Source organism: Diadema setosum, unplaced genomic scaffold (assembly GCF_964275005.1).
Source record: "Diadema setosum unplaced genomic scaffold, eeDiaSeto1 scaffold_34, whole genome shotgun sequence".
Lineage (NCBI taxonomy): Eukaryota > Metazoa > Echinodermata > Echinoidea > Diadematoida > Diadematidae > Diadema > Diadema setosum.
Window position 1 is genome coordinate 210,676 of NW_027307660.1, and position 68,080 is coordinate 278,755.

At 38.5% G+C, this 68,080-nt stretch overlaps 2 protein-coding genes across 2 annotated transcripts; one reads left to right on the plus strand and one right to left on the minus strand.

The window, feature by feature from the left end:
* Positions 1-19,795: 19,795 nt before the first annotated feature.
* LOC140245798 (endoplasmic reticulum-Golgi intermediate compartment protein 2-like) lies at positions 19,796-38,531 on the minus strand. The gene is made up of 11 exons (XM_072325312.1): positions 38,427-38,531; positions 32,242-32,497; positions 31,613-31,768; positions 30,483-30,600; positions 29,870-30,032; positions 27,504-27,591; positions 26,856-26,954; positions 26,268-26,365; positions 25,744-25,906; positions 24,776-24,861; positions 19,796-19,873 (listed from the first exon to the last, which is right to left on the minus strand). The coding sequence occupies exons 2-11, from the start codon at positions 32,345-32,347 to the stop codon at positions 19,796-19,798; spliced, it is 1,155 nt and encodes a 384-aa protein (XP_072181413.1). The 5' UTR covers positions 32,348-32,497; positions 38,427-38,531.
* A 201-nt stretch (positions 38,532-38,732) lies between these two features.
* Positions 38,733-58,246, plus strand: LOC140245799 (glycerol-3-phosphate phosphatase-like). Its single transcript, XM_072325313.1, has 8 exons — positions 38,733-38,852; positions 49,802-49,869; positions 50,692-50,784; positions 52,532-52,672; positions 53,175-53,234; positions 54,382-54,532; positions 56,225-56,324; positions 57,995-58,246. Exons 1-8 carry the CDS (start codon positions 38,771-38,773, stop codon positions 58,215-58,217), a joined length of 918 nt encoding a protein of 305 aa, XP_072181414.1. The 5' UTR covers positions 38,733-38,770; the 3' UTR covers positions 58,218-58,246.
* Positions 58,247-68,080: the final 9,834 nt, after the last annotated feature.

Genomic DNA, 68,080 nt, shown 5'->3' on the forward strand with positions numbered 1-68,080 from the left:
GATGTAATATTTCAATACAGACAGAGTAATCGAAAAAACTTACTAGTAGTACGCTCCCAATCGTAATCAAAACGACTTCATTGAACTGAGTAATCAAAGTTATTCAACCTCAGCGAGTATTCAGAATGTCTTCACAATAATGACAAGCAAGATGCCTTCAATAGAGTTATCAATTTTGGTTTTTAGAAAGACATTCTAACGTTTACTTTTTTTCAATTACATGATAAAATTGTTGAATCGTTTATGAAAAAGAATAATTATTATGCTCTTGGGAATTTCATGGATCTGAGCAAAGCATTTGACACCAAAGATCATGATATTTTATTGTATTGAATGGAAAAATACGGTATCCGCGGCCTATTAGAAAACAGAAAGCAATAATAATGTGATCTATCAATAAACTGAATCGAATAAACAAAATGCCCTCTGTGGTGTCTCACAAGGATCTATTTTAGGACCTTTATTGTTTTTTATATATATGAATGATTTAGTGTATTCATCTCCGTTGATCAATTTTATTCTGTTTGCAGATGACACGAGAACTTTCTTTTCGCATAAAAACCTACATGCACTGACTACAGTTATTACCTTAGAATTCGGTTTCAACATGGTTTAAGTGCAGTCACCTGTCATTTAGACATCTAAAAGCAAATAATATTTTCTGTATAGATATAACCACACTTCAATGGATAGAATCATTATACAGATCGATGGTAAACTACTGAATCAAATGTTTTGCGTACAATTTTCGGGTAACTAGCATCTCACACCTAACATGGTCGGAGGATATACACCGATTTCATCCAGCAATATCAAAAAATGTCGGGATCCTCCACTGGAAAGTATGAGAGCGCCTTACTAAAAACGCCCTGCAAGTTTCGTATTACCCCGTATCACCTACTGTGTCACTGTGTGGTAAAATCGTGTATTAGTAAAATCAGCTGTACATTGTCATTACAAAAACGTACCCTATTAGTGGCTCTCACTATTTAGCACACACTGAAAGTTTGCTTCATGATTTACAGACTCTTAGAATCTCCAATACACATACATGACAAAGAGCAATATTCATGTATAAATATACTAATAATCAGCATCCTGAAATGTTTAAAGATGTGTATATTTCAATCGTATATATTCATTCATATCCTACTCGTCATGCAACCAGATTATCATTTGGAAAATCCTAAACTTATCATAGCTAAAAAGTCTGTAAAGACATCATGGTCCAGATATGGAATTCATTGACTGATGATCTTCGACACAATTCTTCTTTCAACAATGTTTAAAATCATCTTACAAAAATTTTTCTCGCAATGTGTCACTCGAATCGGGATTATGCTAACCGATTAATTTACCTCCCCCCCCCCCCCACCATGATAACTGGTTCACTGTAAATTCTTATTGATTAAAATATAAATCGTAAGATATCATAATTTTGTTCACTATAGATACAGCGCCCAAATAAAGCTTCCAACACGTTACTCCTGACGTGCCTGAACACTATGATATCATCGTTTTTCTTCGCTTCTCGTCTCTTCTCTCTATACTTTCCTATTCAGGTACCCCGTTATTCTTGTCCCTTAATTTCGTGTTATCTTGTTATGTCCCCTTTGTGCTGTCCTCATTTAAATTACATTGTAGATACCTGAAAGTTTACGTTATTCATGATTTATTCTCTGTGTATTTGCTGTGTTCCGTCAGTTTAAAAATAAAAGAGGACTATAACAAGCCGCTATGTTTAGAAGCCGTTATCCATGTCAAGCGATTTGCTTATCGATAACTGTCTCCTCTACCTGTACATTAAGATGTACCATGAAATGTAATGTAGGCCCTACGTATTATCTATATAATTGTATATTTGTAATGAATATTCTTGTTTATATTTCCATGTGAAAAACAATCGATTTTGTCATACTGATTGCTTTCATATCCAACAGATGTCCAAGTGAAGAAATAAAACTTACTGAAACTGAAACTGAAAAGTACTTCACTACATAGAATAATCAAAATGCATCGCTTGATTAAGAAAATTGACTTCACCATATATCAATTGCGTAATCAAAATAATTTCACTGCATATACCGCAGCGATCTTAATTGCCTTCACTATATAGGGTAATCAAAACAATTTCACCTCATTGAATATCGGAATGCCTTCACAGAGGAATCACGACTTCAAAATACACATAGAGTAATCGAAACAACTTCAATCAAAACAACATCACTACATACATAGAATAATTAAAACGACTTCTCTGCATAGAGTAATCAAATGACTTATACTATGCAAAGAAAAATCAAAATAACTCCATTACATATTAATCATCAAAATGACTTTACCGCAAAGAGTAATCATGAAAATGATGAAAATCAGACTTGATATCACTTTCCTTAGTATGCTATAAAAATAATAAGATAAAAAATGGATCAAATAACAAAAAATAAATAAATGAATTAATAACTGAATGAATAAATGATAAATACAGCAAGGGGAGTAACTTCATCTCACCTAGGTATATGATGGCTGCTGCAACAAGATAGTATTTCATGACTGTTTCTATATCCTTAGCGACCAGAAACGATGCCAGTCCTTGTATGGGAACGGAAACGCAATAACCTGCGTATATTATAATGATTCGTGTAAGTAAATTGTGTGAAATTCAGTACAAACTTTGAGAGAGGTGGGGAAGAGTGCTACAAAAGCCCTAATTATGGGTACACCCGTACTACCTACCCTTCTCATAAACGTAATTATAGGCCTAGACAATATAGGCCTATACACTGTACCACAAAAATCTCTTCATATCCAATCATGACAGGTAGTATAAAAAGACAATTTTGTATCAGTATTTCTATCCTCTTGCGTAATAACCTGAAGGGAAATCCCGCTCTGTGTCTTTTTGACTTTATTTCTTATACAATGGATACAACACAGTAGCGGATTCTGGGGGAGCGCACCGGGCGCGCCCCCTTTATTTTTTTTTTTTAACAAAAGAAATTAAATGAAAAAATAGGGGAGGGGTGCGTGCACCAACCTCCCTTTAGTTTTGTAAAGGCGCCCCTTCTTTATGGAATTCCTGGATCCGCCCCTGCAACAGAGCAGCCATAATGTAGGGTCACGAAATATTGTACTATTTTGACAAGAATACAGACGTGTATTACAGGACTGGTGCTCCGAGAAAAAAAAAATGAACTGTGGCATTGTAAAAATTATCATCACTTTTACAGAAAGAACTGCAGTAACTTCCGAATGCAAGCATGAAGAAATCGATATTCCCGATCAGTTTACAGAATATACCTGATAAAACGATTTGTTGCGGAATCTGTAGACTAATCTTATTTGAGATAACAAACCACAATATTTTAACGATATTCTATGAATAATAAAATTCGGTGAAGTTGGACTATATACCTTTGTCTGTGATTGATGTTGGCGCTTCGGCAGCATTTCCTTGTTTATTATGTAACAATGAACACATCTTCACATGCATTTGGCAGCAAATGCATTTTTTTTAGCAGTGACAATGATTGCATATTTTAATTCTTTCAGAAAGCGTTGCTAAAAAATCATACACATATTTAGAAATTGTTTGTGGCCAAAAAAAGAAGAAATAAATACCATGTGGTAAGCTTTATAACCTGGACAGCCAAACTTTGCAGTATAAAAGACATCACAGATGCCAAGGGGGCGGGGGGGGGGGGGGGAGGACATTGTAAACAGATTATCAGGACTTCGACTTACTGCCGCTAAATGTTTCAAACTGCCTTCGAATTTTCAAATTTCCATGTCATCTTTTTCCACATCTTTTCCTCTTCTGCTGATCTGATCGATGTAATTGATGCGAGGGGATACGGGAAGTACAAAGAGAATAAATGAACGAGACAAACTCACCTGATCCTCAACAGCTCAAGACTTGTGAAGAAGGAACAGCAAGAGCAAAGTGACGAGAAGATTTGGAATACGAAGAGAATCGTCATTGCTACTCTTATATAACCATGAGCTTCAACGAAGCTGATTCCCGGCGCGCGCACATTTCTGCTATTTCTGGTGCTTCTTCTGGAGTGGTGGCGGTCAAAGTGGTGGTGGTGGAGGGGAGGTGGGGCGGGGGGGGGGGGATTGGAAGGCGTGGTGTGGTAGGAGTCAAGTCCGAAGATACCTGGGCCCCGTTTTATCATGATAAAATCGATTTTAAATTCCCTTACCACACAGGCTGCCATAGACTTACAGTAAGTAAAAAGTAAAAGAAAATAACCACGGAGTGAATGAACAGAGAGAATGCGCAATTGTGTGAGAGCAATGCGTGAACAGTTTCAAAGTTATCAAAACACACCGGGAGTGATTTATAACACATTTGTAGAAAACACACGCTCAGTGGTACACAGTAACATACGGCACAGTAGAAGTTAGGTGTACTATCACAGTATCCCGTGTGAATCGTGCAAACAGCAGGGTGGCAAAGACTGAACTAATTTCAGCAACGCTGACAAAGACCGCTCCAGTGGTACGTTACTCTTCAGAAGTTATTGTTATGATTGCAGTAGAAAAGAAAAAAAATGGCAGTTGATAATCTTAGACCTATACATGAAACAGTCACAACAAAACATAAAGAAACCATGGTTCTTTTTTTTATCCCTTTCTTTGTTTTCAAAGCTTAGATATGTCTTACGACAAGCATTATAAATAAGTATGCAAAAACTATAATGGTGATGATGATGATGATGATGATGATGATGATGATGATGAAGATGATGATGATGACGAGGAAGGTGACGGTGAGTGCTAACCACCACTTACTTTCTATAAAGAGAAAAAAAAAACCGCAAACGCGGGACAAGAGGTAACGAAAAATATACTGTTTACCAATTCTCATTTTACATGGATTTATTTTTATTACTTCTCCCCCTGAAAATTTCCCTAATATTCCTCCAAACGTGTGCACCAGACCTTTGAATTTCATATCGAAAAATGCAAAAGGTCCTACTGTGTATTCCCCTCCGACTACCTCCCCTTGGTGGGCCGCCGTCGCATGCGCTTAGATATTGAATTTCCAAATACATGTAGTTCGATCAGTAAATGAAAAAATCTCGTAACTACAGAATTAAGTTTGTATGGCGCTTTGTTTCTTGCAACCTGAATCTACACATTAGAAAAGCGTATCATCTTACTTTTTCCTTTGAAAATTTCCCAAATATTCCATCAAAAGCGTGTGCAGGATCGTCGAATTTCAATTCTGTATAAATGCAAAAGCTCCCCGACGTGGGAGGGGTAATACTTCCGTCCCACATTCTCTCCTCGTTTTTGTGTATCTCCAGATATAAACATATAAACATATTCTTGCATACCCATGTAACATTTTATTATTATTATTATTATCATTATAATTATTATTATTATTATCATTATAATTATTATTATTATCATTATTATTACTATTATTATTACTATCTTCTGTACAGCCATCAAACTCGACTAATGTCTCTTGCACTCCTTTGAAATCATTAACAGAAAACGATCAACCTGACATAGGCGATTAACAGCTACAGCAACACAAATCCAAGAAGGATAGTCATAATTATGCCCAACTTGGTGTAGATAGATGATAGGCTATAGAACTACTCCTTATAGGCACGAAGAAGATCACAAATTTTTCTTATATGGTTGATAGATATGTCAAATCAAACTATTAAAGGTACAAAATTATTTGATTTCTGGTGTCTGTGTGTGTGTTTGTGTGTGTGCTTACGATAAAGTACGCCTTTAACTGTAGTGACGATGTGGCGTTGAACTACAGAAATGTCAAAAAAAAAATAATAAAAACAAAGGCTAATTCCAGCCAATTTCTACATTCGGACGAAAGGGGATGATACAAAAAACGAATACCGGGACAGTGTGTATATAAAACCTCCTTGGAATAGCCAAGGAGGTTTTATACACACTGGAGTTTCAACTGGCTGTGATTATTCAAACAGTGTGTATAAAACCTCCTTGGAATAGTCAAGGAGGTTTTATACACACTGGAGTTTCAACTGGCTGTAATTATTCAAACAGTTGTCAGATTTCTATTGATGTAAAAGAATGCCACAGGTGCACTTTTGCCTTTGAAGATCGATGTTCCAAGCCGCCGTCTTGCTGAGCAATCTGATGATTCATTTTGAACGTTATCACAATGTTGGCCATATTTTGCTTATTCATTTATTAAATGAAATGAAATTTCAATTAATGATAAAGCACGTAAAACAAAAGTCATTTCCGTCCAGAAATTTGTAAAAGAGTAAATCAGAGTTGTATCATGTGAAAATGTTTGAAACTGTGCCATCCTAGAAAGCTGACTTTATTATTTTTCCGCTTAATTTCCACAAGTGAAAATAATATGGAATAATCTTCAAGTATAATGCTTTATTGATAGATATATCAGATTAGTGCCCGGGTATGCCCAGTCGAGTAATTTTCATCTTTATTTCAGCATTTTTTGTTCAATTTCTATTCGCGCATCCTCGTGTCTGTACCACCTACAATTTATGAGAAGGGATAGCGAAAAGTGATTACCATCACAAAGACATATCTTCCTTTGATTATGCAATGAGACACGAGTCAATTGTCTTCGTATCTGCGCGGCAGACCCTGTTTGGCACATGCTTCAAATATTTTTGAGCGGCGGCTTCGAACATCTAGCAAAGGGAATAAGACGGTTGTGACTCCATTCTCTAGAATCTTCTTGGAATAGCGTTCAGTCCCGATGCTGGGCAGGAGTGAGCCAGCCAGCCAATCAGCGATCTTGTCCCGACGCCTCCGTCCTGGACAGGAAAGCGAAACTGCTATGCTGATGGGGACGGGAGTCCGAGTACAGGGACTGTCACAGCTGATTGCTTCCGCCAAGGGCGCCGGAGCGGGGGGGGGGGGGGGGGGGGGGGGGCAGGGGTGGCACTTGCCCCCCCCCCCCCCAAACAAAATGTTGGGGGGGGGGGGCAAAACGAGTTTTTGCCCCCCCCCCAAAAGTGCCCCCTGTAACAAATAATTAATCACTGATTTAAAGACCAAAATGAACAATAAAGGCATATTTCTTGTCTAAATGTTGTAATTTCATAACTGAAAATGCAAATTTTCGCCCCTAACGGGGCGAAAGTGCACTAACAACATACATTATTGTATCTATACACCAATAGTAACTTATGAGTAAATTTTGTGTATAGATGGTAGCCTCGTGTCCTCGAGTGTGCCCACTGAAACATAACTTTAGTAAACCTTACATATTTTATTTTCTTCTTTGCTTTCTAGTAGTATAAGAATATTGTTTATTGTTCGAACGATGCGATCACGTTTAAGCTTTTAATGAGTACATTTCAGATAAATTGCAAAGTGAAAGTGGCTCGCTCTACAAAAGCGACTTTTATAAAAAGTCCCTTTTACAAAAAGTCCCTACCGTGGGAGGGGGTATCCCCCTCCCACACCCTCCCCCGCTCGGTCGCTTCGCTCCCTGACGAGGATCTCACAACATCACATAATATACGCCCGTATGTTAAGATCATGGTCCTTCCAACTGATTTTTTTCAATATGTTAATTCCATAGAAATTTGCTTTTAAATGTTCTATAAAGGCGACTTTTATACTCTGTTTTTACAAAAATTCCCTACCGTGGGAGGGGGTATCCCCCTCCCACACCCTCCCCCGCTCGGTCGTTTCGCTCCCTCGCCGAAGATCTCGCACCATCACATTATTAATGTACTCCCGTATATTATGATCATAGTTAACAACTGATTTTTTCAACATGTTAATTCCCCAGAAATTTGCTTTAATTCTCTGTAAACGCGACTTTTATACTCTCTTTTTACAAAAAGTCCCCACCGTGGGAGGGGGTATCCCCCCTCCCACACCCTCCCCCTGCTCGGTCACTTCGCTCCCTCGCCGAGGATCTCACACCATCACATTATTATGTACTCCCGTATGTAATAATCACAGTCCTACGCACTGATTATTTTCACCATGTTTAATTCCTTAGAAATTTGGTCTATAAACGCGACTTTTGTACCCTGTTTTACAAAAGCTCCCTACAGTGGGGGGGGGGGGGGGTATCCCCCTTTCCACCCCCCCCCCCCGCTCATTCGCTTCGCTCACGCGCCGAGGATCTCACATCGTCACAATGTGCCCCCCTTGAGATTTTGCCCCCCCCCCCCCCAAAACCAGAAGTGTTCCGGCGCGCTTGGCTTCCGCGTATTCTCGGTCTTCCCGTCGTGTAGCGAAAACTCCCTATACAGTCAGTCCGCAGCACGTATGCTAATGAGCCGATCCGGCAAGATTTATTCAGCACTCTCGTTGACGATCTTTGCGTTCGAAAGGTGTCTCGTCGTGCGAGATTTTGCGAGACTTTGATAGGGCTATGGTTTTCACAGTGTAGCGACTTGTACATACATTCGTCATGGCTACAAGTCACGGTAAATTGTTTTCCAGACTTTGATCTTTATTTTGATACTAAATTTGCCTGTAACATCGGATCTTATCAGGACTATATAATCAGTTGAATTTGCGTAAATTTTACCTGCTTTTCACGGAAGATTTTGTCATCTAAAGTTCTTTTTTGGTTCCTGACCGGATTAAGAAACTGTTGTTTCTGATTTTGGCTTTTTCGTAGAGAGGAAACTTAGATACTCATCATATATTGGAGTCAAAGAGACGCAAGCATGATTTATACTAGTTTTTCCGTTTTGAAATGTCTGTAAAATTCACTCCTAAGCCAGAAGTATGCTCCGCACAAAGTGTACAGTGGTGCGAAAGAGCTCTCTCATTGGACAGTGCGTGCGTTCAGCGCTTGAACTACACGCGTGCCAAGAAACCGCAAGTGGCATGAAACCGTTATGTAGCAGCGTAATGACGTAATGCAAGCGCTGAGTGCAGGCGCTGTCCAATGAGAGAGCTTACTCTTGAGATTGCACGGTTTCAAGCTGATCAGCACTGACATCGATGTATATTTTACTGGTTCCTGACCGGATTAAGCAACAAATTGTCAAGATATTTACATGGATACAAAGATTAGGAGATGGACTACCAAATAAAGCATTTTCATTGAGACGCAAGGTGAATTTGGTATTTTTTTGACGTCTTGAAAGTGTACTGCACGAATTACTTTTTTCATCATTTTTCAAGCTCAAATTACGCTATGATATTTTTCATTTACAATAATTTGAGTAACATGTAACGATAGTTTACATATTTTCCTTGAATTTGATACCAAATTTGTGAACATGAGGTGTATTTTTGTAGCCGAAAGCCCAAGGACAAAATCCCCTTACGCAGCTCATTACGTATGCAAGCCTAAAGCGGGCTTGCATACGAGTTGAATAAATACGAGCGAATTATCGGGTGCTGCGGACTGACTGTATAGTAACAAAAGAAGGAAGTAAACATCGCAACATGACCTGTGCATCAACATTATGTCTCGACCTGAAAAAATGCCGAAGTTTCTTTCTCTATATCGGTACTTTCGATATAGATGTAGGCCTACATACCTTCATCTGAATTTTGAAATGTTGGGATTTCGAAGATTTTTTTTTTTTTTTTTTTACTCACATAATTTCCCATTTCTACTGAGTTAACAAATCACATTTGAAGAGCACTTAACATGAAACCAGAATGTTAACCCTGCCTACGAGATCACTATCGGAGGATTCAGTAGTACAGTTGGAGTTTATCAATAATTGCAGGAGGTTTTCACGATTTCTGTTTAGATGCTTTATTATTTTCTACTTTTGTCAGATGGTCTTCGTTTATCTGAGAAATATAGAAAAACGGATATACAGTGTATATAATAAACTTAGGCTCTCTCTCTCTCTCTCTCTCTGCCTCTCTCTCTCTCTACATTGAGTTCCTTGTCAAATTTTAGAATCTTTCCGTGACAATTTGGCAACTGCCGGCGTCGATACACATCAGGCAGAGAAGACGAATTAACAACATTGAAAATGGAGCCGATTAGTCTAGCAGCCAGAAAGGGTCCCCGTGCACCCCCCCCCCCCCTAAAACAAAATTCTACGATATGTTCGAAGATCGTCAGAACCTGTATTTTCCGAATCCGGTTGTCGCCAGCGGAAAAAAAGGTTGCGCGCGCGTCTTATTTGCATATTTCTAAGATGGCCGCCGCCCGTTGCTAGGAGACGGATTATTTTTGAATAACTTTATTTAGGAATAACAAATTACCATAAAAATGGTATCATTTTGAAGAGAATTAAATGTCCTACAAGCTGATACCCCATTTGATGGGATAAATAGTTGTTGTCATGAAATATTAAGGAAGGAATTATGTTTTTTAGCATTTTTCTAAAAAGATACGGAATTTGGTTATAATGTTCTTTTCCATACATCTAATATGCATTTACAAATAACATTTGAAATTTCCTAAAATTATCCCCCAAACATAGCTATTATCATGTGAAAACGGCTTTCCAATACACCAATTCCTTTAAAAGTTACACGACATTAAAGGGGATAAGGTTCAATAGGTTTTACAGCAATATTTAAGGGTTATAATGTCTCCGCGCGCAATTGCGTAGGTTCTGTATGTGGGGTTTGTTGTAGATCACTGCTATCTATTGATCAAATCTCATCGAAATCGGCGAAGAAAGAAAGAAAAATTACACTTTCTATTCCTTATATGAAATAAAAATGTTTTTTTTTTTCTATTCTGTGTTACCAAACTCAATCCATTCAGCTTCCCATATGAACAGTTTCTTGTCTTTTTGGATTCCCTCCAAAATCACAACTTATCTGATATTAAAAAGTTAAAGAAAAAAATTTGACGTGACAGTTTCCTCTTATTGGAAGATTAAAGTGAAAAAAAAAGAAGAATCTTATGCTAAAAGCCCTAAGAAATAAAGAACTTGTTAAATGGCCTTTCAGAGCTTAAAATGAAACATGGCTATCTTATTTTTTCATAACAAAATGAAGGGAAGTATCTGTGTAGTTCATGTCGGCCCATACTGGGTTACTATTCTTCAGAAATGGTCCCCGTGCACCCCCCCCCCCCAAAAAAAAAAAAAAAAATCTACGATGTGTTCGAAGATCGTCAGAACCTGTATTTTGCAAATCTGCTTGTCGCCAGCGGAAAAAAGGGTTGCGCGTGCGTCTAATTTGCATACTTCTAAGATGGCCGCCGCCCGTTGCTAGGATACGGATTATTTTTGAATAACTTTAGTTAAGAATATCAAATTACCATAAAAATTGTATCATATTAAAGAGAATTAGATTTCCTACAAGTTAATACCCCGTTTTATGTAATAAATAGTTGTTGTTATGAAATACTAAGGAAAGAAGGATTTTTTTAAATACATTTTTCCCAAGAAATACAGATTTCAGTAATGTTTTTTCCATAAATTTAATTTCTGTTTACAAATAACATCGGAATTTTCCTTAAGTTAAACCCCCTAAATAAGTATTATTCTGTGAAAGCGGCTATTAAATACACCAATTTCTTAAAAAGTTACACGACATTAAAGGGAAAAGGTTCAATACGGTTATACAGAAATTTAAGGGTAATGTCGACTTCCGCACTTGCGTAACGCGTGTAATACTATAATAATCATTGCAAGTATGAGACCCTATCACTTCTTACATCCAAATTATTGATTAGATATCATTAAATCTTGTAGAATATGAAAACAAATTAAATTTTTTATTCGCTATCACCTTTGATCTACTCAGCTTCACTTTTAGTTTACGTCTTTTTTCATCAAATAGAATGAAGGCCTTACGAGAGGTGTAATTTCATGACGGCCGAAACGGGCTTACCTGGATAGGGGTTTCCAACATATCGATATTAATCAAACTTCTCTTCATCAACTCTCATTCTTCTGATCATCTTCACACACATACTCACACCTCCAGTATCGCACACAGGCATTCATGCAGGGGAAATGAGCTCAGTCATGAATTTCGTGAATTTATTCAATACGCCATTAATGCATTCATGGAACATCAAACTCGAATGCTTTATTTAGATGTCGAAATAAGAGTTACATGTATACCGCACAAGCGAAATATTTCTCACCATGCTCTAGCATGAAATCAATTCATTTTTTTAAGATAAGATCGCACATACGTGTTCTCATTCTTTGGTGGTTCGCCTGGTGGTTTTTAAACATATTGCTCATACGTTTATTATTGCCAAGAAACTAATAGATAGATTACAAATACCAAGGAATGGCATTGATAAAAACGAATAGTTGCAAGTCAAATCCAGTCGCTTTCAAATTCTGTTGTTTTTTTTTTTTTTTATAGAAAATGATTTCATGCACTTAACTTTATTACATGGGTTGATTTAAATGCAATACAACGTAAACTTGATTGTTAAATCCGTTAGGAGTGACTAATAATCAATATTATACAAAAATGAGAGAGAGAGAGAAAAAAAATGTTATGGTTAAGTAGACCTTAATGCATGGATCTATAAAACATGAGGGAAATGTCTGAGGGAACATTAACTATGCATGCGTGTATGTATGTATGTGTGCATGTATATACTATAACTATGTATATATAATATATCTATATCTATATATATATATATATATGTATATATATATATATATATATATCACGTTTATATTTATGCAGGTTTGTATACTTTTGTGTTGTGTGTGTTTGTGTTCAAGGATGTATGTGTATGACTAATGTGTTAAACATTAGACATATTCAGAGTGTAAATGTTTAACCACAACGAATACAATATTTTCATGTTTTCCACAGAAATTAGTTGCTAAAATGATTTGAAGTGTATCTGCTATAGGCGCATCTGACGTGCAATCCACTTTTAGAGCGCATGTAAGTTCCGCTGGAATAACATTTTAACTCATGCATGAATTAAATACACCATCCAATGTTTTCAGATATCCATGCCCTACTCGTCCGCCGGTCCTTTTTAGATAGAGTAACTATAAATGTGCATTATCGATACCCAAAAGATTATTGACATTGCACGTTAAACACTTTCACTAGGTTGCCATTGTCGCGAGTCTCGATATGCTAATACATGTATACTATCTACCACAAATCGATTCTTAGTCTACGAGTGACCGTGGTGATCTTATCATGGCTTATCACATCTTGAGGTCTATGGTGGTAATAGTGTTGATCGTAGATGAATTATTGGACTGTTCGAAAAATTACTACGATCAACACAATGTCTTTGACTGACGTCAAGATTTGATTATCTGATGATCAGCACGATTAGTCCCCGAGTAAGACCACGATTTCGGGCGAATCGAGAAAGTGGACCCAGCTTAGTGAATTCCACGAGAGTGGTAACTTACCATAAGGATAATCAACACGACAGTTTCAATACCGTACATATCAATATTTACATATCTTCAAAGATTACTTCACCTATGTAATCTAGATTCTTTTGTATGCCTCCGCCAAGAAGTGGTGCCGGAGGCATTATGTTTTCGGGTTGTCCGTCCTTCCGTCCGTCCTTCTCTCCGTCCGTAATGAATTTTGCGGACAGCGTAACAAAAAAACACACACACACACAAAAAAAAAAAACCCTGAAATTTGGCATGTATGTGTATTGGGGGTGAAATTCTGCCTATCAACTTTTGGGTGCACATGCTCAAGGTCAAAAGTCAAAAGGTCGAGGTCAAATGCTTAAAATTTCACTATTTCCCTCATATCTCTGCAATGCCTAAAGATATTTTCTTGAAACTTAGTGTATACAGGTATTACCTAATTAAAATTCACTGGTAAAAGTTTGGGGTGATAAGGTTAAGGTCAAATGTGAAAAGGTCAAGTGAAAATGTTAAAATTTTACTTCTTTTCTCTGTATCTTGGATATTGTTCAAGGTATCTTCATGGAACATAGTATATATTATGCATGTACTGACTGGAAGTGATTATCTAGGGAATTTGGGGTTCATGGGATCAAAGGTCAAGGGCAACACTTCAAAATTTTACTATTTCCCTCATATTTATGCAATGCCAGCAGGACTTTTTTTTAAACTTGGTGTATGCATGTATAACCCAAAATAGAGATTCTCTGGCAATTTCTTTTTTCTTTTTTCTTTTTTTGCCAAAAAGGTCAAAGATCAAAGATCAAGAGAAAGTGCTGAACTTGCTTCTTCCTCCATGTCTCGGAAGTGGCTCATGGCATCTTGAAACTTAGTACATATTTATGCATGTTCTGCCTGACAGTGATTCTCTTATGAATTTTAGGGTCAAAGGCCAGATGAAAATGGTAACAATTTTCTACACAATACAAAAATTGCACTTTTTCTCCATACCTTGAAAATTACTTAATGCATAAACTTATGAAAGGGCCAAAGTCAAGTTAAAGTCCTAAAATCCCCAAATACATGCTCTCCTATTCATCCAATTAGACCTAGGTCAAGGAAGGTGACCATTTTGAATTTTGAATGGAAACAATGTCATTATCGTTTTCAAATTCCCAGTAACAGGGCATTTAATCTTGTTGCTTTCGCGTGGCCTTTCTTTCTATAATATACAAGAAGTAAATTTGTTATTGCTTTCAGCAATAACAAATTTGGGCCCGTTTATCTATATCATGACGAACCTCCGGAATAACGAACCTTTGATGAAAAAAAAAATGAACCTTCGGAATAATAAACTGTGACCAATATTGTTATATTGTACAAGCTTTAACGCCGACATCTATTAACCTACTATATTACTACTTTCACTCTTTGACAGGAAACACGCCAACAACCAACGACACAACAGGAATGGAAACAATGTCATTATCGTTTTCAAATTCCCAGTAACAGGGCATTTAATCTTGTTACTTTCGCGTGGCCTTTCTTTCTATAATATACAAGAAGTAAATTTGTTATTGCTTTCAGCAATAACTAATTTAGGCCCGTTTATCTATATCATGACGAACCTCCGGAATAACGAACCTTTGGGGAAAAAAATGGCTCTTCGGAATAATAAACTTTGACCAATATTGTTATATTGTACAAGCTTTAACGCCGACATCTATTAACCTACTATTACTTTCACTCTTTGAAAGGAAACACGCCAACAACCAACGACACAACAGGAATGGAAACAATGCCATTATTGTTTTCAAATTCCCAGTAACAGAGCATTAATCTTGTTACTTTCGCGTGGCCATTCTTTCTATAATATACAAGAAGTAAATTTGTTATTGCTTTCAGCCGGCAGCATAGCTTTCGATGGTTTGTGATATCATTAGAATTAAAACACTGAGCTCTCCATAGCTGACAATTGTAAAGTAGTAGCCCGCCAAAGTTGGATTACCTTTTTTTGATACGCACTGTATAACCTGAAAAAAAAACAAACAGATTTATTGGGTTTTTATCAATATTATTGTACATTATAGCCACTCATATAATGATGTATTGTTTGAGTTAGTCTTCGTACACCACTTAATTACCAACTGCTAATAATAGTCGTAATCTTCGTTGTAATATTAAACTAGAAATGTCGCTATGACGACTGGTATGCCTCCGCCATAATGCATGATTCTCCTAATGGTCTATAGTACATGACATGTGGACAATGTGTGATTACATTTTCACAAAATTGGCAAAATATTATAATGGCATGTTTGTCACAATGTGTTGAATGGTCACCTTCCTTGACCTAGGTTTAATTGGATGAATAGGAGAGCATGTATTTCACTTGATCTTTGACCTTTGACCTATCGTAGATTTTTTTTTTTTTTTTTTGGGGGGGGGGTGCACGGGGACCATTTCTGAAGAATTTATGATGTAACCCAGTATGGGCCGACATGAACTACACAGATACTTCCCTTCATTTTGTTATGAAAAAATAAGATAGCCATGTTTCATTTTAAACTCTGAAAGGCCATTTAACAAGTTTTTTTTTTATTTCTTAGGGCTTTTAGCATAAGATTCTTCTTTTTTTTTTTCACTTTAATCTTCCAATAAGAGGAAACTGTCACGTAAATGTTTTTTCTTTAACTTTTTAATATCAGATAAGTTGTGATTAATTTCACGTTCTTGGAGGGAATCCAAAAAGACAAGAAACTGTTCATATGGGAAGCTGAATGGATTGAGTTTGGTAACACAGAATAGAAAAAAAAAAATTTTATTTCATATAAGGAATAGAAAGTGTAATTTTTCTTTCTTTCTTCGGCGATTTCGTACTGTAAAACCTATTGAACCATATCCCCTTTAATGTCGTGTAACTTTTAAAGGAATTGATGTATTGGAAAGCCGTTTTCACATGATAATAGCTATGTTTGGGGGATAATTATAGGAAAATTCAAATGTTATTTGTAAATGCATATTAAATGTATGGAAAAGAACATTATAACCAAATTCCGGATCTTTTTAGAAAAATGCTAAAAAACATAATTCCTTCCTTAATATTTCATGACAACATCTATTTATCCCATCAAATGGGGTATCAGCTTGTAGGAAATTAAATTCTCTTCAAAATGATACCATTTTTATGGTAATTTGTTATTCCTAACTAATGTTATTCAAAAATAATCCGTCTCCTAGCAACGGGCGGCGCCCATCTTAGAAATATGCAAATTAGACGCGCGCGCAACCTTTTTTTCCACTGGCGACAACCGGATTCGGAAAATACAGGTTCTGACGATCTTCGAACATATCATAGAATTTTGTTCTAGGGTGGGTGCACGGGGACCCTTTCTGGCTGCTAGACTACGATTGTATGGGGCTGCAAAGTTCTGGCGTCGGACTTTTACAACCCGTGACACAAAATAGACCTCACAATATTGACAAAATTACCTACAGGAATTGACAGGTCCAATACAATGAATGCGATTCACACCAACCAAGAAGGTACCTCCTTATACACCAACAGGAAAAAAAAAATATTTCAATTGAACATGGTTTTATTACATCATGAAAATAAACAACAACAACAACAACAACAACAAAATGCTCCATAACATGAGTTGAGTGAGCATGACTGGTAGGCTCTAGTATGTACAGTAAAACATGAGTATCAGAGCCGCAGTCCTCAGCAATACATGGTAATGATATGCCACAGAATATTAACAGATATATTTTCTGAAAATATATATATAAAAACTATTGCCATTGAAAAGACAAGACACACGGAACTGTACAGCTGGTGTGCTACAAAAATGTACAAAAACACTGCCACATCGCACTATACAAGACAAGTCAACAAAGAGCACAATACAACATAACAACCAATTATATTCTTCGCAACAGGACATCGATGTCTGTTATTTATAACCAGGCAACCAAATTATTTTGGCATTCTTCCAGCTTTTATATATCATATAATTTCTATTTCATTTTACCACTCTAATCAGATTTCTACACTATCATTATAAGACAGAAAGTGCAAAAAAATGCCTAATGCTTATCTCTCACGCAAGGAATACGGTGTAGAACCAATTAGCATGACTACAATATCAAATTCAGAACCTAACAAGCTTTGCCGTCAGAGTTCCATGCTAGACGCTTTGTCGCTACTGCTCTACAAATGATCTATTCTTTTAACGTCTATCGTCTAACGTGTTGACACTCTGTTATTGTTGTTGCTGTAGTCGATATTGTTCTTTGAACCTGGTAACTCCTACAGTCAAATAACATGTTCCATTATATGAAGCAGTTCACAACACTTGCAATGTACGATTACAATATATGTACTTGTGAGTTTACTCCGGAAGCCACTGAGGTACAAACTGGGTATCAACTATTCACACGTGATTCAGTTGTTGCCATGGTAACTGACTTTGCTCTTGATTACAATAATTGCAAGTCGTGAAGTGGAATGGGCCCCTGCTTCCTTCAAGAGAACTTGAAAGGATTAACCCTATTCCCACGGGAGGGGGGGGGGGGCAAAATGCCCCCCCCCCCCCCCATCGACGTTTTGCGTGATTATTCCGCTATGCGTGATGCTCTCGCTGCGACATTTTATGACTTTTTTCTTTTAAGTATCGCCCAACTTTTTAGACCAAATTTGTCGCTACCGGGCATACCGTTTCGAAGCCACGCCCCTTTGAAAAAATTCATCGACCTAAAAATTGCTCAAAAACATGTTTTGGTTTACAAATCCAGTGTAAATTGTGTTTTTTGCAATTAATTCATATAAAAATAAATGTTTTTACTTTCAATGGCTGATAATGATTTATTTTAGCATGAATATGCTTTAAAAAGTTTCTGCGATAAATTTTGACAAAAAAAAACCCAATAAAAACACAAAGTACAAAAACAATGAAATACCAAAGAAATTCAATAAAGAAAAAAATACATAAGAAATAATTACGAAGCCCAATTTTTGCTTCAATATTACTGTTAAGGATATTGAAAACAATATGTTCACCAAAACTTTATATTTTTTATTTATATGCAAAAAAAAAAAAAAAAAAATCAATATTTTTGCATAAATTAGCATAAATTAATTAATATAAAATACATAGATTAAAATTTGAAAAATCTATTTAAAAATCAATTAACCCTGTTACCTTTATAAGCATTCCTGCTATTTCAGTTGTATTCATGATTCACAGCTTCCGTTTCATTGACTGACATACGATTCTTTGACTTACGTTCTAATTTCCATGTGATTGAAAGATATCAATTTCTGGACAGTATGGTCAGAAAGTGGACACAAGCTACATTCTGCCTCTGTAATCGCCAGATGCTCACAGTATAACAGAGTTTTTCAACGACCAATCAATGCTTTTACAGGGGAATCTTGTTGTTAAAAGGGGATGGATGTACAGTACGTGTACAACAAAACCCTCTTAAATACAGCAAAGTCATTTTGCAGGGCCAAACTTTTTATAATTCTATGTTTTTGTATGCTGATATGGTGAGAAACCCAATATGGTCCTACCAAGGCAACATGTAATGGTTTTCAGGCTTCCCTATATCATTATGTACTAGGTAACTCCACTTCCGTGAATATCTGCAACATAGTACTTGATTGCTTGAACAGCGAGAGAAGAAAATACAGTGTCAAACAAATTATCAAAAACAACAAAACCACAATAATGAGATGCCTGTTGAAAGTGAAAGAAGAATAAATTGAACATCATTAAGCTGGTGTAGCTGTACATCTTCACTGCAAACCTCGTTTTAACAAGACCTAGAAACCAGGACAATTGCTTTATCATATCAGGCTTCTCACATTACTGGGATACAAAAACAAAGAAGTATAATGACTTGGGACCTGCAAAATCACATTGATACTAAAGTTTTTTGTTTTTTTTTTTCTTTTCTTTTTAAACTTCATATCTCCTCCCTTTCTGATAAAGGTTCCTCAGTATTCCTGTTTGGATGGAATGAAAAAAAAAAAGAGAGAAAAAAAGTAAGAATTGATACCATCATGGTGCCATGATTGAGGCTCTTAGATGTAACACTGTGTGACTGTGAAGCAGGGGAAACATGTACAGTCCGACCTCTGTTATCCAGCTACCAGTATCTTGGGACTGGCACCCATTCAGAAAAGCGATTTAGCCGGAGAATGGGAGATGCAATGTTGATGTACATGTACATGTAGCTGCCGATCCAGTGGTACTTATCAATAGGTAGCATGCACAGTAACTATTGTGCAGTCTCTGCTAGCTTACTTGAAATCATAGTCTTTTCTTATTACATAAATTGAAAGCTTTGAATATAAAAGATAGAACATGTTTCTGTTGGAATATTATACGTAAATCTTGCGAGTTTGTAGGAGATATCCTCGATTTTCAAAGCACTTCTTTTTTTTTTCCATCTTCATGGTGTGAATACATCCAGATGATGGAGAACTCTGGATAACAGAGGGCCTGATGATCCAGGTTGGGTTTCAGGCCAACTCAGGAACCAGGAGATGACAACAGGGTAGGGGATGGTGGAGGCTGTGAAATCTCTAGTTGGTGGCCTGGGAGTGGCTCCTGTCAGAAGACAATGGGGAGGGGGAGGGGGAATTATTATTCCTCATGTAAACTTCTCATTGATTTGATTGATGTTGAAATTACTTTTTGATGGTAAGTAAAAATCCATGTGACTCTGATGCACAGGTGTTACGAGTCTCCAGAATTTTGCATTGTGATGTCATTCAGAGTGTAAATAGTTCAAGCCCTAACGCTGTAAAATCAGAAACATTTGCTGTAATGAAGCTTTGGCAGATTGGGGCTGAAGGCCTTTCTTTCGTGGCATGAAACTTTCGGGAACTCCTGGCCATTACAAAAAAAAAGAAAAGGATATGAGTATACAGGGCTGCACACTAACCCATTTTTTCTGCCGGTCCAACCTGTCTCTGTCGGACCGGTAAATGCCCCGTTTTACCATTTTTTACCGGTCCGAACAGAAAATTTACCGGTCAACAACGACAACCTGAAAAAACATTAAATGACTTGCAAACTCATTTTCTTGTTTGTTTTTTTTTATGGACGTCCCCCCCCCCCCCCCCACCCATGTATATTCTACAGATTAATATCTTTTGGAAAACTTGCATTATATATTGCACAAGAAATAAAAAAAAAAGAATAGGAAAAAATAGAATGTTTGTTTGTGAATTACTGTGTAAAATGATAATGAACAAATTCAGATTGTGTCAAATGCGTTTGTGACTTTTTCTAAACATCGGCGCACGAACTTGCTGCGTAACCTGCTCTTGGTGGTCAGTTGGATTGCGACGATTTAATGAATTATTTTAGCTGTGATATTTTCTGATGCACGCGCTACAAGGGGTTCTTTATTTTTCTCCCGATAATCTATTCACATTTGTGCATGCGTTCTTGAAAGGTACACGACATGCAGGGCCGAATTCGCAATCCTTTTTTGCGCCCATTTCCACCTCAAATATTAGCGGGTTTGTGACAATTTCATAAATTACTTCGGCTGTAATATTTTCTGATGCACGCGCCAAAAGGGGTTGAAAATGCGTCCTTTATTTTTTCCCGATAAACTCTTCGAATTTCGTAAGTGTGTTCTTAAAAGATGCACCACATGGCCGAATTCATGATACGTTTTGCGCCTATTTCTATTTTCTTTTTGTGATGCTCGCACCGGCTAGAATGGTTGATAATGCGTCCTTTATTTTTCTCCCCATAATCTCTTCGCATTCCGTACGTATGCATTCTTTAATTGATAAAGGTATACGACACGGCCGAACTCACGTCATTAATATCAGCGGGATTGCGATGATTTTATGAATTTAATTCATAAAATCATCGCAATCCCGCTGATATTTGAGGTAGAAATAGGCGCAAAAAGGATCGTGAGTCTCACGATCCTTTTTGCGCCTATTTCTACCTCAAATATCAGCGGGATTGCGATGATTTTATGAATTACTTCGGCTGTAATCTTTTATGATACACGCGCCAAAAGGGGTTGAAAATGTGTCCTTTATTTTTCCCCGATAAACTCTTCGCATTTCGTAAATACGTTCTTAAAAGATATACGACACGGCCAAAAATCATGATTCTTTTTGCGCCTATTGTTTCCTCAAACTTCAACGGGATTGCGATGATTTCATGAATTATCATTCGGCTGTAATCTTTATGATGCACGGGCCAAAAGGGGTTGAAAATGTGTTCTGTATTTTTCTCCAAATAATCTCTTCGCATTTGGTACATGCGAATACGACACGGCCGAATTCAAGATCCTTTTAGCGCCTATTTCTACATCAAAATAATATCAGCCAGCCGAATTGTGGCGATTTCATGAATTACTTCGGATGTAATCTTTTGTGATGCACGCACCAGCTATATACTGGTTGAAAATGCGTTCTTTATTTTTCTCCCCATAATCTCTTCGCATTCCGTACATGCGTTCTTTAAAGGTACCTGTATACGACACGGCCGAATTCACGATCCTTTTGGCGCCTATTTCTACCTCAAATATCAGCGGGATTGCGATGATTTCATGTATAACTTCGGATGTAATCTTTTATGATACACGCGCCAAAAGGGGTTGAAAATGTGTCCTTTATTTTTCCCCGATAAACTCTTCGCATTTCGTAAATGCGTTCTTAAAAGATACACGACACGGCCAAAAATCATGATTCTTTTGCGCCTATCGTTTCCTCAAACTTCAACGGGATTGCGATGATTTTATGAATTATTATTCGGCTGTAATCTTTATGATGCACGGGCCAAACGGGGTTGAAAATGTGCCCTGTATTTTTCACCCAATAATCACTTCGCATTGCGTACATGCCTATCTACGTCACTGCCGAATTCACGATCCTTTTAGCGCCTATTTCTACATCAAATATCAGCGGGATTGCGATATGTCATTAATTATTTCGTCTGTAATCTTTTGTGATACATGCACCAGAAGGGTTGAAAATGCGTTCTTTATTTTTCTCCCGATAATTTCTTCGCATCTGTGCATGCGTTTTCAAAATTATACACTGCATGCAGGGCCGAATTTGAGATTCTTTTTGCGCCTATTATTGTTATCTCAAATTCCAAGGGGATTGCGAATTTTCATGAATCACTATTCGGGTGTAATCTATATGATGCAAACGCCAAAAGGGGTGAAAATGTGTCCTTTATTTTTCTCCCGCTAATCTTTTCCCATTTCGTACGAGCGTTCTTAAAAGGTATACGTCACGGCCGAATTCACGATCCTTTTTGCGCCTATTTCTACCTCAAATATCAGCGGGATTGTGGCGATTTCATGAATTACTTCAGATGTAATCTTTTGTAATGCACGCACCAGAAGGGTAAAAATGTGTTTTTTATTTTTCTCCCGATAATCTTGTCGCATTTGTGCATGCGTGTTTGATAACCAACACGGCATGCAGGACTGAATTCAAAATCCTTTTTGCGCCCGTTATTTCCTCAAATTTCAACGGGATTGCGTTGATTTCATGAATTGTTATTCGGCTGTAATCTTTTATGATGTACTCACCAAATGTGTCCTTTATTTTTTTTTTTCTCTCCTCTATAATCTCTTCGCATTTCGTACATAAGCTTTTGAAAGATACGACGCGGCCGGTCGAATTCATGATCCTTTTTGGGACGATTTCTACCTCAAATATGTAAGCGGGACTGCGATGATTTTATGATTTTTTTCTCCCTAGTATTATCTCTTCACATTTTGTGCATGCGTTCTTAAAAAGTACACGAAAGGGCCGATTTCGTGATCCTTTTTGCGCCTATCTTCATTATGAGACCATTCTGAACGAATGAAAATATTCATCTGTGAAATGACTGTGTAAAATGAAAATAAACGCAATCAGATCCATTTACTGTATCGTTGAATATCGAATGTCTTTTTACTTTTTCTAAAAATCAACACAAGTAAATTAGTTCTAACATAACTGCCACGCTGCTGCGAAGCCGGGATCGGATTGATCTTGCGTTAAAAAATCATGAGCAAAATGACTCAGAAATGCGTGCGCTTCTATCAATGCTTCTTGTCTGGCATGACCGCCGATCGCAAGCAAACGAAAAGCAATTACGCTGTTCTATACATGCTTTGCATGTATTGCATTGCATGGCAGTGCGTGAACAGCGCCAAATGCGCAAGCGAGCGCGAATAACTGGTCGACTGCTAGTGCTCAAAACTAATATGTTTACTGTACAAATTGGACCGGTAGACATAAACGAAAACTTGCGTAAAACTTGTTGAACAGTGCGATATCTTGCCTTCTGTTTCTTCCTGATAGGGGCTGCTCTTTTTCTTTCTACTGACCCCACCAATGCTTTTTTCTTACTGGTCATGTCGGACCGGTAACTTGTGGATTTCCTGAAAAGTTACCGGTCCGACAGTGACTTTTACCGGTCTTTGACCGTCGGACCGGCGCCAGTGTGCAGCCCTGGAGTATATTACATGTAATGCTGACTAGTAAAACAGGCATTCGTTGAACATAAAATGCTGGTCGACATAAAGCACACAACAAAACTGAATGCTCACTACTATACATGTGCAGTTAAGATAGAGAAGAAAACAAACATTAATCATATTTGATTGTGTGCTACCTCCAACTGTTTCAACACCTCAACTTCCTTGTACATTGTACAGAGCAATGTACTGGCATTTAATGCCTTGTGTACATAAAAAACGCACTTGCGCATTTTACTTTTGCTAATCTTGGCTTCTCACAAAATTCACGAAAGTCTGATGCATGCAAAAAAGTCTGGTCTTACAGTATGGCATGCGCCTTCTTCAGAAGACATTTTATTCTACATAACTCCTCCCTTCACTGGTGAATTAAATGGGCACTCTGCGGGAAGATGAATGCTAATATGGTCACATTATCAAGTTCGTTGTGTGCTTTGAGAAAACCCCCAAAGCTGCATTAATTGTGCACACTGTCTTTTAAGTCCCTGGAAAAAGAAAGAATTAAAAATATGTGTTTCTTGATGGCCTGGCTGAAATGCTCCCAAAAGAATGGAGTGCGTACATGCTCACTGACTGTGGAATGAGGTGCGACATTTGCCTTTGTGTGCGTGTAATGGGTAAACCATGTTGGTCCTGGTTTTGATTCCTTGCGTATGTACGTATTGAGAAGTCAAGCATAATCCCCTATTCTTTCAATCTCATCATACAGAATCAAGCACGTTAGGCACATAATGACTGCTTTTATAATGGAAGATAAATCTGGCCATACCTTTGAAGTCTTGTTCTTTTTTACACTGGCTTGCTATATCGAGCTAGTCGTGCACTAGACATGCGTAAAAAGATAAAAATAATAATCCTCTGCAATACTGTGCATAACCACTTATATTTTTTAACAGGTTATGTTTGGTAATACTGTAAATATAGAAATTGTTTAGATTTCAAATGTCATGTCCCTACATGTAGAATCCTTTGATTTTGTGCTACTGTGCAGAACCCACCTTTTTATCTGCATTTCTGGCTTTCAATCTGTCGAATCTGCAGCATATCACATCCATGAAAAATCCCATCAAATTATTGATGATACCTGGATTTAAAAGAATTAAACATGAGAAAAAACACCACATAAACTTTCATCCAATACAAACAGTAAATATAATTCCAACAGCTCTCATCAATAGAACCAATTAGACTTTTGTATTCAAACTCTCATAGAGCATGATATTCGTAACTTACAATCATTAATTTACTGTTGGCATTTTCATGACAATTCCGCTAATCATCAGCCGCAGCCAAGAGTCATTTCTCGTGTGAATGCACCCGACAGGAAACATGGTTTCCATGGTACCATCACCTCTTTCAGGTCAGAGTTACATCCCATGACATGTGACATACCTCCACCAAACCTTCACACAGCCCAAGCTCATCAAAGCTGAGAAACTACAGATTTGTTTATTTGCTTGTTTTGAAGAAGCTATTCAACAATACTAAAAACTTGAATGATTGATACAACTTGTAACTTCATTACACAATTTCTGCTGCTCAGATTCTACAGATATTTCAAGATACCATGAAAATTTGTAATTGTGGGAAGATCAATACTAATTCGTTGGTTGAGAATGAGGGTGTTAAGTTGCCACTTAACCCATAGTGTTTGAGATAACTCAAAGCCCTTCTCATTTTCAACAGACATAATGTGGCAATTTGAAATGTCCTTTCAGTGTTCACATAAAAGCCTATTTTCTCCAAACTTGACTGTACAGTACCTAAAGTGGAAATACACATGCTAACGACATTGCAAAATTATGATGAAAAACACAATACATTCTTTTCATTGAATAAAAGTCTTCCTCCTTTTTCCAGAAAAAAACCCAAAACAAACAAACAAAACAAACAAACAAACAAGAAACTCAGCTAGACTAATATGCTTGGTGCCACTTGGGTATAATGATGTGGCAACATTTCTCACCTGATGTGGCAAAGACCCCTCCAACTATGCCGCACAGCCGAACGAGAAGCTTCCAGATTGGGTCATATGTCTCTTTGACGGATATCACTAACGATGTCAGCTCGTACTTGAAGAAGATCCCCGATACGCCATGGCTGCCCTTATGGTGGTTGATGGCACGTTCCTTAGAGAGAGAGAGAGTGCAAATGGGTGGGAGGTGGAGAGATTGCCAGTGCTATAAAGACAACAATCTTATCAAACAACTAATACCAAGTATTCACCGTGTGACACTCACTGCACAAAATTGTATATACAGTCAGCTGACAGCAGTCAGCTCATTACGAAGATACAGAACTTCAGTCAGTTGTAATGGTATAGAAGTAAGTATAAATGAAATATACTTATGGGGCAAAATATGTAGGTATGGAGAGCGTACACTGTCATGTAAAATGCGATTCATAGCTTTTTCATCACAATGAAACATATCTGAATCCGTTCTTGTAAATATTTCTAAGCCAAGTACAAGATTTAAATGGCACACTTACTTGTTCTGTGACTGCAAACTGGTGTGTGTTTGCACGGGCCGCCCTCGTGTTTACTTTGGTCGGCACGATTTGGATGAAATATTGATACAGTTGAAGACCTGGAGGAGACACCAAGATTGACAGGATATTGGTATTCTTATTCAGCTAAAGTACTCTTTATTCCTGTGGTGAATTTATTAAAAAAAGATTAATTAATGCAAATATGACAAAACACTGCACAAATTAATATGAAGCACCAACAAGAAGAATAATTTTGTTATTGTGTGTAAAAGAAATTATTTGAACATTTATCTATACACACTTTTTCCATTCATATATCAATCAGATAAACATAGCACTTGATTGAAAAATCTAATAACGTTTTTCATGCAGTCCCTGTTCCAAACGTCACATCTGGATTAATTTTTGTAAAATGTGACAATGTCTCCAACAGCTGACAGTACAGTCAATGCTCAAAAACACATCTTCAAAATGGTCATAATGGCTGCCACTGATGAAATTTAACCCAATCGAGACTACTACTCTGTGCATCAATGTTGTGCAATCGATCTTGGCTAGGAGAGAGTCAAACCTTTTTGTGACACTTACTTTCATTTGTTATCTTCACATCTCCGTCCAGCGGATTCACAATTCCCTTCACGGGAGTCCCGAACGAGAAATGATTGATCCGGTGAGAAAAGTTATATTCTGAGGAAAGATGGCAAGCATGAATGAATATTCATATTTTCTGATGCATTTTTTTTCTTCATATTTTATCATTCTATGCGCTTGTATGCAATTTGTGAACCATAGCAACTCCATCATTACTAAGTATTTATATGTAGAGAATATACATTATAACCCATTAAATCTTTATATACACTGTAGCCATCTTTTTGCAAATACATTAAAAATTCACACTACCATGGTAATGAAATATGATGTCTGAGATGTACTTGTTGGACAAAAAAAAACAAAACAATTAAGCAACACAACAAAGCAATGACATTTTATTCCAATGTTCCCTGTACTTCTCTGAGAAAAAGACTAGGGGGTTGTTTGGGGTGGAGGAAGGAGGTAGAATAGATAATATTTTCTCCTCTAACCTGTGAATTATAAATCAACAAACAAGCAAAATATGCTCTTTTCCTATTGGGAGTGCCAAAATTTTATTTCATATAAACTTTCACATACAGTAAGGCCAAGGTTTTACTAATTTATCAATAAAACATTTACATTCACATAATTTTCACTTACTTGCTGGATCTATCATTAGTGCTAGATGTGCATGTCCCCTGGGGTGGGGTATACTCTTGCCAATGGTTACGTGGAAATTACCAGCAACCTATTTGAGAGAGAGTGGAAGAAACGGATGTCAACTACAAAGAGGATATCACACATTGCACAGTGTATAAGAAGATGAGTGTTACTATGACAACAAGTACGTTTTTCAATTTCTCCATCAATTATTTCATCTTTGCTCTAGTACAGTCAAACTGTGAAGTTTTTTTCTTTCTTTCTTTCTGTACTTATTGTACAATGTACTTAGTCTCAGCATTTCATCCCTGTCTTAAAGGGAAGTTATAGCATTGGTGGAGATGATGAAGTGAATTATGAAGTAATAGAGAGCATACCATTAAAAGAGGAATTCAAAGTTTATTTAGATGAAAATCGGTATTGGAATGGCTGAGACATCACAAAAAAAAAAAAAAAAAAATGATCCTAATAAAAAGTGGGTCCATCTTTAATTAGGATTGCTCTGTTTTGGATATTTCAGCCATCTAAAAACCAATTTTCATCAAATAAACATTGTATTCCTCTTGGAATTACATACTCTTTCATATTTCGTAAGAGGTTTCTCGTTATCTCACACAAAAAAATTAGAAATTGAAGTTAGATCTCAACCAAAACTATGCCATCCCTTTATGCTCTCCTACATAGAATACTTTTCATTGTCTTTCAACCATACCTGGTATAGAGTGTTTACTGCAGTTTTTTTAATAGCAGATTGTAGAGACCTTTAAAACAATGTAAGTGCAGTAAAACTTGTCCCCAAAAACAGAGTCCATCCTAATTTACAGAAATGCAGAAAGTGCAAAATGAGGTAATCTCAAGCGTGGTAGGCAATATATCATGTGATATCATCTCAGTTTCAGCAGATTGGATTGGGAAGTCCTGAGCACCATGTGGCACATTTCCTCATAGCTGTCACAAGTACCACTGAATTTAACCTCTTGGCTCTTTATGCGCCATGGCGGAAACCTCCTGTGTGCCTCATTATTCAGAGACACAAACTTAGTCATGCTTCGAGAAAACATGTTGTTTTTCAAAGCTATGTTACCCCTATAGATTTCTGTTAAGCTGGACAAATAGTGAGTTACGTTGTAGAGAAAACGTCACGCTTTGCTTTGATGTAAATTGCATGATTTCACAATTTCAAATGACCAGTAGCTACATAACTGTAAAATCATGACTTTTGTCCACAAGACAGTGACAGGAACTTAGAATTTAAGCGCAAATCCGGAAAGGAACACCGATTGATAAACAATCACTACATAAAATGCAAGTTATATGTGAGAGGAACGAAGGCGTGAGAAACGCTTTCATTGTACTACGGCATTTGGGAATTATTGATTGGTTTGGGTGGATTTGTGCGTCTGAGCAGAATATGCAAAGTTGGCACGCCGTCGACTGAGTCAGACGTGCGAACGTGGCACATAAAGAGAACGTGGCACATAAAAGACGAGTCCAGAGTATACTCGAGAAAGGGTCTACGGGAAATGTAAGTTGTAGCAAAATCAGTCTGTCCTCAACGGGCTAAGCTTAAGCTAAGATTGTTTGTTTGTTTTTTGTTTTTTCGCATAAACATGCCACAATATGGAAGTGCAGTTAATCTAGGGGTGCACTTTATATGTTGACATATCATATGTGACCGTGCATCACAAAACGAACAAAAAGTCACACATACTGATTTTGTGTGAGGACTGAAAATAGGTGAAATGGGTCAACCTAGCCGATCTTGACTTTTTCATATTTTCTGAAAGAGCAAGTCTTCTGCATTACGATAAAATTTGGGATAATAAAACGAGCAGGAAAGTGTGGTTTTTAGTAGTTTATCTTGCAGTTTTTTGGTTGAAAAGTGTGATGTTTCTTTAGAGTCCCCTTACCATTTCTTAAAAACCTTGTACACACTCTAAACTGTCAATTCTAATAACTTTTGAAAGGATGTTGCTACTGCTCTGAAAGTTGGCATTGATTATAAACAAAATGTGTTAATTAGGCCTGCTAAATTTCAGTTTAATCTGATAATCCCTTCATTGTTGTTACTCTGGTGGTTTACATCCTGTTTTTTTGTCCCATTCATTGCACAGCCAGCACGGATTGGTACAGTAAACATCTAGCGGTTGAATAGACACTGTACTTCAGAGCCTCTTTTCTCAGTTCACACTTTTTTCGAGTGTGTGCTTTCTTTCCAATATTTAAATAGGTTAGGAGAGTCCATTTGATTTGAGTTATACATTCACTTTAAAGCTTAGAGTCTGCTCTTTCAGAAAATACTTTTAAATAAATTTCATGTCTGGCGACTTTGTGTTCATTTTGTGATGCAGGGTCACGTATGGTACCTTGTTTGTTATGAGGGAGCCATGCAAACGGCAGGCATCAGGCTTGCCTGCCTTGGCTGATCTCTTGGGATGTGCTGCTGGTCTACTATCAAAGCCAGACTGGAAGAGGAGATCTTGTATAGCGTGTTCCTCGCTCAACGCTCTACGCACTGTCTTCAGAGTTCTACAAAGTGACATTAGGATATATGACTTGGTCAATACACAATCTCAGCTCCAGTTATTGATTGTTTTCCCTTTCTAAGAACTTCAAACACTTCTGTCAGAAAAAAAGTCTTATTAGAGAATCTTGAAAAGATAAATGTGAAAACAGACCTTTTTTTGAAAGATAAAAAATTGAATATATACATAAAGGAACAAGTTATCTAGCAGGATGTCATACAGTTTTCAAAAATAGACTATTACTACCAAAGTATGATGACTTAAACACCTTTAAAAAGTCCAGTGCCAAATCAACTTAAACCCAATACCCAAACACAACAAAAACACCAACAAAATATCAGGGATTCAGTTCTTGGAAACTTAGGTCTTTCTCGTCACACAGGAGTACAAGACGTGTGTAGAGAAAAAAGAGCTAAACCAGCAAATTGTATTCATGGACCCCTAATCTACATACTTGTGCCACCTCTCTTCTTCTGGTGTCATGTCAAAAACTGTTGGTTCCTCATTGAGTCTGCCACTGAATTTGAACATTGCGGAGTCCCCAGCCGAATCTAAGACATCTGCTCCTATGTCTGACGGAAAGGGAGAGAAGGAAATAGTTATCTGCATGTGACCCAGTATCACAAAACTCACAAGAAAAGTGGCCTGACATGACATTTTAATCAAGATAGAATGCTGACAGCTCAGGACAAGATTCTCAGCCTTAAAATGTTATATAACTCATCAAGAGTAGATGTTGTTACCCCATCATAATAAAAGATGAAAAAATACCTACATGTGAAAGCTAGTTTAGAGAAAAGATGCTTTCACAACATTGATCCTCCATTTGTTGTACGCAACGAAAAGGAGATCAAAAACTATAGCAACCACTATAGACAATTTCAACATTTCATAAACAAATACAGTACATTATGTAATACATCCTTCACACGTAATGTACAAATGATGAAGAATAGTAGAAAGACTGCAGACATGGTATACAAAACAAAATACAAGTTGATACTTTTAACAACAAATATTTTAGTAATTTATCTTCAGGTATGCTCTATGCTGTATGGTTAGAACATTTCCTTCATAGTATTTTCATGCATCAACTTGCTAACATGGTATGTATACCATGAAGTCTCAGAAACCACATATCTGTGGTCTTGTATTGTAGACAGGTATCTTTATTGCAATTTTCATAATTTTCCCTGGTGTTTCAAATTACACAGTGGCAAAAAGTGTTTTGTTGCTCACATTACTGATTATTTGTTTTGATTGTAGAAATTTCCAAACCTGATTACAACAAATTCTGAAAATAAAAGCTCCACATTCTCTCACAAATTTGTTAATTCATTTATTTATTTTTTTTTTTTTTACATTCATCTCTGATTTCATGCAGACTAATAATGAATTTACAGAGTTGATGTACAGCTGTAACCTTTTTCCAAATATCATGCAGTGAAATTAAGACATTATGAGCCAATAACAAGAATATAATTTTGTGACGAAAAAAGACCTACAATTCTGCAGTGCTCAGATATTCATGTGGGGATACACAGTTGTGCAGGATGAATATTGAATGCTTGAAAGAATACTTACAGTCACATTTCATGGCAACTGTGATGTCAATGTTGATCTGCAACTTGCTGTCAAAGTCTGTGTCCACGTCATACTCATACCTCATCTTGGTGTCCAGGTAGTACTGAAATTCCGAGATGACCAGTCCCAGAATCAGGACAGAGGTCAGAATGGACACTAAGGGGAGGGTGGGGAGGGTGGGGGCAACAGAGGGAGAGAGAGAGAGAAAGATGATGATGATGATGATGATGATGACAACATCCGTCCACAAATGTATGCGTGTCTAAGACATTGAACTTATGCAGTATCTTATGACAGTGGTGACAAATTTCAAAGCTAGGGTAGACAATTATGTAGTTGTGAGTCAAGTGATCGGGAGGCTAGACCTACACAAGGCCTTTTTGGCATTTAGGGCATTTCTGGAACTTCTGGCATTTCTGTGACTTGTCTGCAAGTTCTTTACATGATGAAGAAAAACAAAAATTCATGACTCAATGTATGCTGGTTGTTCCATTCTAATTAGAAAATGTAAAGACCGAGTATCCCATCTGGAGTCTCCTTTCATCCACCTTCGTGTCACTGAACTAATTATCATAAAATATTGGTACTTTGTTGTATTTTTGTCTGCCATCTCATCCTCCCACACTCACCTGTCCCGCCCGTTGACGTCGTCTCGACATAGTCCTCTGGAACCTTCGGGAATGCATCCAGCTCCTTCACCACCTTCAGGGTCTGCTTCCTGTTCAGCCTCCTCATCTTCAGTCTGCAGAGTCAAAAGCAACCCTACGAGAGAATTAGCGCAGAGTAGGATCCTGTTGTACGGAGCTTGCTGTTACAGAACCAGGGATTTCGGAATCTTGTGGGAAATGGGCCGACCCAGGCATCTACACTCTGCTTCCACCATCTCTGGATAAAGAAAAATACATACATCGTACATCAGTTCAAGCTGATGTCTGGACAGTGCTGCGCCATTAAAAGAACATCGTTCGGAGATGGATAACCAGTCACAATAGTTAAGGTTCAAGCAAACTTTATTATGCTCACGCAACACAAACTGCCGGCCGAAAGGGGCGAAGGTTGCACAACAAAAATTTAACATACTTCTCAAACACTGCCCGTAAGAGGGTAGTATAACACACTCGCGCAATCACTTTCTTCTTTCTGTCTTCTTCTACATATCAGAAAGGAAAACACTTGACATTCGAATAATCACGCACATTCAATATGCCAGGAATGTGTGTGGAGTTAAGCCAGTCAAACTTCCGACTAATTGCATGGATAGGTAGACCACATTACGAACACTCCGTGATGTGATAACATTAACACAAACACTACCCCGATAGAGACACAATGTCTCCAAAAGCGTGTATGAACTAACAACTAACTGTAATATAAAACATTAACTTTACATTAGCTGTAATCAGCACTGCTATACAGTACATACATGTATACCCACTCATTGGAGCAACAGTCAGAATCCTGTGCATACAAGCATAACAATCTACGCTTGACATGAGCCTTCATGTGCATTCTACCAATTATAAAAAGTAACACTAAATACAACTGCAAAACCAACTACCTTACGCTGTAAAAACCAGCAAATATTTCACAATATCAACTATCAAATACATACCTAACTCACTCACATTCTACCCTTTTCTCACAACATAAAACATTACTATTGTACATAAGTACCATGATCTCCACATTCTCATTCACTCTTTTGTTACAACACTACCAAACACTGTACATGAACATACAGCTGTAATCACTTTTCTTCTGATGGAATGTGAAACAACAGTACATAAACACCACACCGTAGCTGTCTTTCCTTTACAGTCCCCCAAAGAAACACAATTAATGCTGTCAGAACCAAATAGATGACCAACTATAGGCCCCAAAAGGACAAAAACAAAAATCCCTAGATCAATCAAATTAAAGCATAAACACATTACAGATTAAGTAAACAATATATGGGTGGCATGGATACAACAATGGTGTGTATGCATTATAATACATGTCGTACCTGAGACTCGTATTCGAATCGGTATGAGTAAGACACACATGTACATGAAAACCGCTGAGAATAATCACTCACCTGATGTAACAATATCAAAACCTTAGTGTCATCATCAACTTATCATGTAAGTTATCACTACAAAATGTACAACCCTTTGGCATATACCAAACAAAACAACTGAAAACGATACGTTCAGTAAAAAAAAAAATGTTGCATATGAAAACAAATTATCAGAAATAAACAGAGATCAAATACACCTGTATTATACTTTTGCAAACATACTCCAACTTCCGAACCATATGTTGTCCTTAAAGTGTATCACTATATGAACTGCTTGGTACAGATGCATCAAAAACGGAATCCTACATCAACGTCACTCCATACAGTATGACCCGACACATGGTTCTTACATATCAAAAAAGGGGAAGGATGAGCTACATGAGGTACACATGTACATCAAAACTATGTGCTATGTACAATGTGTTATCATACATATCATGTAGGCTTTATATAATTACAAATTATCATCATACATACATTCATCTTTTCTTTATCAAAAAACCTGTTACTGATATGCTACCCTTGCATGTGCAACAAAAAAAAAAATCAAACGAGCATCATACATACGTATAACAAAAACTCACCTCTCCTACATGTGTGCAATATGTATTTGACATAAGACACAGAAAATGACTCTAAGAATCATACACATTGGGCAAAATGAATGGCAAAAACACAAACATAAAAATGCTGACTTAAACTTACTGAGTTGCCATCAAAACTATCATGTGTATGCTACATACAAATAAAAAGATAAACATGTAATTCGAATTTGCACAACTTGCTATGTGCAAGTCACCTGGCTGCTTACATGATGTATACTACAACAACATGGACTTGCATCCAATAACAATATACATGTACATGTACTGTTTCTGTACATTACATTGACTCAGAATCAATGCAAAATACTTAAAACCATGACAGGAATACCAGTACACTGTATTATCAAGTTTGTAATATCCTTAAACAAAAAATAATAATACATGCATGGATTCATTCCATACAATCACAAAAAAAAAAAAAAAAATGAACACGAGTTTTAAATCTCAGAGTGCCGTAAATATCAAGAGATGCAGAACTACACAATTCACACACAACTTCACTCATTGTCAGAAAAAAAAATTCAAATGTAATTAACATAATTGGTCAACTAAAATTTACAATATTACCTTGGGCATAAAACATAATGAATCACAAACTTATACATCGCAAGTTTGTTTCTCACTTCGAAACACTAATTACACGTACGTTAGACATTGTGGTAAAAAAATATTCCATAAACTTAAAAATCCTTTGGTATTTCAATGAAAACAGTCCGTTCATCCTATTACATACACAAATATATGAATTTAACAAAACTGATAAAGGTGAAGTAGTATATAACACATAATTCAAGTAACAAATCAGAGTCCAGAAACATCCGATAGCCGAGGTCACAAGTGGAGGTTATCAACTTCTGGATAAACAGTCAATGTCGGGAGGACGGCCAGGAGGGGGCCCTACAAGCAAGCACGTGTAGTGACCTGGTTGAGGGTGAGGAGCAATGTCTGAGGTTGGAGACATCACAGGTGTGGTAAGATGAAGACGACGGGCAGTAATCTTCTCGCCCCGTGGAAAGCGAGATGTACCTCCAGGAGTGGAGGCATTGGTGAAGGCACGGGGTTCACTGGATGCATCTGGGGGGCGCCCAGGAGGGTCATTGATCTTGATAATGCGAGGATGGTCGGGGGGCCCACTGTGTCGATGAGGAGTGGTAGTGCTACCAACACTGATGTTTGGAACATCCACAGGAAGCTCATCAGGGGGTGAGGTGTCCAAGGAACACTGGTTGACATCTGAAGATGGCTGACATGCTGGCCAGCCACAGAGATGACGAGGTGTGGCTAGGGCATCACAGGAATCATCATCAGTGACATCAGGGATGGTGCCATTCATCTCAGGGGTGCGAATGATGGCTAGCTCAGACTGGGCTAGACACTGACGTGCAGGTTCAGCGTCCTGGGAACAGGGGCGTAGGCCTTTGCCTTGGTGGTGACTGTTGCTGGCTGGTGAAGGTTCGGTCACATCATCAGGGATGGATGAAGGTGGGTTGTACCGGGGAAGGCTGAGAGACATTGAAGGCGTACGGGACAGCCAAATATCTGCCTCTGATGTAGGATCAGGACCATAGGTGTACGAAGGTCCATCACCAATTGTGATGCGGCGCTTCGCGGGACGGATGGTAATGTCGTGTAACACTATGAACGGAATGCCTGCCTCAACTAAAACATCCGGAGAGTCAACAACTAACCCTTCAAAGAGAAATGCCTTCCCATCTCTTGTGAGTGTAAGGCACGTCCCTCCAATGATTGCATACGGTGAAGAACGGTCAACTGAATAAGCCTTGGAAGAGTCCGTTAAAACACCTCCAAGACTCTTAAACACTGAATAGCCAATCAAGTTCTGTGGAGAACCGCTGACAAGAGTAACCCGGACACTCTGTTGGCCATGGTCAAGATCAATGTAGGGAGACATACAGGCCTTTTCAGGCAACACTGAGGGACTAGCTACTGGAGACTGTGGCGACTGATCAACCCGGCAGTGGAACTCATCCGACTCCGATGAGCCACGATTATAGCAGTAAGAATTGTCTTGAAACCCTATTGACCTGTCTAAATCTGACATATCCTTTGCATCTCCAAGACTAGTACAGTCTGAATCAGCAACACATACCCTAGCAGACAAGCAGACGATATCTGTAGACAAAAAACTGTCATGAAGATCATCAAAACATTCATCAACTTCTGAGAAATCACTTTCTGAATCTAGCTCATCATAATCATCCAGATAATTGTCATATGGACACAGGGAATCAGAGTAGCCAAGGACAGACGCCACTTGGCGAGCACATGTAATGATATCTCTTTCATGCTCTGGTAGGAATGAGCAATCACTGATGTGATGCTGGTTCGGGCGATTGGCCACGAGACAGATTGGGCAACTGTGAACTGTATGTCTAACATTAGAACGACTGGACTCACTAACACCAAGACTACTCATACACATAGGGACAGGACGAGGAGTAATGCTACATGAACTTGGATTGACGCCATCACACCGAGTAGCATGCAATACTAGATCCTCATGGGGACGAGGTTGGTTAGGGTCCCCGAAGGGCTTATCACAACTGTCATAACTTTCATCATAATCGTCACAGAAATCATCATAATCAAGACCGACATAATCATCCTCAGTCATCCATTCATTGCTTTCATTTCTTTTGATTTGAATTGACTCAGAATCGCAAACACTGTAAGGTACCTGGTACATTGTACTTCTGGTTAGAATACTGGTACTGGTAGGGGCGGCCTCTCTCTCGGGCCTGGGTGCGAGGTCGTTGCCTCAAGAGGGGACAGGGAACAGCCATTCAAGGGCTATGTATGGGACTACAGCAGATGCGAGCAAACCATAACTACCTATCACGACACGTTTTGCCGACCGACTGGCTGCCATATCATGCATAAAATCCATCGGTAACGAGGGAAGAGCAGGGTACTTGATCCCATGTAGCTGCCACCACGCCATTAAAAGAACATCGTTCGGAGATGGATAACCAGTCACAATAGTTAAGGTTCAAGCAAACTTTATTATGCTCACGCAACACAAACTGCCGGCCGAAAGGGGCGAAGGTTGCACAACAAAAATTTAACATACTTCTCAAACACTGCCCGTAAGAGGGTAGTATAACACACTCGCGCTGTACCCTCTCCTCTCAAACCTGTCTGCCGTAGATGTGAAGTTTGAAGATGGCACAGACAACTAAGCACACCAAGCTCCACAGGGAAACTGGTTATAAAGATTTACAGAAAGATTTACGAACAAATCTTGCGCCATGCACACGATCATAAAATTCATAATAGGTACGTAGACTATGGTAACAATTGCTTGCTGGCCTACATTGTACAACGGGCGCAATATCCAGTCTGACTCTTAATTTTTCTGAAGTCCAGCTAACTTGAGGAGTACAGCGTTTGTTTGTCCCTTCCTCGACCGATCCCCATAACACGCCAGGCCCACTTAAGATTCTGTCTCATGTGGAAAATCTGCTAAGAGTGCAGGTTAACTAGAGTAGTACTAGTAGTAACAGTTAGAAGTGGTATACACAGCCCTGTCACGGTAGACCTTTACTACTTTGCATGGCATTGCGTCTATTCAAAAAAGCTAATGAGTAAAAGTGTTGGTGGGCTTACTTAACCACAGTTTCTTTCATTTTACATTTTTAGCAAACTATTAAACAATAACATTTAACTTGATTTAGACGGTCTAATCACATTCACACTAAACCAAAACTGGCCTCGCTAGCTGCCTCTAGCAAAACGAAATTAACTTTGATGAGGTCTAACGACGAACGTTAGCGCCCTGGCCTTGGCCTTGGCCTACTAGGCATCAGCTGATCGTCATGTCAATTCATAATGTAAAAACTTTATTCTTGACTCCTAGATCCTCTATTAAAAAAAAAATCATGAGAATAGTCTTTACCTTTAACAGAACTTTGAACTGAAGCGAATGCCTACTTCTATAACATATCCGTTTAATAACCCATAAACATAATGGATCACATAACACAAATATCAATATATGGGACCGATCATATTTGACAACACTAGCTAGATCGACATAGAGTTTCTACAACAATCTCACTACAAATAAACCTATAATATCTAGAGTTATGTCTTCTCCTCACGTATATCGGGTCAATGCAAATATATTTACCAGTAAAAATGGCTCTATGTAGATCTTGGTTATGGCTGCACAGCCACATGTAGCTATTTTCGATCGCTCCGGGCAAAGCTTGTTCAGGTTCCGCCTGTGTGAAATGTATGACGTGTCTCACGCGTGCTGACTGAGTGCTAGCTAGGTAGGATAGCTAGCTCGCCGCGGCGGCTTTCTCTGGATCTCCTCGGGAAAGATACGGCCGATCATGCGACGACGCTCGTACTATAACGTTTCACGTCAAGCGCGCGGCGCAAACGCTCGTGGCTAGGCTCTCGCGTGTGGATTGACTAAGTACAGTGTACTGTGACTGAGCTGAACTGACGCTTACATGTTACAATATTATGGCAACTTGTCGCAAATTAACGAAGCAACTAGTAAAAGAATTTCTGGATTCCATCGACACAATATTACTTGACTGCGATGGTAAGTATGAATATTGTAGTGAACATAGATTATGATATTCAAAGTGTTTTGACTGGGTCTCGCGCTCGTCCAACGAATAGTCACACACAGTCCCACTTATTCAAAAAGGCGTGTGTTGGCGAGGTAAAGCCCCCGCAGGCACAGCCTGAATGATGTAAATTTAGTGAGGAATGGCTGCTATTTTGAAAGTACAACCTCCAAATCTGTGTGTGACTGCCAATCACTCTCTGTATCTGTATCTGTATCTGTATGGTTTAGTCAGCAAAATGTCCAGGAAGACACATCCACGCTAACTTGTAGAGAAGCACTAAACTTTATGTGTGGATAGAGCGCAACCATTGAAATTGCATCAAATTTTGCTTGAACAGGGACAATGATCATGATGATGGGCATTGGACCACTGCGTTGGGGAGTTGGTTCCAGTCTTTAACAGTCGTTATGAAGAAGGAATCCCGGAAAACTAGTGTAGCTCTGTGTCGTTGTTGAATAAATTTTTGATTATTGCCTCTTGCTCTGGTGCATGGTGTCACGTGCGTTGGGTTGAACGTAAAGAACAGGGGGACGTTGACTAAACCGTTTTTCATTTTGTACAACATGCAAAGCCTCTGATGCTTTCTCCTTATCTGGAGCGATTCCCAGCCCAACTCGGATAATGCCCTTGTAACAGATCCCTCTTCCCTGGTATAGGTGTTCGTGCAGAATCTGGCTGCCTGCCGTTGGATTCGCTCGAGAGAATTAATGGAGTGTTTAGTGGTAGGGTCCCAGACGGATGATGCGTATTCGAGTATGGGTCTCACTAGGGCCAGATATGTAGCAGATTTCACTTTCGTATCACAGTTCCATAGGTTTCTGCGGATGACATTCTGCACATTTTGGGCTTTCTTAAGAACTTGCTGAACATGGGGGTTCCAGTTTAAGGTGTTGGATAAGGTGATGCCCAGATAGGGGTGGGACGAAACACTCTTCAATTCGGAATTACAAAATTGATATGTGTGACCGTGCACCTCAAAATGAACATAAAGTCGCACACACTGATTTTGCGTGAGGACTGAAAATAAGTGAAATGGGTCAACTTAGCCGAACTTGACTTTTTCATATTTTCTGAAAGAGCGGGTCTTCTTTTACGTTATACTAAAATTTGGTATCACAAAACGGGCAGGAAAGTGTGTTTTTTAGCAGTTTATCTCAGACATTTTTGGTAGAATACTGTGATTAGGTGTGTCTTTAGAATCCCATTTTCATTTCTGAAAAACCTTGTCCACACTCTTCATTTTCAACTCTAATAACTTTTGAAAGGATAGTGCTACTGCTTTGAAAGTTGGCATTAATTATGGACAGAATGTGTTAATGAGGCAAGTTTAATTTCAGTTTAATCTGATAATCCCTCCATTGTTGTTAGTCTGGTGGTTTATTTCCTGTTTTTTTGTCCCATTCATCGCACAGCCAGCACGGTTTGGTAAAGATTAAGCGCTTGAATAGAGACTGTACTTCAGAGCCTCTTTTCTCAGTTCACACTTTTCCTGAGTTGGTGCTTTCTTTCCAATATTTAGATAGGTTAGGAGAGTCCATTTTGATTTGAGTTATACATCATTTTAAAGCTTACTTGTCTGCTCTTTCAGAATATGGTCTTAACTAAAAATTCATGTCTGGCGACTTTTTGTTTGTTTTGAGGTGCAGGGTCACATGTGTTGTGGGGAGGATTTCTCTTGCCAAAAGTAATAGTACAACATTTACAGGCCTCGAATTAAGCGACGGCCACCGACGGCCATGGCCGTGCCCCTCTCGTTGGCCGCAATGCCTTTTGTTTTAAATGATCAAAGTTACGGCCAAAAAAAAATGTGCCCTTTTTCTTGGGGCCGTGGTGCCCTTTTAGAATGAAAGTTACTATTTGTGACCCGCTACAACAAAATGATCCTAAAGTCGGGTGAGGTCGATTATTTGAAAATTGCATGGCAAAATTCCCTGATCTTTCTGCTTTAAATTGATATATAACACATTTTATGAAAATAATCGGCTGCGGAGATATCGATGTTTAAAAGAGAGCATGTCGAGACGTATGGGAAATCACTGTTTCAAGAAAAGCGCCCTAAAAGTTTTCCTTGCGACGCAATCGCGATCAAGGGACACGCGAGTTAGTTTTCACCTCCGGACAATAGAAGGTAAACCCTAGCAACCCCCGAAATGCTCATTCAAGCACAGCGTCGGCGGTCTCCTCACCGACCAATCAGTGACCAGGATGCCAGTAGAAGCGGTTGGGCAAAGCGCACCCCGCCCGCACGCACCAGTCGACTTGGCAGTGTGCGAGCTTCACGCTTCGGTTAGCGGCAAGCAGCAAATTGACCAATGAGATCACTCCGGTCGTTGTTAGGGGCGGAGCCTATCTGTGGCGCTCAATCCAAATTTTCGAACCGGTTTCTGCTTGGTTGAAACGCCAAAAACATGGCCCAGAAAAACGCTATTTTTTGGTCTTTCTTTTCATCATTTTGCTTCAAAATTTCGACAGATGATAGAAGACATGTCAGACTCCAATAATATGTCAAGATCAGAAAATCGTAAGTTTTGACCAATTATGATGCTCTGACTTCAAACTCGATTTTCACGGCTTCGACCGTGCGCGACTTTAGGACCTTTTTGTTGTAGCGGGTCACATTTATGATGTATGATATGCCCTTTCTCAAAGTCTCTTTAATAAGCTTGAACAACTTTCCTGATCTCAGATATCATACCTTCAGTTCACTCGCGTCCTGATATATCTGATTCAAACACAAAGTATCTTTCCGAGGTACGAGACGACGTGTACGTACATGTACGCCCGACCGGCTTTTACCGTCCCGACTGCCTCCGCAGCACAGCGGCCGCGAGTATGTACTAGCTAGGCAGCGCATATTCAGATAGAGTAGTAAAGAGTGAACACCAAGTTCACCAAGAAAAAAGAAAAATCCCACAATGCCAAGGTGTGCCAGACTAGGGAATGGGGAGGGGTGGAGAGAGAGAGACCAATCAACAGAAGAAACCGCGCATACTGGTGCATTCTTGGAGGTCATGAACTGTCTGTCACAGACTAATCATAGCAATCTACACGCGCACGCAAATTCCTTTGCCTTGTGGTTTTGCCAGCCAGCTGTCGGAATGTCCTTTGAAGTTTCATGGCAGCCTGGCCTGGCTGGCCTGAAAGGGTGTCGAGTTTCAATCAATACCTACTCTTGTTTTATTCCTGTTTTAAAAAATGTCGTTTCACCTGATAGAAACGCGGAGATCGGGAATGTGTTACAGCTGTAGGGAAGAGGTTTTTGTTGTGTGTTGCACTTTGTGTGTTTGTTTGTTTTTCTCGGTTTGTTTTTCTTTTCTTTTTTCATAAACACCAAACATGCCCTTTCCAATGTGGCCTTGGTGCCCCTCTGACTGACTTAAGTGCCCTGGCCTCTTGGAAAAAGTGCCCTTTTCTAAAATGGCCTTGCCCCTCCAAAATCCTATTTCGAGGCCTGCATTTAGATGGGTTGAAGTTCATTAGCCAGGTGTCCTGCCAGTTTTCCAGTGATTTTAGGTCATCCTGAAGAATACCGACATCTTGGGAAGTTGAGGTGGGTGAATAAAGCAGACAATCGTCAGCAAATAGTCTGGCTTTAGAAGAGACAGCATTTGGTACAAATGTAAGTCGTTTATATACAGGAACCATAGAGGACCAGTGACTGTGCCTTGAGGTACACCTGAGGTGACGCTCGCAGATGAAGAGGAATGACCGTTCAGGACAACTCGTTGGGTGCGACTGGTGAGAAAATTCCGGACCCACGTGGATATCTCACCGTCAAGTCCATAATATTTCAATTTAGAGATGAGTCGGCGGTGTGGAACCTTATCAAAGGCTTTGGTGAAGTCTAACAATGCCGCATCAACCAAGTTGTTTTTATTCAATTCATGGCTGATATCATGTATGGTTAAGATGAGTTGGGTTTCAGTTGATCTCTTAGCCCTGAAGCCATGTTGGTCGTCCGAGAGGATATTATGGGATTCAAGGTGTTTCATCACGTGGCTATGGATAATGTGTTCCATAACTTTGCACACTACCGATGTAAGTGAGATGAGATGGTAATTAGCGGGACATCTTCTGTTGCCCTTTTTAAAGACAGCAGCGATATTGGCCTCCTTCCATCCCTGTGGGACAATGCCGGAGTTGATCGATGACTGGAAGAGGTCTTGTAGTGGCATAGCTAACTGTTGGGCGCCAATTTTCAGGAACCATGAAGGTACGATATGCCGTCTGGGCCAGGAGATTTGTTAGAGTTCAGACCTTTGAGTAATTTAAGTACTCCATCTTCAGTAATAGTAAGATGATCAATCTGTTTGTGTGGACTGTCGCCAAGCAAGGGGACGTTACCGTCAGGTTCAACCGTGAAAACACTTTGAAATTGATCACTACAAGTATATTGGCTTTTAGGTGATCTTCGCTGACTATCTTTCCCTCAAAATCAAGATCAGCGACCCCAAAGCTTTCTTGATTAAGGCGTTTGATAAAAGACCAAAAACGTGTGGGTTCTTCAAGCAGGGCAGACCCTAAGGTGTTCCTGATGTAGGAAGACCGCGATTTCCTAATGAGTTTGTGGGTGGATTTCCTAAAAGATCTGAAAATTTCCCAATCGGCTGGTTTATCCGATTTTCTAGCTTTATTGTACAAACGTTGTTTTTTCTTAACCATACGACGCAGGGTTCTGTCGAACCAAAGTAGGTTGAAGCGGGATGAAGACAATTTATGTGGCACATGGCGTTCCATTGTTGAGAGAATGTTTGATTTAATCTCTTCCCATTTTCTGTTCACATCATAATCAAGACAGTTGTTACGATAATACTCAGCAAATTCATGGAGTGATTGCTTAATACTCTCTACATCAGCCTTGTTTCGTAGAAATATTTTCCTTTTGGTTGGACGTTTTCTGAAGGGAGTGATTCTGACATCGATTACAACAGCATCGTGGTCGGAAATTCCTTCTCTACATGTGACCTTCTGTACAATTTCAGGATTATTTGTGAAGACCAAATCAAGTATTGATACTCTCAGTTTTTCCATATCTTCTCGTGGCAGAACTAACATGTTGATACAATCCAAATTCCTCAGCTAGGGAGATCAGTTTACTGGCAACTCCAGTGTTACTGCCACTCTCAACACTGTGATCAGACCATGAGATATTTGGCAAGTTGAAGTCCCCAGTGAGTATAACATTATGTGAGTTAATTTTATGCCCTATTCTGGTGAGTGATTCCACAAGGTGCTCAATTGCTTCACCTTTATCATTGGGTGGACGGTAGAAAACTCCAACGAGCAGTGGCCTACAGCCTTTAATTTTGGTTTCAGTCCAGAGAATCTCACAATCTGAGTTATATTCATTGCAATGAGAAGTAGCCAGGTCCAGTTTGACAGCCTGGAAACCCCCCCCCCCCCCTCCAATTTTTGGTGGGGTCCTGTCTTTCCTGTGTACATCGAAATGATCAGGAAAAATCTCACTACTGTTGATGCTGGGGTTTAACCATGACTCGGTTCCACACAGGATATCAGGTTTGACAGAGTCTACGAGCACCTCAATGTCTCCGGCTTTAGATCTGACACTTTGGCAATTTGTAAGAAGTATCTTGAAGTCGTCCTTCTTTTTTATTGGGCGCTTAGAATTAGTGAAATTTCGATTTGGCATTTTAGATGAGACATCTTTTGGCGAAGTCGGCTGAGAAGTGTCTATGGAGTTCAAAACATCAAAGGGATTTTCAGACAAGATGTTTAGATCTACGCTGAAAAATGAGCCAGAAAAGGACAGATTTTCACATTGAGGACAAATCCAGTTGCAAGAGCTATTCATAAGTGAAAAATACGTATCGGAGTCAATGTTACAGCATGCTGTGTGTAGCCACTTATCACAGCTGTCGCATTGAACTGCATGATGATCTCTCAAGACGTCACCATCACACACACTGCAAGGTGCACAGCAGCTAGAACAATACCATGGTGTAGAATTTGCAGCTAAGGTTTGGACCTGTTTGAGGGTTTTTCCGGCACAGCTGAGGTGAAAAGATCCTTGACAATCTTCACATTTGAGTTTATTTTTGCTGAACACTAATTTGCTACATAGGGGACATGGTTCAGTGCGCCTGGGTTTGTGAACAGGGCCAGGATTCATTTCAACATCACCTGAACACATGATCAGGCCCATTACAACGGTTCGATTTGGTTGGAGGTGATGTAGGATACCTGTACGTCCTTTCTCTCTTGCGGGTGAATGATATAGTGTTACAATGTTGTCCAGGATTTTGTTTCTGTTAGACAACCTCGAATTCCAGATTGGGTCATACATGTACCTTGCAAACAAAGAGCTTGTATCGACTCTGGGTATATACAGGGCATAGTTTACGAAAACAGAACTGGTACTGGGAAATTGATCAGTAGGATCGCAGTATGCTCCAACAGCAACAGAGCCATTCAGGCACGATGATTTGTCTCTCAAAAAGGAAGTATGAGGAATGGATACATGTACTTACAGTTTGCAATCCCTCATTCCCAGGATGGGTATTCAGCAGTCTCCCTAGTATTCTGGCAAGTACAAAAAGTGTGACAGCTGCGTTGAAGTTGGTGTGCTGTTGGAACTCAGACTTGTGCATGTTTCCCATGTTAGAGATAAGGAAATCAGTGGCCAAAACACATTAAAGGTGGGTTCAAGGTGATAACCCGGAGAGTCGATATGAGCTTGAGGAGTACCGCAATGGAAACAGGAGTTAGTGTGACCCCAACGTTGACAAAATGGTGGTCAAAGATGGCGGAAAATACACGCTAACAAAATGGCGATCCAAAATGGCGGAGCACAAATCAAAACGATCCAAAATGGTGATGATGATGGGCCAGAACATTAAAATACATCAAAAGTAGAACGCAAAAGACACAGGTATCTGGTGAATAAGCTAAAAATACACACAAAGTGGCATGGAGTGAAGGCAAGAGCTATAATTCACGCTGAGAAGATCTTCTGGCTTCGTGGGCAAAGTATATACAGAGCATCAATCTGGGCTAAATTTGATGGGCAAGTATCGGCGACTCAGCGGTGGCGCAACACGATGCTCCGTATGGGATTTGTGTTACTGACCAGGCGGGCCAGAGCAAAAATTGAGGATAAAAATTCAGCCAGATCACACGTTGAACAACGAAAATAAATACGCAGTAATGCTAAAAAAGCTTTAAAAAGCAGAAATCACTTGATGGAAATCTGCGATGACAATTCTAAAAACTAAATTTTAACAGATTTGAAAGTTAAAATCCTGCAACAAGGCAGTAAAAGTCCATCCACACGAAGCGCCCTCTACGTCTAACTCTGACTCTAATTAATGCCAGTGATCAACGATTATAATGATCCTTGTTAGAATTTGTGTGAATAGCAGAATAAATTTACTTTAGGTAGAATCTACTCCTCAGAACTCTAACTTTTTACACTGGTAAATTTACTAGAACCCTAGTTCTAGACTAGTAGTAGAGTACTACAACAGTCCAGATTAGAAATCTACAGCTGTAGGGCACAGCGCAGGTAAATTATGGTATCACCGGACAGCATGGTAATAGGTATGGTAATTGGTGTTGGTATTGTATTTATTCCAGACACGCACATTTTTGCGTATTATTGATGACAGTATGCGCGATCGCGCGAGATTTCGTTAGGCTCTGGCTCAGACAAAGTCAGAGAACGTTGTGTGGACTGAAATCGCAAAAAATGCGAAGAAATTTACATTTTACCTCAGATTTTGAGATAGTTCATTAGTTGAATGACCCGCACCTCGTCATAGTTAATATAGTATTATACTATAGACCACTGGTATGTAGCGTTCATCCTAAGAAAACATAAACAGTGTTTAAATCAGTCGATTTTTTCATTTTTTTGAAAAAATCTCGCATTTTAATAACTTTTGGCGTACACGTAGCCTTGGCTTTGATTCGCCCATCGTCATATTCATAAGTTATTAATAAGTAGAGAGCTCGCTAGCGCCGAGCCAGCGCGCGGCCGCCGCGCGGCGGCGGCGGGCAGTCGTAAATCACACAACACCTATAGCGACTCCCGTGGGAGCAACCGCGAAGCTCTCCACGGGCTGCGCGATTGGGCAGCCAATTTCACTGAAACAGGCATTGCAAGATCCATTTCGTGTACCATCGTTACCACATTGTATGGGCTTACTTGGGGTCGATAAATCTTCCTTTCAAAAAATCAGAAAACACTTCAATTTTGAAAAAAGTGAAGTTTCGACACTGCCATATTTTGCGCAATGTGGATTAAGTACAAAATACACCAAGGTCACAACAAATAAATGCGAAATTTCGACTTAGCATGCTCACAGATCGTCCTCCTCGGGCTACCTTAGCGGTTCGTAGCAGACTCAAACCAATGTACAAGGAAGGCAAAAGTAGTTCAGGTTTGTGATTCGAACATGTCGTTTGACATCTAGGGCCGTATTGCTTTTGAAAAGAATGATATAAATGCACCCCTGTCATAGCTGCTACAGCTAGTGATCACCGTGTGTAGAAAACGATGTACTTGCGCGAGAGCGCCATCTAGTGCTGAATGACGAACGCTACTATATCCACTAATGCATGTTAAAATCACATTTCGTCGCCGAATTCTATGAAATCCTACTCACATAGAGGAAAAATGCTGAAGATTCCAATAGAACCACAAGTTCCCTGATCGATACCAAAAATTTGAAGATATCGTCCTCAATACGAACGATGCAAAAAGCAAGGCCGCAACTCAACACCCGCGCTCCCATAGACAGAGCACGTAATAAAATTTGATTGGTGGTTTTTTTTTTCAGAAGGTTTTATCGTGTGAACTGTTCGAAATGTTCAAGATAGACATTTAACTGTAAAATACAAAATTTGAGCCTCATTTGCAGATTTTTTTTTTTTATCGTCCGTTTGGTGAGAATGTGTACAGTGATTTGTGGGATAAATTGTGATTCTGGTGCAAGGACAAGGTGCGAAAGACGTTGATTATTCCATTGCGAAAATCGTGTCCGGAATTACAATGCGATTTTGCACCGCGCAAAAAGACAACTTTTTTTACAGGGGTATGTTTGAAGCATATTTTCTAAAAACTGGAGCGAACAATTGACATAAGTTGGCTGAATTTGTAATTTCCAGGAGTCTGTAAATAAGTGGTGTTATTTTTAGCCGAAATTTCATCCTCTGAGTACAGAATTCAGAGCCACGAAAAAAAAGCGTCCGGTTATATGATCTATTCTCGTACTACTAGTACTACAACTACTACTAGTAGATTCTAGTTCTACTAGTCTTGTACTTGACTTAGTAGCAGTTTGTATTTGTGGCAATTTAGACTAGACTAGTACCTACTTTAAGTAGAATCTGAGAGTTTAGTGACACTAGCTTGTACACTGTACTACTTGAGACTGTAGTCTCTAGAGGGTGACTTCTGAAGGACCTTTCAGATTGGCTGATGGCCAATGGCTGATGGCCGATGGATAGGCCGACAACCCGCATGGCCGCAAGCACCTCCACGGAATGTAATGATGAGTCCTCTCCTACTAGTCCTAGTCCTACCTACCAATCTCCATGCGTCACTGCAGCATTTCCCACTCCCGCAGCCCAGCTCACATTTCATGGTGGTGATACTTTTGTACTGAATCTTTATAGTCCCGCTTAATAAATCATGGTGCTCTGTTTTTTACAGCTTCCAGTCTATCTCTTTTACTGTATAAGTCTAATATCTGATTACGAGTGTGCCCTGAGTGGGGCTCCCAAACTTTTGAGAAGTAGTCAAGTATTGGTATTTTGAGAGTCTTGTAGGTCGTGTCCTTGATTTTCTTATCACAAACATGTAACGTTAAATTTCTCTTATTCCTCGGGTCGTGTTGGCTTTAATGTAAATTACAGATACGTTTTATGTACTAAACTATCCAACAAAATGTAGGTCTATGATGGTCCCATGCTTATATTTCATACAACATACAACTGTACAAGTTGTAGACGTAATCTTGATTTTTATAAATTCACGAAGTTACACAATATTAGTAGACGTAATCTTGATTTTTATAAATTCACGAAGTTACACAATATTAGTAGACAATCTGTGCAACAATACAGATTTTACACCACCAATCTATTAGAAAGTAAACACAAATACCTATCTCATTAATCAATCTCTAGATTCAGTAGTTATCCCATCCCATTGTACATGTACATTGGGTATATGGTCATGGCGTAGTCACACTCTTGGATATGGAACTGAAGACGTGTTCAGCTGTGTGTTACTTACTACTAGAAACCCAAGTGAATGAATAAGTGTAAGTCTATCCCCCACTGTAATACTCTAAAAAATAGAGTCCCTGTATTGTACAAAGTCATTTGCACTAGCCTAGCAAATAGACCTACACTTGCTACACGTGTAGGAATCTCACTATTTCTATCAGTGCTACGAGTGTAAATACTATAGACCGATTCTGTGACGCGCTATGTGTATTTTTGGCATGGGCAGCGCCATTACTGCGGTGATTCAGCCGACCCCCCTCCCACTCCCTCACCCCTCTCCCTACATTAGCACGCGCACGGAATGAGAAAACTGATGCATGGTTGCTTTAGCCAACGGGCGTCTCGTACTGAGTGCGCGAATGCTTGCTTAGTGCGCGAACCTTTGTTACAAGTGCGCGATTTATAAACATGTTGCCCGTGGGGTGGGGGAGAGCGGGGGGGGGGGTCGGCTGAGACACCGCAATTTGAGCTCATGGCTGCGCCCAGTGCTACAAATTGTCTGCTGGCCTCAACGAACCCGAATCGGTCTGTACTTGCTAGTAGAGTTTGAGGTTGAAGTCGTCTACAAAGTGTATACATCAGCAAGCAATAGCAGCTGTTGGATTGGGGACATTCATATGCATTTTGACAATATATTCATTTTATTTTTCTCTCTTTGCATCCATAGGGGTCTTATGGCACTCTGCCACACCAATACCTGGGGCAGTGGACACCATTAACAAACTTAGATCAATGGTAAGTGTCTGTTTTTTGTGCCTGCTCTGGCCATATCCAAACCTATAACTTTGCTTTATACTATATAAATAGATCAATTGAATATAGAGAGCCAGGCTTTAGACCACTGTAAAGCTCTTACCTGAAGTATCTAAAAATCCTTGAACTCCAGTGTATTCACCCACAACTGACATACCGGTATATTTGCATTGCTACATTGTATGTCATGTGTCAGGATTCTATTTCTCAATCTCTTTAGACCTTGTGGTAAACATTTTGAGGGTTGACACAACTCTTCTAGCTGAATACAACTTACTGGTAATATCATTTTATATGGGGCTACTGTAATATTGGTTCAGTAAGATAACATGCTGGTGCTTTCTCCTTTTTTTTTCTTCAAATCCTAATTTAGTCTTTAGAATTTGTGTACTGTTGACAAGAATGAAAGGAGTAATTCAACAGGTTATCTTGTATATACATGATACATTCTTCATATCAAAAAGTTAACTTGTACCATATTCACAAAAAAAGAAAGAAAAAAGAAAGAAAACTACCGTACCTGTAAACCTAAGTCATGTAACTGTAAACTAGAAGAAAATAGTTCATTGTTGATGTTGTTGGTGTTTTTGTTTTGTTTTGTGTGGGTTTTTTTTTTTGGGGGGGGGGGATGGGGTGAGGCATCATAATATATTACTAGTACTATTAACGGAAATTCTTCCAGGAATACCTGGTTAAATTATGTGCACTGTCTATGCATACCATCCTTCAGACAATGCACAGTACTTTCTATGAAAGATCTGATTAACTTTGATTGCTCTGTTTGTTTTCATTTTTATCCTTCAGGGAAAGCAACCTCTGTTTGTCACCAATAACAGCACAAAGTCAAGAACACAATACCTGGAGAAGTTCAACAAGATGGGATTTGTGGTTTCCAAGGTATGATCTCATCTGCCAGCAACTGCAAGCTCATATCACTTTAGTAGTGATCTCCTGGAACATTGTACAGTTTAGTTTTCTAATTGTTATACTCTAGTACAGAAAGTGATTGTGGTGCCCAGTCAGCCCCAGTGCCTGCTTTAGTGCAGGATACAATAATATCATGTTTGTTTAATAATTGTTGATAACATTGTCATTTTTCCAAGCTACATACAAGGTGTGCCCATAAATCATGAGTACAACTTAAATCAGGGCAAGTGCATGACTACAACATTGATCTGTTAATACTCTTTTAGTCTTATTATGTACTCTTGAAAAATGAAATTAAGATAAAACCATTTGTTTTGATAGGTTCCTTTGATATATTGCATATGCCATTGAAATTTTGGAAAATTACTCATTTTCACTGTTATGTCTGAAAAAAAAAAAAAAAAATTAACAAAGACTATCCCGAATATTTTTATTTGTCATAACGTGATGATGAAACTAGGTGATTTTCAACTCTTTCTGCACATATTGAATGGATGTAGTACTATGATCCAGCAAATTATGATCATTATCATGATATCATCACTCATCATTCTGTCACTATTACAGTAGTAATATGACGCATATTCATAACTTAACCCTAACTAGGCCGGGGGGGGGCCTCCGAGGCCCCCCCCTCGACGTTCCGCGCGATGTATCGCTAACGTGAAAAGCTATCGCCGTGACGTTTCATGACTTTTTACTGTCGAGTCTCCCGCATCTTTTGACACCAAATTTGCGATGCCCGGGCGCGCGGTTCCGAAGTTTTGCATAAATATGTACTCGCATGTCAGACCAAAAATTGCTCAAAAACGTGAATTCGTGTACAATTTCAATGGAAACTGTGCTTACAGTCAAATTTCATAAAAGCATGATTATTTTGGGGTTTTATTGATTAAAATCAACTAATAACATATTTTCTCGTTCAGAACAATGTCGCGGACAAGTTTCATCGAAAAAACAATGAAAAACATAAAGTCGAAAAAACAAAGAAATACATAAGAAATTCAAAAAACAATAAAATACTTAAGAAATTTTTTTGGATGGCTCAATTTTTTTCTCTTATATTTGCTTAGGACACAAAAAAGAATATTTACACAAAAAAATGTGCCCATTTCGGGCTTTATTTAGTGATTTATACCAAATTGTCTGATTTCATGCATCATTATGCATAAATTAGCATAATTTAGCATAAATGACAATTTTTCAAAAATCTAACTTCATAGTACTTTAGATTACATCATAGGCAATGTGTGTGCCAATTTTCGTCGCGATCGCGCGGTCGACGGCCGAGATATGGAGGGGGGGCCTGGGAGGCCCCCCCCCGGCTCTATGATCTACCTAAATAGCCCGGCCTAGTTAGGGTTAATCAATTACAAGTGATAATGATAGGTAATCAATCAGAAAATTCTTGCAAGAAAGTTCTCAGAATTCAATCAATTATACTTGTATTATTACACTTCAGTTATCAAGCAGCTTTAAATAGATACACAATTTGCCCTACTTTTTTGCAAGAAAAATATCTTAGAAAAGAAGTATGTTGTAAGATTATTTCCAACGTCAACTTTAGACGCATTTTTCTTCCTTCAGTAATCTTCAAGTTTGTATGAGTAAATCTGATGACATACCACATATTGTTTGTTGCAAAACATGTAGCACTCTGTTTTTTATTGCCAAAATCAGTGATTTCTCTCTCTCTCTCTCTGTGGTTGATGACCAGGACGAGATATTTGGCACAGCGTACATTGCAGCCCTCTACCTCAAGTACAAGATGAACTTCTCCGGCAAGGTCTACCTGATGGGGTCAAAGGGCATGGAAGAGGAGATGAAACTTCACGGCATCGCATACACAGGCACAGGAGTAGGTAACCTTTGACCCTGCCTCCTAGTTATTGTTCAATACAGAAGATAGCATGTGTCATGTTGTCACTCCTTTTTGATAGTTTGTATGTCCATCTAGATGTCTTGGTTTATCTATCTATGTACATGTTGTTACGACTTTTGATTTTTTTTCAACATTTCTTCATCCCATGTGGTGTCTGTTTCTTCATACAGTTTGTACATTGATATTACATAGTGACGTGCAAAATTTTTGAAGTGATTTTTTTTCAGTGAATTATGGAAGGCAAACTCTTATCCCATACACAGAACTACAAGTCTCATGTTGACTGATATTTTCTTCCAAAATTAAAAATTGAACATACTTTCTCCCAGAGAATGCTATTTTTAAAAAATTTTCTAGACTGCAAAAGCAACAGATTTTACATTTCTGAATTTTTCAGGGTGTGAAAATTCAGCCCACGGATCAGATTAATTTTTGGCTGCCTTTCTCTCCTTTCCTGCTCTAAAATGTCCTTGAACAGCCTGACCATTCGCCAGATAATGTATTGGAGCACACAGGGGAAGTAACACTTGATCCAGAGGTGAGTTAGTATGTGCAGCTAACGGTAGGTTAACGGTGGGGGGGGGGATGGATTCCTCCCCCCTCTGAGATCTCGGCCATCGGTGGTGCGATCGCGATGAAATTTTGCATGCGTGAGACACGCGTCATAATCTACAAGATTACGTCATAAGATTTTTTGAAACAATCAATTTCTAATTTTAATTAATTAATTATGCAAATTAAGCTCAAGATCATATTTTAGTCTAATTAAAAGCATCGAGAGTCTAATTTTCGATCTGTAAATCTGTTTTAGCATATTCAACAATTGTACATCACAAAAACTTCCAAAACTCATTTCAATTCTTATGTATTTTATTGTTTTCAGAATTTCTTATGTATTTCTCTGTTTTTCAACTTTTGTTTTTTCTTTGTTTTTTCATGGGAAATTGTCTCTGACTACTTTTCTACCATAATTAGCACAAAATCAATCAATGAAAGTGATTAATTGTAAAAATAATCAGGTTTTTATGACTTTCATGACAGAGCACTGTTTCCCATAGGAAATGTACACAAAATCACAAAATTATGCCCATTTTGGGGTGACATTCCGCTTCGCAAAAGTATGCGTGGACGTTGCAAATTTGGTCTCAAAAGGTTAAATGCGCAAGACTTGAATAAACAAAGTCAAGAAGCCTCGCGATGAGGCCTTCTCGCGTTACAGAATTATAGCGCGAAACATCGAGGGGGGGGGGGCGGAATCCCCAGCCCTTTTAGGGTTAAATTAACTAAATATACATTTGCAAGAATGTATATCTGACTGGATTAAAAAAAAACACACACACACATGCACAGACACTTTCTGCACACTAAGCACTGTTTTGCCTTTATTGCTACTGTTGTGCGTCAGCTGTTTTCATTGCTTGTTGATCGTCAGTCAGTTTATCACGATTTCATAACAACCATTTGTTTCCTTTGTTTAAATTGTCCCACCAGTTATATGGCTGTACAAATAAACAATCCTTTTTTTTTTATGTTGTGTGTAGGTAATATTTTGTAACCATGACTACTGGTAAACATCAACACAGAAAGTTGCACCAACTGATGTTTTGGTATGTCTGAGAGTAAAGTGCATCTTGGTACTTCCATTGCAATGATGATTACCGGTATCATTTTCCCCCACTGAGTAGGTTAAGGGTGTCGTTCTGGGCTTCGACCACCACTTCAGCTACATGAAGATCATGAGGGCGGCATCGTACCTCAACAGGCCTGGCAGCTTCTTCATTGCGACGAACGAAGACCCGCAGTTCCCTGTCAAAGGCTCAGATGTCGTTGTACCAGGTAGTTCTTGAAGACCATTGGTTCTCTTTTGTTGTGGTGGCAGGGGGGGGGGGGAGGGGGGAGGGTGAGGGGAGTGGTGTACTAGGGGTGGGGCTCAGGTACATGTAGTTGCTGAAAGGGTTTTAAATCTTTACAATACTGTGCTTTGTCAGCTGATTGGCACATCAGCTGAAGTGCACCCTTTGTTGATGTGTGGAAACGAATGGCCAATGAGTAGAGATCATCTAATCCAGAATCAAGGTAATCCCCATCCTGTCTCAATGACATTCCTGTATAGACTAGACAGAGGCTCATTGTTACACTTCAGTGCACTGGCTTTACTTTCAGTTGGATGAGTTTTCAATACTGAATGCTATTGAAATATCATGGCAAATGCAGCTGAGTGCCTGACCACATGAACGCTGTAATAATCAGTTGAGGACGGACAGATTTTGCTACAACATGCATTTTCCCATAGACACCTGCGTGAGTATACTCTGCACTAGTCTCCAATGGGTTAACGCACTTTAAAGGTCATGCACCACAGTTGTAATGGGAAGATAGTCAAGGATAAAACAGGGAGCAGTGTCCATTTAACTAATTGCTTTACTGGACACAGGGATGTTATCCAGTAACCCTTTGTATGAAAATTGCAATACATGTATGTGGGTGTCAGTGAGTTTATAAAGACCAGACTTTCATAATGACATGCATATGAATGCAGCTACTCTGTAGTTCATGTTCCTTGTGTATCCCAGGGGTGCTATCTCATTTGGGGACATTTTTCGTTTGCTTGGTTTTCATTATGTGCATTGTGAGAGTAAAAACAGTTCCAAACGTTATTTTCATCAGGGTTGCATCCACACGCATATTCAAGCAATCGATTGCTTCAATTTATGTGTTGGTACCCAGGTATAACGTCATAGACTTTGTACTTCCTAATGTTAGTGTGCTTTTGCACTTTGTTAATGAATAAGTCAGGTTTAGTAACATTAAAAAGTCCATGAATACCAATCAGATACACATATTCTTACAGCAATAAGTCATGATGTTGTTGTGCAATGTGTAATTGGTTTATGAGCACTAGGGAACCCTAAGCCTCGTGAAACTAGTTTTGTAATATTCAAATGAGACTTGAATTAACACAATTTTTACTGGCATAATATTAGTCCAGTGACATTAGCGACATTTTCTCATTATACCGGTATGTACACCATACAAAGAACTATGAATAGCATTTAGAAAAAGAAGAGAATAATAACAACAACAAAAATCTTTGACTTTAACAAAAAGCACCTGAAAAGTGTAGGATGCATATTGCTAGAAGTGTTTTTGAAACATTAGTGATGCTTACTCTTGTTTTTTATTTGTATTCAGTAAAAAGTCAAACTAGTAAGTGTCTTTTTTTTTTCTTTATTTCAAATTACTCCTTTGATTTCCAGGTTTATCATTTGAAAACAAAATCTGTTTCAAGAAGTGCTTTTTAATATACAATACATAAAAAGAGGGATTTTGGTCACAAAAAATGACTTGCAGAATCCCCCTTTTTTTATAAACATTAAATTCAGAGAATAAGTTGAATCTTTGAGGTCAAACAAGCCAATGTCAGAGTTTTTCACAGACAGAAAGTTGCCTTTGCAAGGGAAACAATGTTTTGTTCTCTTTTCTTTTCTCTTAATTTGTTTGCATGTGTGTGTTTTATCCAAAAACCAGGAACAGGCTCACTAGTGGTGCCAGTTGAAACTGCATCAAAGCGGAGAGCAACTGTCATGGGAAAGCCACAGAGGTTCATGTTTGAATGCATTCAAGAAAAGTAAGTGTGATTTGTGTATATAGACAGATGTAAAAAGCTAGCGATGTTTAATGAAAGAAAAATTGCCTGCCTCATGGTATACCTTTCAAACATTGACAAAAAATGGGGATGTTTGTTTTTGCTAAATCTTGTTTGAGTTTAATAGTTTGACAAGTTATTCAATCTGGCCAACTGGACTAACAGGAGAATAACACAGAGAGAAACAACAGTCCAGTGCATTAGACTGAACAAATTATTTCTTTTATGAGTAAATGAAGCTATCATGCTGAAGATAAAATGTTCAGTTTTCCTCGAGTGTTCAACCAGATTGTCAGGCAGTGAAACCTACATGTAGCAGTGATGTGTTATTTCTGGCCCATCACTGTCATGAATGTCTCTCAGATCTTTGGTCTTTCATCTTGAGCAAATCCCATCCCTAGGTAGCAATGATCGTTCAGTGCTGCAGTCTGCCATTAGCTAGTCAAGAATACAAATATTGACTGCTCATGAGGACGATGGTGGAAATAATCATTCCCAAGGTGCTTTTCATACCGAACCTTCTATCACCCTGAGGCGTTAGCCACCATCCACCACCATCCCAATACAGAGCAATTAATATTTGTCTTTAAAATATATACCTCATCGTTTAAGACTACACAGTGCAGGTCTAACTAGTTAATACATGTAGCTATGTCAAGATCTTGGGCTAGTCACATACGAAGTAGATTCTTGGTCTAGCCCTATGCCTAGTGGTAGTTCTACCGTAGAGCTAAACAGGCCACAGCACTTGCTTGCATCGTTTTCGTACATTTCGTAGACTAGCCAGGATTACTCACGTGGCCTTCTGCGAGCTCCTGCGTAAAATCTTGACTGAAGATTACAGTATCCAACTTCCTGTCGATTGTGTTTTAATTCGATATTTCCAACATTGTCTGTTGAGATATGTCTTTGCTTCATACAAATCCTAGAGTATAACTGCTCCAAATCCTCCGGCTCCGCATTCAACTCACTTCAAATCACTGAGGAGCACTCACCATGCCATGTCGAAATATGCCTGTGCGCTAATAGCTAGTGTGTGTGATGATTTGCGCATGTGTTAAAATATGTAGGATGCGCGTATTACAGTGGACATCGTTGGAGGGGGTGCGGACACCGCGCGCGAAGTCTATGTGTACTTGTTAAGTGTGCAAAAGTCGAGGAGGGTTTACAGATTCTATCACCAGGGTTTTGCCTTACTATTACAAGGGGTTTGGCTTTCTATCACTTGACCTGAAAACCCTGAGGCAATGATAGACGGAAGTGCATCTTGTCACATGATATACTTTTGACCAATCAGTAATAAGAATCTCAATTATGAGGTTTATAACACAATTTCAGTAATTTGAAATGGTGCCATTCCAATGTACTCAGGCAGAGCTTTTTATTAAAAAAAAATGAAGTAGCTGCATGGAAAGACTAAGCTATAATCCAAACAAACCATCTTCGAGAAATGATAAAAATGTCTGTCACAAGCCACTCAGCAGCTTGTTATGTATAGGAGATTATTTGCTGAGGTACATTGCTGAATATTTTGGGACTATCTTTCCAAAGAAAGCGTCATTCAAATGAAGTTCACCCTGCTCAGTCTCAACTTAGAAACTCTTTTAACTCCAGTTGGACATCTGTTTCACACCTTGCTGTCCTTGTTCCAGGTTCAAGGTTGACCCCACGCGGACCGTCATGGTGGGCGACCGTCTGAGCACGGACATTCTCCTCGGCAAGAACTGTAGCCTGCAGACACTGGCCGTACTGACCGGTATCACCAACGAGGAGGAGATCCTCCGTTGCCAAGGTAGCGAGAGTCCAGAGGAGAGGAGGATGGTGCCCGACTTCTACATCGAGTCCATCGGCCATTTAGGCAAACTTATAGAATGATAGATGTACCAACATAGGTCTCATGCAGGTTAACCCTAAAAGGGGTGGGGGGGGGGGGGGGGGCGGAATCCGCCCCTCCCCCCTCGACGTTTCGCGCTATAATTCTGTAACGTGAGAAGGCCTCATCGCGAGGCTTCTTGACTTTCTTCGTTCAAGTCTCGCGCAACTTTTGAGACCAAATTTGCAATGTCCGCGCATACTTTTGCGAAGCCACGCCCATTTTTGTAACGGAATGTTGCCCCAAAACGGGCAAAATTTTGTGATTTTGTGTACATTTCCTATGGAAAACAGTGCTCTGTCATGAAAGTCATAAGAACCTGATTATTTGTGCAATTAATCACTTTTATTGATTAATTTTGTGCTAATTATGGTAGAAAAGTGGTCAGTGACAATTTCCAATGAAAAAACAAAGAAAAAACAAAAGTTGAAAAACAAGGAAATACATAAGAAATTCTGAAAACAATAAAATGCATAAGAATTGAAATGAGTTTTGGAAGTTTTTGTGATGTACAATTGTTGAATATGCTAAAACAGATTGACAGATCAAAAATTAGACTCTCAATGGGGGGGGGGGGGGGGGGGGAGGGAATCCATCCCCCCCCCCTCCCCTCCCCCGGGCCCCCGGTCTGAGCATAGCCAAAAAAGCCCGGCCCCTTTAGGGTTAAAGGGATAACTTTTTCGTTGAGATTTGGCATTCAAAATCTAACTTTTTGCTAGATAATAAAAAACCACATATTATGACATATGAAAGAGCATACACTTCTAAGAGTCATTCAAAGTTTATTTGATGAAATTCCATTTTGAAATCCTGAGATATCCCGAAACAAAGTGAAACAAAGTGGTCCTGATGAAAGGTGGGTCCAACCTTTTATCAGGACCTCTTTGTTTTTGGACATTTCAAAAGAGATTTTCATCAAATGTGACCGTGCATCACAAAACGAACAAAAAGTCGCCCCCCCCCCCCGATTTTATGTGAAGACTCAAAAAAGGTGAAACGGCTCAAACAAGTTAATTTTTTTCATATTTTCTGAAAGAGTTACCATTCTACTACATTATTCGTAAGTTTGGGATCATAAAATTAATGGGAAAGTGCATTTTCAGCAGTTTTTCTACAATATTTTTTTTTTGTAGAGTAATGAGATCAGGTATGTCTCAGAGGCCCCTTTTCACTTCTTGATAACCCTTTGCACACTCTTCACTTTCAAGTCTGATAACTTTTGAAGGGATAACACCACTGCTTTGAAAGTTTGCATTAATCATGGGCAGAATGTGTTGATAATGCATGCTCAATTTCAACTTAATCTGATAATCCGTTTATTGTTGTTGCTCCAGTGGTTGACTTCCTGTTTTTTGTCCCATTCATCCTCAGCAGAGCTAGCACGGTTTGGTAAAGATTAAGCGCTTATTATAGACAGATACACCGTGTACCTCAGAGCCCCTTTTCTCGGTTCACACTTTTCCAGAGTGTGTGCTTTCTTTCTGATATTTAGATAGGTTAGGAGAGTCCATTTCAAGTGAGTTATACATCATCTTAAAGTTTAGGGTCTACTCTTTCAGAATCTGCCCTTGGCTAAAAATTCATGTCTCGCAACTTTTTGTTGGTTTTGTGATGCAGGGTCACAAATAAACTTTGAATTCCTCTCTTGCATATGCTCTTTCATATTTCATATTAAAGAGGTTTTCATCGTCTCACAAAAGAGTTGGAAACATAAGGCCCCATCTCAATCAAAACTGTACCATCCCTTTAACCCTATTCTAACTGGGGGGGGGTCAAATTGACCCCCCCCTCGACGTTTCGCGCCACGATTTTGCAACGCGCAAAGATTTTGCCGCGTCGTTTCACGACTTTTTTCGTTGAAGTCTCTCGCATATTTTGAGACCAAATTTGCGACGTCCGGGTACACCGTTTTGAAGTTACGTAATGTTTTGCATATGCATGTCAACCAAAAAACAGCTCAAATTCATGATAACGTGTGCAAATCCAATGCAAATTGTGTTTTTTGGTAAAATTGATATAAACTAGATTATTTCAACTTTTAACCATTGATATTAATCAATTCTAGTGTAGATAAGCTTGAAAAAGTGCCTGCAACAAATTTTGGCAAAAAAACAATAGAAAACAAAAGGTCGAAAAAACAATAAAATACATAAGAAATTAGCAAAACAATAAAAAACAAAAGAAATTGATTTCGATTGTGCTATTTTTGTACACGAAAATTGTTTGATGTGTCTTGAGGAATTCTGACACAAAAATTTAGCAATCCTTCAGTCTTTTTAATGGAGTTATAGGTGAAAATATGATTTCATGCACAAATTTGCATAATTAATTAATTAAAAATAGAAAGGCAATATTTTTCTATTGTATGACCATGTAATCCTGTAGTTGGCATCCAGCTCTATCTTCAGGCAAAATTTCGCGGCGATCGCGCGATCGGCGGCCGAGATCTGAAGGGGGGGTCAAATTGACCCCCCCTCAGTAAAAACTTGGTCTCAAATAGCCCAGTTAGAATAGGGTTAACCACTTGCCTTACATACAGCCTCATATCTGTGGTAACACAACCCCTGTATCAAACTAACCTGCCGTGATGCTGCTGCACTACACTTGCATTTCATTTTGTGCAGCATCATTCTGTTCCCCGGTTTTACATAGGTTGGCTGTGGTGTGGGGAGTCACTGTTTGATGTGCCAGTTTTGTCATATAGTCCAGAGCAGCTTGCAAAATGTAGAGAGTTTGAAAAATTGTGTCCAAGAGCATATTTTATATATGATTAAATATATTATATCTGTGAAAATTTGTTTTGTTTATACTGCCATCACGGTAATATCACCCTGTTCATCATCATATTATTATTATCATCATCATCATTGACGCCACTCACAACAACCTTGTTACCTCTGCCAAGGAAGGATGTTATGTTTTTGTCGACATTGGTTTGACTGTTTGCAAAATAATTTTAAAAGTTTTGAACGGATTCAGATGAAACGTATAGGAAAAAATGATAATGACACAAAGAACAAATGATTACATTTTGGTAATGATTCAGAAATTTTTGTGAGTTTTTGAAGGATTTTTGATATTTTGGCAGACAGGGTCAATGAACTTTGGAGTTCAAGCTACATGTATTTAAGGTTTGCTTATAAATGCGTACTAAAGTGTGTGTTCTGCTTGAGGCACCGTGCAGCATGCAGGAAGCTGATGACGAAAACACTAGGCTTCTATGTTGGGAAATTGGGCAATTTTCAGCATGAGTGAATGGGTAGAAATGAGCTGCTGGGCAGAGGTCTGCACTCTCTGAATGTTTTTCTAGTAATAGATGTGAATTTGCATTCATATATTGGCCCATCTGTTCTCTCAGACCAACAATGTAGGTTACCAGAGATTGTATCAATGATAGGTGAAAACTTTGTAAAACAAAAAACAAACAAACAAACAAACAAATAAATAATTGAAAAAAAAAAAAAAGAGTGAGGAAAGCTCATAAATTGAATGCTACTTGTAGGAATTTGCAATGGTTGTCATGAAGTATAAATATGAAATAAAAACTTACAGACAGTAAAGTGTGAATTAAAAGTACTTTGGCATGTATTAGCTGGTGCTAGTGGAGTATTGGAATATTCTCCCATATTATTTATCAGCCTAGAACCCCCTTGTTTACATTCTTGACTGATGACATGGTCAAGTTGGTGCACTTTATATCAGATCTATAGATGTGCTGAAAGTACATTGTACTCATAAAGGAAAATTGACCCCTAGTCTACCGAACCGGAAGGTGCTGGATCTGATGCAATATTGATTTTATATGGGATGATGAAATCATGTGGAGAATACTGTATAATATGCCATATATATTCTAAATAGCGAGTTTAGTATTTGGTGAATCAGGACTTCGTATCAGATTTATGAGTGGTTAAATTCACAATCATGGAGTACAGTACAGAATGGAGATGTGTATGCCAGCACGTCCCATTCATGTTGGGAACAGAGTCAATAATTTTTGTGTGTCTTTAAATTCACGAATAGCTCCTGACTTGCAAAATTCGCGAAAATGAAAACCTAGCTTGCAGAATATTCAGTGTATATAGTAGGTTATTAGTCCTGTGATATTCCTGTTCTGTCCAAATTGTCTGTATGCATGGGGACGACTCTTTCATCATGGGTAGAATTCTTCTCTTTCATCGTGGTTAGAACTTCTCTTCTGGTCACAGTGATATTTACCAATAGTCATTTTCTATTGTAGCCTTTTGATTGTGTGCACACACGGCCAATTTTCATTTGTTAGGGAAATCCCCCAGTGTTCCAGTTTCACTCCTATGCTTTAATATATGTCTTATCTCTTCAGAGAAATCTGGCACAAAATTGACTACATTTCTACCAATACTCAGTTCTTTAGAAGCACAGCTGCTAATATCTACCACAATATGAACTTTCAATGTCTGCGGATCGATGGTGGGCGTAGGAGACTATTGATTGTGCCAAGTTCAATTTGAAATGCAGCGATGTGTGTAGTGCCACATGTGTTTTCGTGGCTTGATTGCAGGAATTTGATTGCAAGTCTGCTATAAAGTTTGAGCCGTTGTTTGTAATTAAAGTTTGAAAAGCACTTTCATAGAGCAAAGTGGTCCAGCTCACTTTCTGCAATCACTCCCCTATCTGGTGTATGCCTCTGCCATATAATGTACCGTCCTCGTCTGTGTGTGTGTGTGTGTGTGTGTGTGTGTGTGTGTGTGTGCATGGGTGTGTTTCATATATATACAATGTATTATTTTTTATAAACTGAAAATATGGGAAAATGTTGAAGCTAGTTCTGCAATTGCTTGATAGCATGAGAAGTGAAACATAGTGGGCATGATTAATAATTTCTAAATCTGCCGTTGAAAGAGAATATCGTATAATAAAAGTTCAATAAGAAACATGTACAATGTATACTGTTTAGATGTTTGTTTGTGTGTTTATACTACACTGTACTTTCAAATTGGTGTCTTTCTTCAAATTTCTTTGGAGAAGAACTTACACGTACTTAATGCACACAGAGCTTCAAGGCCACTCTAGAAACATTATGCTAACGGGAATACAATGTAGTATCTGTATTCTGTGTAATCACCAGAATTACCAGAGCTACATGTACATTACTGTGAAGGCATGACTTTTGCACGCAAAACAGTGGCAGAAACTTAGAATTTACACGCAAATCTATTAGGGATAGTCAATCACCACATAAAATGCAAGCTACACTGTAAATGAGATACCAATGGAAGTGCAAGAAAAGCTTTCATTGTACTGGGGCATTTTGGCGATTTATTGATCAGTTTGGGCGGGTTGGTGGGTTTGAGCAGAATATGCAAAGTTGGCACGCCGTCGATTGAGTCGGACGTGCGAACGTGGCACATAAAGAGTTAAAGACCCAGTGACGCAGGGATATGCAGTGGCAAGGCTTGAATAAATCTGAAAATCCCCCAAATGAATTGTGTTATACAGATAAGCTTTGTACGCTATGAGCACACACTTGAGCGCACATATTTGTTGACTAGCAATTATTCTGTTCCAGCAGGCCTTTGCTAGTTATGGTTTATGAATGTACCCTGATGGGTAACAAATGAGGATCAATTCAACTGGGTCAACTTCTCCCACACTACCAGGCCTTGGCAAGCAATAACGTTGAGGAATTCCAAATATTGCAATAATCCTATTATATTTGTGAGTCGTTAGAGTTTCATTGTTTCGTTAGTATTATTGTTTTTATTGCATTATTTGTTTTTCCACATCGATAATTGGAGTGGAGAGTTAGAACTGTAACCCTTCATACATTTCTAGGAAACTTTACCAGCAAAATTTAAACAAGCTTGAATCCACAAATTGCACATTTTGTTTTTGTCAGTGTGTCTGAAATAAAGTGTATGGTGGATTGTTTGTGAGTGTGTGTGTGTGTGCCTGTGTGTGTGTGTGTGTGTGTGTGTTCATGAGTGTGGGTATTGAAAATCAATCATCAGGGGGCAATAATCAAAACTGGAGCAGAATTCATTTGAACAATTCTTCAGTTTTGTATAATTTTATTTAAAATGAAGAAATTGTTCTGATTCTTTTTTTTTTTTTTTTTTTGGAACTTACCCAGTTCTATTTTTCATATTCAAACAGCATACACCCAAGAGGCTCCTCTCTGCACACCATCTCAATAGTTCATGAGATCCTCTCAGGCACAGTAGGGCATCGGGAGGAAAATTGGGGAACACCCAAGTCTTTTGTGCTACAACTCAACATAAGGAGTTGTCCAAAAATCACAAGTTTTTCAGTGATAAAGTAATTTTGTTGTTCAAATCTTCAACATTTGTTGTTTTTTCTTTCTTTCTCCGGTTGTCGAGATACACATTATAATGCTTTGGTTTGAAGATGCGTGTATATTCATGCTTTGGTTTTGAAGGTGTCTCTGTATTCATGCAGCTTGATCTCATTTCAGGAAAGATGTTCGAATATTAAACAATTCATGCTAGAATGGCAGCCAAATCAGGAAGTCAGAATTGTCATGACCATGACCAGGGATGCTAACCATGTAAACGCTATTGCAGAATTCTTAGGGCGGAAAGGGGGTATTTATTTTAGTATGGAAAAAAAACAGTATTTTTTTTTTTAAACCTTTCTAACTAGAGACATGTTGGAACACACTGGGAAAATGGTATCTTCCATGAAACCCGCAGTATTTTTTTGGCAAAAAGAACAGTACAAAATACTGCCAAAAAAGTAAACAGTTGGCACCCGTGTCTGCAAGACATTTGCCATTGTTGAAAGAGTTGTACAGTGCACTCCAGTTATAACGAACACAGTTATAACGAAATTCTGGTTACAATGAAATAAGAATCCAGATTGCAAAATCATTGGCTCTGTGTGTGTTTTTTTTGTTTGTTTGTTTGTTTGTTTGTTTGTTGTTTTGTTTTTTTTTGTTCGTGTGTTCAATTGTAACGAAATTTCAATATTATAACAAAAGAAATATGCCCGTCCTGAGGACTTCTTTGTAACGGGATAAGTACAATGTACCTTCTCTTGAAACAAATTGTAACAAACACACACACACACACAAACACAAAAAACATTGTCATACAGTACTCTGACAAAACAAGCATTTTGGAGAGTGACTGTGGTTGTGTTGAAATTTACTTGTAAGCATCCATGTGAGAGAGTGTAACCATAAACGACAATGAAGAGTACAAAATACATGTATCGGCACTTACTCTGGTTAGAAATCACACCAGTTTTATGTAAAACATTCTTGAACGTGTGGCTGTGTTGTAAAAGTTGCATTCAGTGTTTTTGGAGGGTTTTTTTCCCCTTCTTCTTTGATAATGTGTCACACAGAAAATCACAATTCCATAAGCCTCTTCTTCAAGGCCACTGAAAATCAACACATCGGTACACAGATGCACGTACTCGCATTCCATTATACAGTGTCATTATACGAGATCAAAAGGAACAATAATATGTATGTACTTGAATATGGCAGGTATCATCAACAGAGCACAGTGCCTAATCTTTGGACTTCTTTGCAAGCAAAGCCAAACACATGTTACTTGTTTGGTTTTTGTTTTTTCATTATTTTCTCATTTCTGAAAATATGGCACACTTTAGGTAATAAAGCTTCAAAGTTTCTTTGAAGGCAAAACCAAACGCAAGTACTTGTTTTTTCCCCCTTATTTCTGAATATGTGGCATACTTTAAGTAATAAAGCCTTTTTCTATTTAAGTAATAAAGCCCTTTCCTGCATTTGTGCTTGATGCAATGAATGATGGAAAAAGAGAAAGATATGAGCATATAAATGAATTCATTCAAATGTTTTGGAATGTACAAAATGGAGTGTAGAACACGCAAATTTGGAATTGTAGACAGTTCGAGGTACATTAATTATTCTGGGTAGTTCACTGCAAATCCTTTTTCACACTGCACATTTGATTCCCAAAAAGCATTGGCTTCAGTACTACAGTACAGTTCAGTAGTACACATCCATTAGTCCCACAAATCCTCATCTATGTTGGAGGTTATAGCATACATGACCTACGTACGTACATCAAGAGGGCACCACTCTCTAATATTCTGTGTGGGGAAACATAGCATAAACTGAGCCGATGTCTACATAAATCCAAATTTGCGATGAAATACCAGCAGGAAACTCAGTACACTTTGTCTTCATCTCAGGCATTATTGGTGTACTTTGATGACCCAGAAACAAATACAAGAAAAAGGAGAGAAATACAAGAAAAAGAAAAAATTTCAAACATTTTTTTTCAAACTTTTTTTCTCACTCAATCACCCTGAAAGTAGTATTAAAGTATATGGGATAAAGGTCAACACATTTTCATATGTTATGATCAATATATTCCTTTCTCCATGATGATTTTACATCTTTTAGACACATGATCAAATCAGACAATTTAGTCACAGTAAGAGAACATACTTTTGGATGTAATTCTCCCAAACAGGGAAACGCACTCTTTGCTTCCATTTAAAAATTAAATTTTATATATAATATTCTATTAATTTATTTACAATGCATTTCAAAACAAGAGTATAATTACTGTGACTTTAATCAGGGGAGGAGGGGCTTGATTAAATTACAAAATCACATAGACATACAGATACATGTAGCTTAGTATTTACAATATGTAAACAAAACAGAGAATGTGCTAGTTGTGGTATTAAGTGTGTGACTTTTAGAGCAGTGTTTACCAGGTGTCACTCTCTTGAGTTTAACTTTTTTGATCACTAAATTCCACAACAGTGAACCCCTTCAACCGACCGTACATTTCAACTGAACATGCTGATCTAGTGCGCTCTCTGGCATTGTTTGGTGAATGTATGCATTACATAACCATCCAGTATGTATCACTAATTGCGGAAAGCCTTCGAAAATTGGACCATACAATTCCTTTCAATCACATTCTTACACGAGTAAACTTACACTACGTTATGTACACACACATGGCTTAAGTATAACTTTTTGATGAAGAATATTGCTTTCCACAAAAGGTCATGGCTTTCGCAAATGGATATAAAACGCGCAAACAGGGACACCCTCTACCATTGTCACACATACACTTTGAAATTACAACACCATTAAAAACTGGCACTTTGAAATATGTGCCCTAGAGGCTATAAAAATACACTTATTTCTGACAGATGCAATATATACAAACAAAAGAATAGTTGTTTTTTTTTCTTTTGATCATGATCGTTTTCTAGTAAAATTGTCACAGTATAAAATCTCATATGGCTCTAAAATTTCAATAGTACTATTAAAGTTGTCTGTGCTGATTACATACGCAAACACATGAACTGTACAGTGTGCTCACATATTTGTTTTTTTTTTTATATATATATATGTAAGTATCGTTGCCAATGTAACAATGGACACATTCAATCTATTAGAAGAAACACATCGAAATTGAGCATGACAAGGCCATAGTGCATGTCGTTGATGTGCAAAACGAAGGCAAAATCTAGCAGTACTGTACTTATCTAGTGCTGCTTGAAATATTACCTGAATCACGTCTCGTCCAGTTCTTCTGCGCTATCATGACCAACAATGTGCCTGCGTCGTGGTTGAGCACACAACCTCCAGGTGTTCTTTGAATTTACATGTCTATCCAATGAAACCGCAGCATAATCACAGTCCACATGCTTCTAAAAATGAAACACCTACTAGTCTTGTGAAAACGATCATTTCAATAACATGAAGTGTGCTGATGCAAAAGAATTTTTGAAACTTCCTGAAATAGATACGCCATAAATGTCTCTTACATAAAACATTGTCCAAGAAAACGAAAAAAACAAAAACCAAACAAACATATGTTTGATCGCGTACAACAAGAATATTGCTGCA

Excerpts from the sequence above, each read along its gene's own strand:
- LOC140245798 (XM_072325312.1), bottom strand. The coding sequence starts at position 32,347 with ATGAGGAGGCTGAACAGGAAGCAGACCCTGAAGGTGGTGAAGGAGCTG. Across the intron at positions 27,592-29,869 it reads GCTCCCTCATAACAAACAAG|GTTGCTGGTAATTTCCACGT; the intron begins GTACCATACGTG and ends TCTCTCAAATAG. Across the intron at positions 25,907-26,267 it reads AGTTTGCAGTCACAGAACAA|GAACGTGCCATCAACCACCA; the intron begins GTAAGTGTGCCA and ends TCTCTCTCTAAG.
- LOC140245799 (XM_072325313.1), top strand. The coding sequence starts at position 38,771 with ATGGCAACTTGTCGCAAATTAACGAAGCAACTAGTAAAAGAATTTCTG. Across the intron at positions 50,785-52,531 it reads TGGGATTTGTGGTTTCCAAG|GACGAGATATTTGGCACAGC; the intron begins GTATGATCTCAT and ends GTTGATGACCAG. Across the intron at positions 52,673-53,174 it reads TCGCATACACAGGCACAGGA|CCTGACCATTCGCCAGATAA; the intron begins GTAGGTAACCTT and ends GTCCTTGAACAG.